The following is a 72,089-nucleotide window of genomic DNA, read 5'->3' on the forward strand; positions in this document are numbered from 1 at the left end:
TTGATTTTGGAAGCTCTGACTCATTTTCCTTATCCTGAATTTTCATCTTGTCCATTTCCATTCTTCCATCAAATTAACTATATTTACATTTTGTCATTCTCATTACAATATGAGGTGCGTTGGCGCTATTGGGTAGTTCAGCAGATATAAAAAATTTATCAAAAAAAATATTCAAGAACCAAATTTTTTCTTTTTTTGGGGGAGGGGGAGGGGTGGTGAGTGTCCCTCCCCTCCAATAGGCTTAGAAGTGAAGTGGACCTGTTAATTTCTTCAATATTGATCACCTGTTCTTTATCAGCAAATTATAAAAATAATTTTTCTGTTTAAAATTAGATGCGCAAAAATAATTCTGTCAATAAATTTTCTTAATTATTTTATAATATTTGTAAAAAAACATTATTAATTTTATTATTCGTACAAATACATATGGTAAATTATTCGATTCATTTAAATCAAGAACTTCAACCCTGAGGAGGGGGTTGGCTATGACGCAAGATTGTCATTGAAGGAGGAGGTAGGTGGTTATAATGACACTATCTCATGTTATTTAGAGGATAAAATTTTTATTGGCTGAGGGGGGGGGGGGGGAGGAGTGTGAAAGTCCCTAGTGTTTTTTAGACCGGGGGCCTATACAAACGAATTTGAAACAGTAGGAACCAATGCGGGTCTTAAAAAGGTTTAGGTTTTTAATATGATGCTATTTATAAGGCCATCAAATCATTATACTTGTGTTAAATTTTTTAACAATATTTCTTAAAAAACAAAATCTTATAAACAGAGATGTGAACCCTCCTTCTAAAAAATGGGTTTGGGTTCAGTGAAAAATATCTGAACCCAGGGTTCGACCAGAAAAATAATGACTTATTAAAATTAGTTAAAATAACAGAAATATCATTTTTTTAAAAAATTTATTTTAAATAGTATTGCCATAAAAATAATTTATCATCATAATTAGAATATATTAGTGATTTTGTACTTCTCTTTGTCTTACTATCAATATAATAATCCACAAACAACAATCCTAAAATAGATATTATTATTTATAAAAAAAACTTTTAAAATCTGATTTGCTGGGTAAAATTTAAAAATTTTTACGAAAATGGCCGACTCTTAAATATGACAAAAATGATTCTATAAAAAAATGATCAAAAAATGTTGTTTTTAAATTAATATTGAATAAAAAAACTAATGTTGTTAAATGGCCCATTTTGAGCCTATTTTTAAAAACGGCACTCAATATTTTATCCAGAAAAATATTACGCAAGCTTGAAGATATTGTTCATATAAGGAACAAAGGTCTATACATGTATTATAGAAATCTCGAGGCTTAGGCAATATTTTTCTGGTTAAAATATCGAGTCAGCCGTTTTTAAAAATCTGTTCAAAACGAGCCGTTTAACAACACTATAAAAACAATTGTTTTAAATAGGAATTTAGGAAATCTTTTATAAATGAAAAAGGTAAATTACATGTTTTTTATATTATATTATTTAACATATCATTTACAATAAATAAAATGAAAGTTTTAAAAAAAAACTTCCACCCTAAACCCTAAATTTTAAAAAGGGTTCAGATTTGGGTTCAGCGAAACGTAGATGGTTTGGGTTAGGGTTCTCATCCCTGCTTATAAATGCCCGATTTTTAATAATAAAATATATAATAATAATAATAGTCCTATTCCAATGATAGCAATAATATTTCAATCTTAATAATAAAAGCAAAATTATTCTTTTTAAAAAAATTAATAAATTTTTTACATTTTTTCATTCATTATCGGGAATAATATTAGGTTTTATTTATGAAATTTTAAAATCATGTCGCTCCAATAAATTTAATGTAAAGCATGTGAAATTATTATTAATTCCACAAATAATAATCATTTGGAATTTCTTTTATTTTCTTATAATGAATTATAATATTATATAGATAAGAAATTTGATAATTTAATAAATTTTATTAAAATAAAAACTATGATATTTTTTACTATAGGTGATAATTTCAAAATACATTTTATAAGTTAGAGTTATTGCTTAAGACTTTCTAATGTTATTCCTTAGAAAAAGAAAGAAATATGCTATAACTCGGTATAAAAGTGCATAGAGAATTCATTTAATGTCAAATGTTATTTTTCAGTTAAAAGGTTTATACCTTCATAGCTCTCGTAGGGCATATGGACTTTTTAAAATTAACATTACTTCTAAATGACTATTTATTATAATGTCAAATCTTCACATCATTAAATTTATCTTAGATTATATATCCATTCATTAATTTTAGTTCAGTACTTCTAAAATATAAGTCATTTGTGAATGACTTGGGTTTGCCACACCCAGCGCCGTCGAAAATTTTTGGCAGCCCAGGGCAAAAAATAATTTGGCGGCCCCTTAAAAAACACAATCTACATAAGCATATTTAAAATAATTTTTCGCAATGTAAACTAAAAGCATATATTCTATTAAATTTTAATCATAACATTATAAAAATGAATATAATAATATATTAAAATATTGTAATTTTATTCATCCTTTCTCTTTTTTATATGCAAAAGAGGATATTATGTCAGTATAATCTAACGATCCAATATCATTTTCTAGAGATTAATAAGTCAGTCCTCTGCAATACAGAATAGTAGCTAGGTTTTACTAGAGCGAGTAGCTGCATTCTGCGGATGCCACGGTAGTTGGAATGGTTAAAGTAATCCTAAATACAATGGATATATTTGGCAAGGCTTCATTTAACCTAGTGTCAATATAGCGTAAAATTTCTATCGGAGATTTATTGGGATGCTTGCCTAAAATACTTACTAAAAATTTTAATTAAATTAGTAGATCTTGCGGATACATTTTCTAAAAGGATCCTAATTTGTTAATAAAATACTTAATTGACAACATTTTTCTTTAGCTCTCCTTCAAGAGCATTTATCAATTCTGGCATATTAAATAAGATCCAAAATGATCTTTGAATGCTGGATACGTTCCTCCAACGAATTTCTCGCTTGATCTAGTAATGCATTGAAAAATTTAGGGTTGAGGGAATTCTGAAAGCCGTTTTCCTTAAGCGATATAAAATATCTTGCGTAATTTCTATAAGTGTAATGGCTCTTTCCAATTTAATATTGTCACTTTGCATGACCTTAATTATTAAATTCACATGAGCTAATATATCAAACCAGATGATAAAAGCTACCAAAAATGGAAACTGTTTTAATTCTTTAGCCAATAAAATGGCTTCTGTGCATAGTGCATCGTAAATATCCCCAACCAGATTTTTAATGGCGTTTACAATCTCAACCTTACACTCCCATCGCGTTTAAGGTAACGGATTTAACGTAATATTATTTATATGATTCTTCAAAATTTGCCATGGAGTCGAAACAGAAAAGAGAATAAATATTCGTTGGACAATGCCAAAAAATGATTTTGCGACTATTGATGATCTTGTCATGTGACCAAGTAGCAGATTTAAGCCGTGGCAATCACAAGACATAAAAAACGCTCTCCGATTTATTTGTAATATTCGAGCATTACATTGCATATTTCTTTATCGTGTCCACGACAATTATTATTTTTATCTCTAATCCCAATTTTTTAGATAGATAAAAATGCTTCTACCACATGGCTAGTACTGGAATCAATTTTTAGAACCAACAAATCCCTCATTTATTTTAACGGAGTTGTTAAGTTCTACATATCGTGTAACTATGGTAATTGTTCCTGGTTATTTCTGGTATTCAGTTTAATATTACAAAAAAATATATTGCGGTTTTAATAGCATCAACAATTTTTCCCATGATTTTTCTCCTATCAAGTTAATAATTTCATTTTGATTCGATTTCCAAGGTAATGATTAAGAACTTCACTATTCTTATTCGACCAATGTGGTCATTTTATAAAATTCCGATAAAAAAATATCAAATTCTTAACGAAAAAAATAAATTTAGTATTTTTTATCTAAATTATAAATCAAATTTTTTATTATAATACATATATGACTAGACATGCCAATGCCAAACCTTTTTTCAAAATTTATACATGGATTTTTTACGAAAAAATATTATAATCCTATCATATCTCAAATCAATTTAAAATTTTGTCTGTCAGACCCTACAAATGAACCTGCCATATTCTACTAAAAGGAATAAAAGCGGAACTACGCCGGTGAAACTTTATCACATATGAAACGCATTAATGTGAATTTTTTGTCAAAATTTATCTATTTTTATTTCACTATTTATTCATAATTTTGTCAAAATTATAAAAAAAATTTATATAAATTTTTGTATATTCATTAGTGGAGTCTTTTATTTAATTTAACAGCTACTTTTCCACGGAAATTATTACAGACCATACATGTTCAGATTATTTGACCATTAATTCAGCTTAAAATAAATCGAATGACATTGAACTATTTTCCTTTCACGATGCATTCATTAGGCTAAAAATACACATTGTAAAATAAGTTAGAGATAATATTGGGTTATTTTTTTCTATGCTTCAATGTCACTATCAGATTAGAGCATTTAATTCAGTAAGATTTTACTAAGTACCAAAAAATATAGGTTTATATTGAACTCTTATGATCATTAAATCTTCCATTTAGGTTAGCATAAATTCGTGGGGGGGGGGGGGGGGGATTTAGAATATTTTTGAGTTATTATTTCCGAAATTTATTAGGAATTGTGACTGTAAAATATTAGCAATTTCTAAAACAAATTCAGATGTAAATTAAAAACAAAATATCTAATCTTTAATCTCCGTAATCAAGAAATTAACGTTTTCGTATAATCATAAAATATTAAAATTCAAGGAGAATATATAACCTAATATTAATTTTTTGCCATCTACCAGTATCGAACCCGGGATCCCCCGTTTTAAAAACACACGCTTTGCGCTTGCACTAGCTTCAATTTTAATTATACCTAAAATGATCATATATAATTCCAACTCAATTAAATTTTGCCATTACCATTTTGATTTATTAATCTATAAATAAAATTTATAGATATCTGTCCCAAAATCCTGCCATCAGCCTCATCGTGGCGGAGGAGTGTTAACGTCTTTTGGCGGCTAATGGAGGTTTAAAAGGTTCCCTGCGGTCTGGGTATAGAATAGGGTCACCATCTCCTCGACGGTTGGGATGTAAGATACATCTAAAGAGGGTTAATGTCAGGAAGGGCATTCTATTGTAAGGACCTTGCTCTCAAATTTCCTAATAATTAGAACAAAGCATGGGCGGGGTACAGTCTAAAGTACCCCGTGGACCTCTTCATCCGCCTATGACAAAAAAATGGGAAACCGTGAAAATGAAACATGACAGCCATAAACGACCTGATAATAAGTGGAGAAACTAGTTTAAGGGGGATATAGTAAAAGTTGCAACATGGAATGTTGAGAGCGTGACAGGAAGAATGGGAGAAGTGGTCGATGCACTAAGGCGTATAGATGTTTGTTGCATACAAGAGACCAGATGGAAAGGTAATGGCGCTAGAATGATTGGCAGGAGAAGTGAAAATTATAAATTTTTCTGGCAAGGAAGTAATGATGATAAGGCTCGCGTTGGCTATTGGTTGCAGAGAAATGGGTGGACAAATTAGTCGAAGTGAGAAGAATCGTTAACCAGATAATGATTATCAAGATGATTTTTGGTAGAAAGTCATGCAATATTATTTCAGCATAGGCATATGTTCCAAGAAGTGAAAGATACATTTTGGAACAGTCTATTGGAGGTTGACATCGACGCTGAAAAATGAAGAGAGGATTATCCTGTCTGGTGATCTGAATGGACATGTGGAAGCAGTAGCAAGGGTTATGAGTGAGTACATGGAGAATTTAGTTACGGGATGAGAACGGAAGGGGAGATAATTTTGGATTTTGATGATGGTATGGATATTGTAATACATTGTTTAAGAAATAGTCAGTGAAGCTGGTGACTTACAATTCGGGTGCTTTAAGTGCGGTGGATTATTTATGTAAGGAGATATGATAGGAGCATAGTAAAAAATATGAAAGTGATACCGGGAGAGGAACGTATTGATCAGCACCGACTAGTTATAGGAAATCACTTTTAAAGGCGCCAGGATTGCTAAATGAAAGTTTGTGTTAATGATGAAGGTTTGGAAATTGAAGGAGAAGAGTACTAGACGTCAATTCAATGACATTGGCGATAAGAGAGGCGGAGGTGGCACAAACATCTGGGGCAAATGACAAGTGGGTAGCCCCCGAGCAAAGGCTCGTTCGTCCTCGGGTAGGGTTTACTCGTTCCCAAAAAAAATTCCAGAAAAAATATTTTGAAAAAAGTAGTAGATATGTATTTTTGAAATTTAAACCTACCATAAAACTAATAGAGATAAACAAAATGAGATTTTTTTGTTAAATGATAAAGTTTAATTTTATTAAGATTTGTTTTATAGGGTTCTTATATAATTTCAGAGTTTTATTTATTATAATTTAACCAGAATTAAATTTAAGGGCCACGAAATATGATATAATATTAACCACGGTCTTCCGACAATAGACAAGGCAGTACATATATAATTGCATTTTAGGTTAGATATTTTTTCAACATATCTATGATTGAGCACCTATAAATTGATTGATTTATTTATGAGTTTAAACCAGGGATGTGAGTCCTTCTATAAAAATGTCCATTATTTGTATATGATTTTAAATAAATAGAAGTTTTGGATATTGGAAAAATCGGTAAATTTTACAGGTTTAAGTTCATAAACGGCAATTATTTGAAGCAAAATGTTTTAAAACAGGATACTAAAAATCTATTTTATGGCATAGATTGTATTTGTCCTTCCCTTCCTTTAATCTCATATATTGTTTCTCATCTCAATCGACGCACTAGCTAAGTGCATTGATATCATAGAATCACAATATTTGCACAGCTAAAACTCCCCCCCCCCCTGATATTTAAATTTTTATATTTTATTGTTAATGTGGACATCACTTGGTTGTTATTTTATATGGTTGGTGCGTTATCTTTTGCTTTGTCCTAAGTGAAATTCCAGATACACGGCAACTTTGCCTCAATATTTTGATTTGTTATATCGGCTATTAGTCGACCCTATATGATGTGAACGCGACCTAAATTGCATGCGAGCTAATTGTTTTTTAGTTTAACCACACGATAAAATCATTATTGTCTCTTCTGGCCACTAGAATCGTAATGAATATCAGTATAGGTTCAGATAAAAATAAAGGTTCGGTTCATAGAAAATAATATCATTTCGCGAACGTCAAAATCCGATTTTAACCTTTTCACATACAAAATTATTAGAATGTAGTTAAGTGAAGCACATTTTATAAATTTATATCACTATTTCCTAAAAAATAAAATTGAACCATATATAGTTAAAACATTTTAAGATTCTCTTCTGTAAAATTATAACTATAAGAAAAAATAAATTGTGTGCTTGAGGACGCTTTTTTACGATTACTCAGGTAGCTAGCAAAGTCAAATAAAAAGTTGCAAAAATATCAAAAAATTGTTACTGATATTTATCAATCAAAACTGATTATTAAATCTTTAAGACTTAGGATATCAAAAAGTACAAGCTAGTTCACAAACCTTTTTAGAGGTTCGGTTCAAGCTCGAGTGACCAAATTTTTAAATTTAGTTCAATTTAAGTTCTGATAACGGCTTAGATCCCTGCTTCTGCCTGTTGATCGGCTTGATGGAATTTGTGTCATTCAAAAATAAGAACTGTCTTATCTTAAAAATATATTTCTAAGTAGTATTTTAATTTCCAGTATTCTAAGGGTAGATTTTATAAATTCTTTTTTTTCGGTAATATTAGTTAAAATTAAAGATTGTTTAAAGGGATAAATAATTGCTACCATTGTTATATTACGAATTTCTCAATTAGGCTCCGAGCTATAAGATAATATTTCGGTAACATGTTTCTAGTATTTTTGATTGATTAAAATGACGACCACTTATGTTTATTAAGCTATGAAATTATAACACTAAATTTTAAATTATAAAATGACCCCAAATATATTTGTCATTACAGGGCAAGGTTTGTAACTGGGCTAGTAGGGTTAGTATAGATATGGGCATATGTCTAATGTGGAACACAGGCATCTGGAGGAATTTATTATGTTCATAACAATTAATAAGTTATTTGAAAATTTTGCCCATTTCTGGTATTTTAAATTTACAGTTTTAAATGTCATTATAATACAAAGAATGTACCCTCATGCTATATATTTATACTGTGTATAGATAATGATATAAATAAAATCGTTGAACAGCATTCGAAATATAAAACTGTACAAACTTTATTAAATATAATTTTAGAAGAAGGCATCGCGTTCCATATATGCTATGAAGTGGGGAAAATATAAAACACCAGTTTTCACTCGCAGTCAACTATTAGTGAAATAGAATATTTGAGTTCAACTGATAAATCTCTACAAGCAAAGGACCTAGTTCTTTCAAAATTCTATATTTTATTTAAAGTTAAAAGTGGATAGATTTTATTTAAGCAAAAAAAATTTTTTATATAAATAAATGTTTCACAATTCTTAAATTTTATTTATTTTTGAAGCAATTTTCTTAAATCATAAATGTAGTTTTTCGTTACTAAATGGAAGTATATTTGATATAATCGTCCTAGCTCGTATTTTTATTTGCTCCAAAGTGATATAAGTTTTATTAATTCAAAATTGATTAAATTGTTCATTTATAAGTTACAGCACTAATTCATGTGTTAATATCAAATTGTTGTTAACACTTAATACGATTGATTGTTTTAAAATTCAGATATTATTAGTGATATGTTTCTTGTAGATTATATCTAGTTAAATTGATTGTTAGATTTTTTAATATTAACCAATTAAGTGGTTTTATTGAAGATATAAATAATTTTAAGAAATAATGTTCCTGAAGATAAATCTCTATCAACTAGCGATAATATGGATAATCACAATATTGAATATAGAAGGAATTGCTGTCACTATTTGGGCTCCTTTAGCTTGCGGAGAGGGAATTCAAGCAAATGATACTTGCGTGGCATGCTCAAGATCAGTTCAAAAATGTGAAACATTAACTAAAATAAAAATAGTGGAAGGTGTTCACTGTGTTCCCATGATTTGTGGCCAGTGTAAAGGATTATACCACGATGACCAACGTGATACATTAATTTGTTCATAAAAAACCAGATCGCCTTTCTGTTAATTAAAGTTTTAAAGTATACATTATATTTTTCAAGAAAAATTATAAAAATGATAAAGCCTATTTATAATTAAGCACATTATTTTTCAAATAATATTAAATATTTTCAATTTTCTTATTAATTTTGAGTTTGTTAAAAAGATTAAAACTAAATCCTAGCCGACGAATCAACCCATTAATAATAAGACACTCATTTCGTCATTAAAATTAAAAATATCAATGAAAACTCGCTAGATTAGGGTCTATAATCTGCCGTTGCATACAAAATATAATTTACTAATATACTAGTTTTTATTTTGCTATATTATATCATTACAGATAATGGAATACTTTATATATAAGAAATAAGAATTATGAATGCTAATAAGCATTATGCTAAAAAGAAGGATCTGCAAGTAACAAGCAATGTTGGTATCTATGTTTTAGGTCTCCGTTTTTAAGAATAGTAGCTAGTTTAAGTGCCAATGAGCATTTTTTCTCAGATTCAAGAGGCATCGATTTTTTTAAGAAAATCATTCCTAGATTTCTGTATGGTATAAAATAAATTAAATTAGTGCCTTATTTATAGTGTTTGTTAAATATATGCTATAGAGTGGTGCTTAGCTTTGTTAAAAAGCCCGATTCGGGTCGATTTTTTAAAAACGTAAGATTTTAGTCAACAATATTATGTAAGCCTAGAAATTTTGTTCATATATGGTAGAAAGGTTTATCTTCCATGGTAAATCTCGAAGCTTACAAATTATTTTGGCCAATATCTTGATCGGGTCGTTTTTTTAAATCGACCCATATCGGGCTTTTTAACAAACCCATTGAGGCTCCGTATGGGCAAGTTTTACCAAAAAAAAACTAAATAGAATCCACTCTGGCAGAACGGACAAAATATTTTCTGGATTCGAACTTAAAATAAAATCTCGTATTGAACTCGGACCTACGAAAAAGGTCTAGAATCGAATCAGCGGAAGGATATTTGACTTGAAAAAATAGATGCAATGCTGGGCTCTTTTCTAAATTATTCTCGTATCGAACTCGGACCTATGAAAAAGGTCTAGAATAGAATCAGCGGAAGGATATTTGACTTAAAAAAATAGGTGCAATGCTGGGCTCTTATATAAATTATAATAATCCCTTCTCCTCCCAAAAATTAACATTATTTCAATTTATAATAATCGCAGAAAAGAAAAATATAACCAAATATATTTCCCTTGGAGATGTTTATCTAAAATTAATATCGTAAATAAAAATTGAATCAAATTTCATTGCAGTAAATTTTAAGCACAATTATTTCATTAGGCGAATGGTTACAAGAAATGTTTTAGTTAAGGCCTGTGATAATATTATGATTTTGAGATTTTCAAGTAACGACTTGTGCCAATATAAATGTTGGTTTAGGACCAGGAGAAGAGTATTATATTATAATTTTTTCTTACCCCCTTTTTGACACATTTTTTAATCAAGTTAACAAAAAAATTTAATAAACGGTCCTTACTCCGGAACCATCAGAATCTATAACAAAATCTTAGCATTTTAAAAATTATATTTAGTAGCTCAATTTAATTCTGAAAAATTTTGCAATATAAATAATAATCCATAACCTTTTAAATTATCGATCAATTGATAAATTTATTAGGAATTTGGCGCTAAACTTTAACCATAATTATATTAAAGATTAAGAGCCGGTTTACAGCAACCGCGACGAAACTATCACTAAGCGATAACAGCTTATTTATAGGAGCATTTCGCCTAATAACATCGCTAAAACTACCATAAATACACCCTTTTATTTGCTTGGTTTTGTATTTATGAATAGTAATGGAAAGCGATATCGCGCAATTTTCGCGGTTACCATAAATGAGATCCAACAGTAAGTTAGCGAGAAATATTAATCAGCCCAATATCCAGGCCAGGAGAGGGTTGGATATCCTTCAGAAAAAATAATATAATTTATCATAATAATGGATTACATGTAAAAAGTAACAAGGTGTTCGTCCATTTCTAAAATAAAAGCACTTAGTCGTTGTTTTTCATAAGATTTAATACATAGATTCAATCTCTCTGAGTAAATATGTCGGATCTCTTTAATTCCGCTAATGGCATATTCAAGTTCATGCATGGCAACATCCATATTATTAATTTTTTCATAAGCGTATGCTAAATCATTATGAAGGGTATATACCAACGGATTAAAAACGTTTTTGTTATCTATATTTAAATAGTCCTGTAAAATTATAAGCATTAAAAAAAAAAATAACTGTTTTATATAATAAATTATCAATTTTGTCATTGTGATAAGAAGAAAAGTCTATATGAGATTGTATAACACTGTTAGCGATTTCGATAGACTTCAAGAGATAATCAATAGCTTTCGTTGTATAATCAAAACTATTATAATGTTTTAAAATATATTTCGAATAATGATGATAACACATTCCTAATAATTGAATGGCGTCATGATTTAAAATCTAAAGTATAAAATAAAACTCAAATAAGATATATATGTTATATTTAAAAAAATTAAAACTTCGTCTTGGCTACTAATGTTATTGCTTATTACAACCAGGCTTTCTTTGCTCAATATAGTTGTTAATTGCCCAATGCAAAATTTATATCCAGTTTCAGCTTTGGTGTAATCCCCTAATTAAAATTTTAAATGTAAAGAAGGTATTGTAAAAATGGAATAAAAGTTGGGAAGAATGCAGGCCGACCAAAGTCAGACCGGGATGTAAAATTTTATCTAAAAATAGGTGAATATTTAAAAAATAAATATAAATTATATCAATTAATCAGTTGAAAAATCAGCTAATGGAACATTTAATATCAGGGATTCGCCGTAAAGGAATATCGGATGTAAAAATAAAGGTCGGTCTAAACCTTTTAAAACTCGTTCTAACAGTTTTGTATATAAGCTAATTAGAATTATGTATATATGCAGATTTTATTTCGATTTTATCATTAAAACCAGAAATGCGCCTTTACTTTCTATATTAACCTCAACCCGTGATCGATACTCATAAATGATAATTTATTGGCATAAATAAATTTTTTTTAATTCATAAAAAGGGAAAGGATGGTGATGTTAATTTATTTCCTATTATTTTTATAAATTTCATAAATTTATTATAATTATGATAAATAGATTTTAAAAAAAATATAATATTGATGAATTATATATTTGCCTTTTAAAATAAATATTCTATTTTCTGGTATCGTTGGTATCGGTAGACGCCATGGTAATATTGGTTCGGTAACCTGCTAAAAAGGTGATATCGGTGCGTCTCTCTAACTTTTTTATTTTAATTATTGCAGATACATATGCCTAACTTCTAAATTATAACAACTAAACAGTTTTTTTATCAATTAAAATATAAATCATTATTTTCCTAAAAATACCATTGAGCTATATATTTACCCTAATAATGGGTTGGCACCACCAAATAGTGATATATCAGGGTTGGCAAGTAGGTCAATTGACCGGTCAAATTCAGTCAATGACCGGTCAATTGACAGAAGGAGTATTTGGCCTGGTCAAATACGGTCAAATACTCTAAAATGTTATTGGTGAATAACTATATTTATTTAATGACTAATATGTATTTAAAGCATATTTATCAATCTAATTTCTTTACAAATTATTTTAAAATATATTTGTGTCATCAAGGCATCGATTTAATTTTTATATAAAAATTTAAAATTTTCTTATTAAAATATTAGAATTTCAATTTGAAATATAAAAAAAAGAATTTTTCTCATTATTAATTTGATTGGATCTAAATATATAAATAAATATTGGTTTGAGAAAATTACTAATTGCCAATTTATATTACATTATGTACAATTATCCAAGCAAGATGGGTATCATAAATAAAATGTAATGAGCAAATATAAATATGCAAGAAAGCACTGAAAGCAGCTGTTGAAGAAGTTGTATATTTGTCCGTGAGAAATTATCAATAATATATTAAATGATACTTTGGACAAGAAATTTAAAATTTTAAACTATTCATAGACATTTAGCTATTTTATTGATCTTGGCTTACGTAAAAAACGAGAGGCTTAATTTAGAAAACACATAATACAATCATGTCCATGATTTCATAATTTACCAACCTAAAGAAAAAATATTAAAGATAAGTTTGAAAAAGAAAACAATCCAAATATATGTGCTGTCACTGCATTGCTGATTATTTATTGGATTCCCAATATAAGGGGGCATCTTACTTTAGTTTGATGAAGCATATGACATAATACAAAAATTAGTCGTTTCATAAAAAGATGATCATCAAAATATTTTAAGTGAAATCATAAATTTCAGAAGTAAAAGAGGAGTATTTAATAGCCAAAATATGTGGAAACCAGTAACTTTCATAAAAAACAATCAGATTTCAGGCTCAAGTTGTTGGAATGGGCTTTGTTCACATTGAATATTAAGAGAAGTGTCTAAAAAATTCGATTGAAGATCTCGACAACCAGAAAATTGGTAGGAGTATATCATAACCTAAGATTGATTAAAAAAATGTTAAAGAAAATGATAAGACTGAATATAAATTAGAACAAGGTTCTGCCATAAAGAGCGAAACATTCATTATAGAATTTAGAAAATAATTTAATTTATACATTTTTTACTATTATATATAAAATAGAATTGTCTTAAAAAACATTTATTTGAATTTGACCATATTTGACCGGTCAAATGCACAACCCTGGATATATCTAAACACGATTGTTAATTTATAATAATCTTTAAAACAGTTCGCATGTCAAACGTGTTCATAGTCATTTTTAGAGGTCCCGATAACAAATTCTTAAAAGCAGGAAAATAATAACCGTTTATACCGGTTTAAAGGTTCAGTTTGGATCTCTGTTTAATATTCATTTATTGCTCATATTTCAATTTCCTTTAAAACTATAAAATTATTCAATAACAAATTAAAAAATTAAGAGGGGCCATATAATTTTCAAAAAATAACAAGCCGGTGAAAAAAGATTTTTTTTCTCATATACTGTGTAATATTAGGTACCTATGCCGACAGATATTTATTATATAAAATAAAAGGTTGAGGAAGCAAATCAGGACATCACAAAGTAAAACATTGTGTAATTTAAATATTCATTTTCCTAGAGTAAGTTAAAGTTCAACGATTTTAAATCTCTAACATATTGCTTAAATTTATTTAAAAAAAATATTTACATAAATCTGCAAGGTTAGATTTTAAACTTATAATTGGCTTAATAGTTTCTATGATTTTTCTGTAATTTAACAAGAGAAGAAAAACATTATGGGGGGGGGGGGGCTGTATTCGCTTTTGGTTTATAAAATGAATATGAGCTATTTTTAATGAGTTGTTAAATATTTGATTAAGATACCAGAAAAAAAGACTTTATAAAATCACAGTAAATCAATAGATTCTCGAACATTAATTTAACTTAATTGGAGCATAGCATACTTATTGACTAATATTTAGTGAAATAAATATTTACTTCATCATTTTATATATACAAATGCATTCTGCTACCCGTAATAAGGATTCTTCTTCCAACTTCAGAAAAATAAGACGACTAATCTTAATGACTTATAAGAGTTTCGTTTTCAAGTCGAATGAGCCATAATCTCTAGGCTTTTTTTTCCATATTTTAAATGTGTTAAAATTAGAGTAATTGGTTATGTAAAAAAATTAAACCACAAATTATGTTGTTAAAATAGTATTTCAATATTTTTGTTAAAGGAAACAAGATTCATAAGGTATAAATAGTGTTGAATATACTAATTACTGACTGACTAATAACTTCCTATAATTTTACTGCAACCTAATAATATTCATTCTCTGCATCCTCATAAAATTTTAAAAACTATAGAAATTTTTATAACAAATAAAAAATATTCCCGATAAAATTTTCAACATCGATTGCAGTTAACAGCGATTTAGGACCACATTATTTATAATATACTAAGGTAAAGCTAGAAAACCAAAAAAATAATAAAATTGAAAATTTTCCTTGTCCATTAAAAATTGGTTAAGGCGATAGTTTGATGGGGGTTATTTTTTTACCGAAAATGTGTTACAATCTGTGTAGAATACCTACCCTATAAATTCCAAACAATTTTATAGCTAATTTTTGAAAAAATTATAGTTTATATTTAAAATATTTGGAAAAATTAATAGAAATTAAAATTTCTTCAAAAGCTCGTTATAAAATTGTCTTAAATTTCAACAAATACTGGTATATATTTCCGATAAAACACGTTATATAAATAATATAAAGATGAAAAAATAAAGCAATACCCATTTAATTATCGCCTAACTAAAAATTGCATATTTATATTGTTTAATAAAAATGACTGCTGTTTTGCTTTTGGTTATAATTTAAAACTATAATTATATTTATAATTAAGAATGGAAGAGGTGGTGGGCCACAAATTCCCTAAAATTAATTTGTGTATTTTTCTAAAATAACTCTTTTGGTCCTGATGTAAAAGAACGGAGTTTGACGTCAATATTTTTTGAAAAACTTCCAGTCCGAAAGAGACAAAGATATGTATAAAAATCAGAGACCTGCAGAGGTACCATTTGCACGGCTCAGCCTGGAATTTTTTTAAAAAATTTTTCCGGTCCGGGTTTAATATTTATAAGCCCGGAATTGTTTTCAAAAAAAAATTTCAGGCCTTGACCGGATTTTTTAAATATATATTTATTTTTAATCTTTAAAGTTAATAATAGCGATTCAAGATATTTGGTTTTATTTGAAAAATTTTTTTTAGACCCGGCCGGGTATATTTAAAAAAATTAAAATATGGCTCGGCTAGTATAACATTTGATATATATTTTTTAGCTCGTTTATAACTAGGATCAAAAAAAAATTTTAAGGAAAAGAAGAAAATACAGTCTCCAATGTGCCTCATCTCAAATCATTAACGTTTACCCTTCCTATAATTATCAATGCCTGAAAACTTCTAGCTCTTAATTAGATAATTGACGAATATAATAATGATTGAAATGCCATATACATATTATAATAAGAGAAAAAGAGATTAGATCAAAAACTGTTAAAGATAATAAATAAGGACAATTCATTGTTATTTAGATTGATTGGTAAATAACTATTATATAGGGGGAAAAGTTATAAAATATAATTAAATCACAAAATTACCTTTATAAAAGTAGATATCAGCCAATTTTAGAGATATATCTACGAAAGCATTAGTATCATGCGAGTTGTTTTCCATCATAGAAATTCTTTTCAAAACTTCCTAATAAAATATAATCAGTTATTAATGGATAAATCGATTTCCATTTAAAAACTTTATTTTAATTACAGTGCTGTAAGTTAACGCCGATGAAAGGAACGTCGTTACTTTCACCGACGTTACCTTTTTTGAGTACTGGTAACACAAAAAGTTACCAGTTATTTTACACTTTAAAAAGATAAAATTGAAATTTTTGATCAAAAAATGATCGAGATAAAATAAAATCCTTTCTTAACAGTTATGGTTCCAAAAATTAATAATTTTTTAAGACAAAATTAATCCCTGTCTATTTGAAGTCATAAATAGCATAGGTTAACAAATCCAGGGGTTAAGTGGGCACAGTGGCCCCTAAAACGAAAGAGGAGTACGAAGCAACTGCTTCTTAAAATTTGAATGGGTACTTTTTTTTTTTAAATTTTATTTCATTTTTTGACCACACCCACCCATAACTAAAAGATTTCCTGTCTCATAAAATTATCTTTTCAATTTCAAAATATGCCCAAAAATATTAACCAAAAAAATACAAATGATTAATAATAACATACGGTATAATATAAGAGATGATATGGACCGACCATATTAGAAAAGGAGATAGTGGGCGAAATTTAAAGATATAAAGAAAAGCTTTTAAATAGTGTTTGCAGATTAGGAGTGTGTCCTCAAATTATATATTCAAAAAAATGAAAAATAAAGAAGGGGGAATGTACAAATGGGATTATAATTAAATTATATTCTAATCTATTGCCGTATAATAATATAAATATTCTCATTGAAAGAATGAAAAATATGGTTATAAAAAAAATCAAAAGAGTTGAATTTTAGAGGTGTTTCTCAAATATAGTTGATGTTTTGAAATAAGAAAAAAAACTTTGTTAGTAAGATATATTGAAAATGGTAACACGACTGTCTTGATATTAAAAAATATATAATATGCAAACTTTCCATATATTTACCCCTCGAATTCTTAGTTGGGCAAAGCTCTGAGGGTGATTCAAACATGAGTGGAAAAATCTTAGGAATACAGGCTTTGATTAGAGCTAAGATTTCAACGGTAGCTTTAATTTGGTGCTATTGTTATCGATTAAATCTAATCATTGTTCAATTATGCAAACCGATAAAAGAACTAAGAAATATTTTATGAATTTTAGACGAGATTCACTTCACGTGTGTTTCAATGGTGTTAAAGGATATGCGGTGCTCAAAACATGTCAAAGTGATGTACTGACAAAATTGCAACGATTTTCACACATCAAGAATACTACTAGGTAATATTATCTTATTTTAGATTAAAAATGTTTATTTTATATCTATAGAAGCTGGCTATCATCATATAAAGCTATTGTATTTTTTTTTCTACTTCATAATATCTTGAGGGCAGCTTTGACAAATTTAAAGAATTTTGAAGATTCTTCTAGAAAAATTTAATTTTATCACTTTGTGTTTTGGATAAAATATTGTTGATAATAGGTCTGTGCCGATATTAAATATCGGATCGGATCGGTACCGATAATTATTTTTTTCCGAAAATATCGGATCGGGCCGATACCTGTAAAAACCCGATCCGATTGTTTTACTTTTCTTTTTTTTGTTATTTTATTTTATGTTATGTATATTTATTTTACATTATTATAATATTTTCTAAATAATTTTTTTAAATTTTATTTCTTTTTTAAAATAGATTTAAGTTTTTTTTTATAAAAATAGAAAGGAACCCCCAAAGTTTTATTTATTTTAAATCTTTTTAATTAACGCCAATTTTTTTATTTATAATTTAAATAAAAGAATTTTTTAAATATGGTATCTGAATTATGGAAATATTTTACAAAAGACAAAGATAATTTTGCAAAATGCGATATCTGCGGAATCACCTGAGTCTGCCTTCAGTACGGCAGAGGATCGTAGAAGCTTATTCCCAGAAGATCTAGAGGCTCTCATACTTATTAAAAAAATCTAATATATTATAATTTTATATTTAAATATTACAATTTTATAATTCATACCAGCATATATTTTTTATTATAGTCTTAATTGTAGAAATAAAAAAATTAAATTCATAATTCGATTTTTTAAATAAAAAATATTGATTTTTTAATTACATTTGGTTCAAACGGGGGTGATTAAAAATCAGTAAAAATATCAGATCGGTTTGAAGCAATACCGGAAAATATCGGATTGGTGAAAAATATGTGGATCGGCACAGCCCTAGTTGATAATAAGCTTGGCTTGTGCAAAATTGCAAACCATTTTGAAGGTTATAGGGTTCAAATTCAATTGGCAAAAGATTGACTTTAATTTGTGAAGTATAATTTAAATTATTGTCTTTTAATATTTTTTTAATCCTAATAGATAATAACACTGAATTTTAAGATGTTTTTTCAAAGGCACAAGATTTTATGAAGGAAAATAATCTACTTTTTTATTTTAAAAGTTCTAGACTTCAAACATTAAGATCCAAAAAGGAAAGGTATATATACTTTCATTATTAAATATAAAATTTAAATTTAGCTATAAAACCAGTTTAATGCTACACTTGATTTAATCATGATGCAGTTTAATGAAAGATTCAATGATAAATCAATGAAATTTTTAAATCAAACATCATTTTTTACACCAAAGGGAATGGCGGAAAAGACATTCATTAAAGATATAGATGATATCTGTGAATTTTTAAAAGTAAAATGTATAAGTTATGAAATATTTATATTATGAATAAAATGAGGGATATAATTATTACACATGCATAACCTGGAGGCTAAATAATTTAAATATTTGTCATATTTGGTGAATTGTTATTTTATTTTATTAAAGTATATATATTAGCACGGTTTCTTCTGATAATGATGATTATGAGGCTTATGATTCAGAGTCAGATTAAAATTTGTTAATTTTACCTCAAAGGGTTGTCAAATATTTAACCATTTTCAAGAGAGGGTGGGGGGTATTTGCTTCCATCACTCAGAAAGTATAGGTGACACTGAATGTGTCACATAAGAAATCCCACAATACAAATGAAACTCATCTTTGAAGAGTTCATTAATAGGACCTCTTAAAAATTTGTGGTGTGAAATGACTAAAATGCATTTATAAATTTTAACGAATTGAGTATTATGTTAATAATATCCATTTTATTCTTCACCTCAAGCATAAATCAAATTATATTATCTCTATTAATTCATATAAAACATTCAAGACATCAAAATATGACATTAATAGATAAAAAACTGTAATAAATGGTGACATCATGATCAAATTATTTACATATCTGCTGGAAAAAAATTTCTTTAAAGAAAAATCTCCCTAATACCAAAAGTGTAATATTTTATCCAGAGGCTATAAAAAACAAATTAAAAATTGCAAATATTTTGTCATATAAGTTTTCTTTTGACTGCTAAATTTAAAGATTGCTTAGTTTTATAATCAAATAAAACACAGAAATATTTTCTCAACTTTATTTATAAATTAAAATGAGATTTTAAACTAATGTTCCTATTCCAAACTAATCTTATAAATCAATTGCTCAATGACTAGCAACTTGACAATTGATTATCATTTATCAAACATTATCCAGCCAACAAATGTTTTATATTATTTTCACCTTTATTAAGATAAAATATTATACATGAAATTGAAAACAAATCATATTAATCACACTTAAATAAGGTAATTTAATTATAAAAAATAATCAAGAAAGTAGCATTTAATATTGGTTTTATATTATTTTCACCTACATTATCAGATAAAATATTATATATGAAATTGAAAACAATATATCACATTAATCACACTTAAATAAGGTAATTTAATTCTAAAAAATAATTAAGAAAGTAGCATTTAATATTGGCTGGATAATCTTTGATAATCAATTGTCAAGTTGCTAGTCATCGAGCAATTGATTTATAAGATTAGTTTGGATTTGGAATAGGAACTTAGTTTGAATTCCCATTTTAATTTATAAATAAAGTTGAGAAAATATTTTAAAATTTAACTATGTGCATATTTTATTTAAAAACTTTTTATTTGATAATAAAACTAAGCAATCTTTAAATTTAGCAGTATATATTTTAATTAAAGACTGTGACTTTTAATTCATTCAATTATTTTAAAACTATGAAGCTAATAATTTAAAACTAGGCATTTGGAAAAAAATACTTAAATTTAAACACCTTAAAATAAATATATAACTAAAAGCATATATTGGATTTTATCAGTAAAAATTTGAAATTAAATAAGGTATAAATAACCATTCCTGTTAAAAAATTCTTGTGGGCATATAATTCCCAAAATTATACTAATGATATTAATATTTGATATTTTCTTTTACAATAATATTAAAAATTCATATAATATAATCTTGCTATCAATTTAAGATAGTAAAAACAAAATCTTATATTGTATTGTATTGTGCATAAAAAAATACTTTGAATAATATTTCAGCCTTATTAAAATCCTTTGATTCAAATGAATTATTTGCAAGTATATCATATAGTTTTCTCATCATGGATATTTATAGCGATCTATTATTAAAAAATGACATAGTTAATATTGTATAATTTGCTTCAAGAGCCATATGTAATATGTCTTCTGCTTCATTATATTTCTTTAGCCTTTGTTTATATATACCTTTTTTAATCAAATCAATCATATCATTAGTTTTATTATTTTTATCATGTCTTAGAAACATAGCATTATATATAACTATGTTATTCAGAGTAAATTGAATCATTTTAAGATTGAATTTTTGCGGTTTATACTTTTGATTAGTGTTGTTAAAAAGTCGAGTTCACCAGACTCCGACTCAGAGTCTCGAGTCGTTAGTCGAATATGTCGACTAACTCAAACTCAAGTCGTGAACTCAAGTCGACTCGAGTCTTGAACTCAAGTCGACCCAAGTCGTGAACTCAAGTCGACCCAAGTCGTGAACTTAAGTTCTTAAAATATTCGTCCTCTAGTCGACTAGAGGACGAATATTTTATGAACTTGAGTAAGTTGTGAAATAGTTCTCTGAACTTGACTCGTCAATTTAAGTCGATTAGAGGACGAATATTTCAAATTAATAATATTTATTGAATATTTTTTCTGCTTTTTACATTTTTTACTTGACACTTCTAATTTGAATTGTGAAAACTGAAAAGAATTATATAAATGAGTCGACTATATGATGAATATTCCAAATTAGTTATTATGAAAATATTTTTTGTTTTTTATATTTTTTTACTTTAGACTTCCAACTTGAGTCTTGACGTGAATAAGAATTATATATTTGAAGTTGAGTCGACTAGAGGAAGAAAAGTTCTATGAACATGAGTCGACTAGAGGAAGAAAAGTTCTATGAACATGAGTCGACTAGAGGACGAATATTTTTAATATTATTAATTAAGATATTTTTGTTTTTACAATTTTTACTTTAGACTTCCAGTTGAGTCGTGAATACATATATAGTTGAGTAGATTAGAGGACGAATAGTTCAAATTAATTGTTATTATTTAAGATTCTATTATTTACATTTTTATACTTAAAAATTTTAACTTGAGTCGTCAATTTGTGTCGACTAGAGGACGAATATTTTAAATTAATTATTAAGATATTTGATCTGTTATTTACATTTTATTACTTAAGACTTCCAACTTGAATTATGAATACCAATTATTTACTTCATTAACTTATTCCTCATTTTACTTGATCAAATAAATTTATTAACATTTTTTGATTGAATATTCAAAAAAATTCTTATTTACATTTATTTGATTGAATAATATTCTCAAATAATAAAATATTTTGCAGGTATCTGAATATTTTGAAATTATATCTCAACCATATTTTGAATTTTATATAAGACAGACATGTGATAATAATCAAAACTATGAGATGACGGGTGAATCTTCTTTAGCATTCCTCCTCATCTGTATTTAATATATATTAAGTATATTTATAGTCCCTCTTTTAGGTAATTATTTTATTTAGTCATTAATGGTTAATAACTATTAAAATATTTTAATAATATCAAATGTACTTGTCCAAGATACATATATAAAATTAGAAGAAAAAAATAAATATACGTGTTTAAAAAATAACGATAAAATTAAACAAATCTGGCCAGAAAGTTCGTACTTAATTCTGAACTATGATAGGACATAGCGATACTATTAAATCTAGACATACTGACACATTTAATGAAGGTGTCATGACTGGTCTGTTGTTTTGAATCCTCTTTTTCTAATACCGGAAATTATTTTAAAACTCAAAAAATAGAATAAGAAAAAAAATTCTATTATGATTATTTACTAGATTAGATTGAAAATATATTTTATTTTTAAACAAAATATTTTTATCTGGGATGGCATTGTGTGTTTTTATTGATTCAATCGATCCTCATGTGTTGAAGTTGAGTCAATTTTATGACATTTTTTTAAAAAAATTTTAAATATAAAAAAAACAAAAATGCATGCATGTGTTGTATATATTTTATACAATACCATACATGGTATTGAATCTTTTTAATTAGATATATTTAATCTAATAATTAATTTAATAAAATTCTAAGATATAAAATAAAATTAAAAGTATTTTAAAATACCATATTTTGTATTAATATTTTGTTTTAGATTATTTATATGACTGCAGCATATATTAATTTTAATCTTATTCGAATAAATACTGATATAAAAAAAATAAACAATAATAATTAAATTTTAAATATTTATTTTATTAAAATTCTAACTTATAAAATAAAATTAAAAGTATTTTAAAATTCCATATTTTGTATTGATAGCTTGAAGATTTATTTTTTATATGACTGCGGCGTATATTAATTTCTTATTCAACTCTGTGAATGAATCAGAAAATGTTAGTAACTTTGACAAAAATGAGGACGTGAACGACATTAACCTAATGCCTGATGATATAGACCCTTATTCGGAGGTAAAATTATAAGTTTCACGTCAATCGGCGGAAAATTCGGCGCATGACAATTCGGCGCAGAAAACTCAGCGCGGCGTTAATTCGGCGCATCGTCAATTCAGCGCGGAGACAACTCGGCGCAACGTCAATTCGGCGTGTATCTAATACAGTTGCAATTTATTATAAATTTATTAGTATAAAAAAAAGGATGATTAAATAGAAATGATTTTGAATGTTGATCATATTAATTATTTCTTCATATTTTTTTTACAAAATCAATAAATATATTATATTATATTATATTGTAATTTTTAGGGGGGCATATGAATTCCCTGATCTTATAAAAGATGAGATCAAGGATTATCTCGATGATAAAGTAGCGTCCCCTACAACGAATATACTAGATTGGTGGAAAAAAAATAGCCTTATCTATCCTACATTGTCGCTGATTGCAAAAGATTTTCTTGCCCAGCAATCATCAAGTGTGCCGAGTGAGAGAGCCTTTAGCAAGACAGTGGATTTCCTGACGAAAAAAAGAAATAGGATGTCACCATCCACCTTAAAGCATTGTTTATCCTTGAATAACTGGGATATCGATATATGGCAATAATATTTATATTTTTTTCTTATGTTATACCATATAATATTTTTTTCTTATGTTATATTTATATTATTATATCTTATTTAGAAACAGCAAAATAAAGTAAATTATGTAATTATTGTTTGATTAGATTAAGATAAGATAATTCTTTACTAAAGAGGTGATTTTGTAAATATTTTAAAAGCTATTAACCATTAATTATAAAATAAAATAATTATTTAAAAGAATGACTAAAGAGGGACTATAAAAATACTAAATATATATTAAATACAGCTAAGGAAGAGTTTTAAAGAAAATTCACCCGTCATCTCGTAATTTTGATTATTATCACACGTATGGTTTTCTTATATAAAATTTAAATCATGGTGAGATATAATCAAAATATTCAGATACCTGCGAAATATTTTTTGAGAATATAGTATTCATTCAAAAAATGTTTATAAGAATTTATTTGATCAAATAAATAGAGGAATAAGATAATGAAGTTTAGAATCTTAAATAATAATTAATTTGAAATAAAAAAAAAAATTACCTAAAAGAAGGACTAGAAATACTAAAAATAAATTAAATACAGATGAGGAGGAGTGATAAAGAAGATTCACCCGTCATCTCATAGTTTGATTATTATCACACGTCTGTCTTATATAAAATTCAAAATACGGTTGAGATATAATTTCAAAATATTTAGATACCTGCAAAATATTTTATTATTTCAGATTATTATTCAATCAAAAAATGTTAATAAGAATTTATTTGATAAAATAAAATGAGGAATAAGATAATTATGTAAATAATTGGTATTCACGATTCAAGTTGGAAGTCTTAAGTAATAAAATATAAATAACAGAACAAATATCTTAAATAATAATAATTAATTTGAAATATTCGTCCTCTAGTCAACTTAAATTGACGATTTTAGTTCATTGAAAAATTCGTCCTCTAGTCGACTCAAGTAGACGGCTTAAGTTAATAGAAATATTCATCCTCTAGTCGACTCATTTATATAATTCTTTTCAGTTTTCACAATTCAAATTAGAAGTCTAAAGTAAAAAAATGTAAAAAACAGAACAAATATTTTAAATAAATAATGATTAATTTGAAATATTCGTCCTCTAGTAGGCTTAAATTGACGACTCAAGTTCAGAGAACTATTCGTCCTCTAGTCGACAACTATATATTTTGTATTCACAACTTAAGTTGGAGGTCTATAAAGTAAAAAGTAAATAACAACAAATATCTTAAATAATAATAACTAATTTCAAATATTCGTCCTCTAGTCGACTCAAGTTCATAGAACTATTGGTCCTCTAGCCGACACAACTATATAATTTATAATAACTTAACGAGTCATAAAGGTCTAAAGTAGGAAATGTAAAATACAAAAAATATCTTAATTAATAATACCAAATTTGAAATATTCGTCCTCTAGTCGACTCAACTATATAATTATATTCACGAGTCACGACTCAAGTTGGAAGTCGAAAATAGTAAAATATAAAAACTATTTTAATTAATAATAAATAATAATAGATCTGAAATATTCGTCCTCTAGTCGACGACTTAAGTTCATAAAATATTCGTCCTCTAGTTGACAACTCAAGTTCATAAAATATTCGTCCTCTAGTCGACGACTCAAGTTCATAAAATATTCGTCCTCTAGTCGACTTGAGTTCATGACTTGAGTCGACTTGAGTTCATGACCTGAGTTTATAACTCAAGTCAGTTTGGGTCGATTTTTTTGACACAAAACTTGACTCAGTCGACTCGACTCAGTCGATTAACAACACTACTTTTGATATTTATGTATAAGATTGAAACATCGTTTAATAAAATTTGAAATATAAAATCGATTTAACATTATTTAGACGAAAATAAAATAAACGTTATTTATTTGACTTTGACAACTAATATGTCAGATTTCTATGATATTAAAGTATTTTGTGAGCCTTATGCACAATTCATACTCTTTAATTCATCAAACCCTTTATGATCTCTATAGCTTTGTTTTAATAATTTCCAAATATAATTCAATTATAAAAACGTTTAATAATTTATAAACCGCGAAAATATCAATTTTTTATTTTACCTTTTTCCTTGGCTTTTATATCTATTTAATTTGCGAAATAAATATAAATTTGTTAATAATCTTCACCAAAAATAAAATATATATTTTTTACGATAATGCTGATTCACTAAAATCTCAATATTAATTTTTATAAAAATGACTTGACCACAAAAGAATAATATAAATTTTCTTAAAATGACTTGATAAAATAACAATATTAATTTTGATAAAAATGACTTGAGGAAATGACAATATTAAATTTGATAAAAATGAATTGCCAAATAACAAGAAAATACATATATATAACAATAGAGATCTAAACCTTTCTGACACCTCCGAGAAAAAGTTTTGCCAAAATAATTCATCGGCTGTTTTTATAATGATGAAAATGAGCGGGTAAATACTTGAAGAATAGTAAATCTTTAAATATGAAAGGCATGCCTATAATTAACTTTTATTAAAATATAAAATGTTAACAAGTAACCAATCAAATTAAACAATTTTATAAGAATTTATTATGATAGAATATAGAGAAGTTGAATAATATACATTAGTTTCATTTATTTCGGATAAATCTGAATTCATAGGATATGATATTGAATGTTTGAGAATACATTTAATTTCTTTATATAAAACGAAACGCATCTAAGCACTAATCTCTCATGAACTCATTTGTAAGCCTATTAAGCAGGGGCGTCGCTACCCTTTACAATCTCAGAGGCCTCAACTAAAAAAAATTTGAGACCTTCGGCCCGCTTTTGCCTGGCCTTTGGCCGGGTTTTATATTAATATATTATATTTATTTTAAATGTGTTAACTCTGAACAATTATTCTGAATTTTAATTTTCTCATTTATTATATTATGCATACAAAATAAACTGGCATATAAATAAATTATACAATACAAGACATTTTTAAAAATATAATTTTTTAATACAAAATCTATTTATAACAGTATAAAATATTTTCGATTGCCTCAATTGATAATAGTTTTTAAATACCACATAATGCAATAATATAATTTTTAGCAACTTACATTGGCAAAAGGTTATCAAACTAATATAACTCTCTGTTACCATTTTACACATTTATAGAATGGACTAATAAGGAAAAAATTATAGGCCTAAATAAAATCAACAATTCTTGAAAAAGAGAGTATAAACGACCAATCCCAATCATAAAACTATTAAGTGGTTAGATCTTCCTTTTAGATGAAATGATGGTAGCTAGATAAGTAATAGAGAAAATTATTGTGAGATATTAAATTTCTAAAAGATTATCATCCATTTTAAATGATATATTATATATAAACCACTACACAGTTGACCATTATTGTTTATCTAAAATATGCAATCATATGCTCTCAGCCGTTGTAGTAATAATCTTAAATTACATAGCAACACAAATAATAGATGCTGGTTAATTTGGCAGTAATAGCCATGACATTCACGATGTGAACTAGTATCAGAATTTATTATGTTGGATAAATTGATAAAATAAAAACGCTAAAAATCTTTGGAAGAAATAATTGTGCAAATATAGTGAAGCCTTGAGTTATTTACACGGCAAGGATGCCATATTAGAAATGACACATTTTGGGACTATAAAATAAGGACCAGAATGATATGATGAAACAATTAAGATTTTATATATTGTCGCACCACCTCTAGTTGGTATATTATATCTTATAATAGTAGTTTATAAAAATATCAAAAATATACTTGTATTAAAAATTTAACTCAAAACTGTTTTTTGAAAAAGAAAAAAATAGCTTTCCAAATTTAAAAAAGAAAAGATATCAAATTTATTACATCTATTGTATGTAGGACATGAATAAAAAAATGTTTAATTTTAAAATTATTTATAACTAAATAGATGGCGTTAAATACTTGAAAGCAAATTGTTACTATATTTATCAGAGACCTGCAGGCCCGGCCCTAAGCCTGGCCGTATTTTAAACTTTTAAAATATATCCGGGCCGGTGCAACGTTCTAAATAAATTCCTGTTTTAAATAAATTCTAATTTAGTGATATTGACATTTATGACTGGCATGTTAAGATTTAATGTTATTTTTTTAGTGATATTTACATTTATGACTGACGCTCATATATTAAATATAATATTTTTAGTGAACTGACATTTATGACTGACGTGTAAAGATTAAGTATTATATTTTCTATTGTTATAGATATTTAAGTGAATCTCTGTTTTAAATAGATTCTAATTTAGTGATATTGGCATTTATGACTGACATGTTTAGATTAAATATGATATTTTAGTGATATTGACATTTATAGCTGACGTGTAAAGATTAAATATAATATTTTTATTAAAACTGACATTTATGACTGACGTGTAAAGAATAAATATAATATTTTTAATAATACTGACATTTATGACTGATGTGTAAAGATTAAGTATTATATTTTCTACTCTTACATTGATATTTATGGCAACTTTGCTTAATTTGTATTTAAAATTAACTCTTAAAGTTTTATATATTGATTTAAGGTTAAGTTCGAAAATGTCAAAGCTTAATATAGAGATGTGAGATTAAACAGGATTATAAATAATATATAAGTTAATAACATTTTTTAAAGGATTTAAATACTTTATTTAAATTGTATATAAAATTTACACATATATAAAGATATAAAAAAGACATGCGTTATAACGATGCGACATAAATAAGATATACGATATAGATAACAAATAAGACATACGTTATAAAGATATGCAATATAAATAAGACGTAGGATATAAACAAGACATGCGATATAAATAAGACATACAATATAAATAAGATATACGATATAAATATAACATACAATATAAATAAGACATGCGTTATAAAGATGTGCGATGTAAATAAGACATGCGTTATAAAGATATGCGATATAAATAAGATACGCGATATAAATAAGATACGCGATATAAATAAGATACGCGATATAAATAAGAAATATGGTATAAATAAGATATGCGATATAAATAAGATATACGATATAAATAAGATTAATTAAAATTTATTATGCGGTCAATATGTTCGCGATTATTTCTTAAATATATATTCAAATTAAATTTTTTGATGTAACTTAATTTTTTAATTGGCGTGTAATATGCCCATTTATAAATGGTATGAATCATTATATTTGTTTGAAGCATAGTTGCCAATGCAACTATCTCCACCTCTGTTCCATAAGTTGCATTTTGAGATATGCCTGTTCTCTCCAAATATTTGTCAACGGGTTCTCCCAAAAACCCCTCCATCTGCTCAACAATATCCTTGCTTCTCATAAAGAGAATGCATTGCTGTCTCAGAAAATCGTAGTGGCATTCGTCATCACAAACTTCTTTGCTTATACATCTACAATAATGATTAACAATAATTTATTTTAAATATGTATACCTGAAGAGACAATTTCCATCACCAATAATCCGCTCGGTAGAAAAATTATCTCCCATTACACCATTATCATATTGGATATCTTTTCTTGATCGCAAAATGAAAACGTTCAGAATGATAAATTTTCCATATTCTATTGGTGGGAAGAAATAAATTTGCATCATCTTTCTTATAAATTACAGTCTCTACTGTCAATTCATTATCTAAAAAATATGCATAATTAAATAATAACACATATTAATACCTTTCTCAATAAACAGTCCTACTTTGTCAATTACAGCTGGTATATTAGGATTAAAAGGCATAACTAATAATTTAAAAAACAAATTATATCAATTTATAAAAATATTACTATTTTCTCGATGGGTTCCAAGCTCTACCATCTTCGTTTCATCATTTAATATCTTTATCCTCTTAAAATCTGCATCATCTAAAAAATACATATAATAATAAATATTTTATATTTTTAGTCTTCACAATTCTTATTCTCTTCCCCAATAATCGTGCTGAGTAATTTTGAGACTAAATATTTAAAAAAATTAATGTGAGTTTTATAAATAATATCGAAATGATTTTCTTGAGCATTTAACTCCTCATTATACTCACTACCTCAGAGTTTTTATCATCTAAAAAATATGTATATTACTAAGTAATTAAGACAATTATATACCTTTTCTTGCAAAGTAATGTTTTATATTACATATATTTGCTTTGATCTTTAAAATGCTACCGCTAGCATTCATGAGCTCAACATTGCCTAAATATTAAAAATAATTTAATAATATTGATAAATTTCACTTTTAAGAATCCTAACTATTGTATAAGGACCCATCTAAGGTCTGGTCATTTTACCACCTTTCCTATCAGCCCGACGGCTGTTCCAAATAAGCACTTGATCATTGACTAAATAATGGTTATTTCTACCAGCATTACGACTTAATCCCTCTGCTGTTTAAGCTGAGCAAGATCTATATTGCTAGCAGCTATCTCATGAATATCATTCATCCTGGAAACTGTATCTTGAAAACAAGATTCCAAATATGCTTCAGGTACATTGTCAGGATCAATATCCTCTTCAATCTTAAATAGAGACATAATATATAGTATATGATTATAAAATGAGATTTATCATACCCCATAAGCTTGTTTTACTGTTCTACCATACATCAGCTCATACGGTGTAAATTTCGAAGATTCGTGTAGAGAAGTGTTATAGGCAAATATTATGCCAGGCAAGGCATTTGTCCAAATTAATTGATCATCCTTAATACACTTTAGTAGTGCATTTTGGATTGTCCTATTCACTCTTTCAACCATGCCATTTGCTTGAGGGTGATAAGCACTTGTCACCCTCTGCATGGTCCCTACGAGTTTGTAAAAATTATTGCTTATTTCATTCACAAACTCACGTCCTTGATCATTAATTTGAATCTATATATAATATTAATATTTTATTACCAAATTTATTATACTCTTGCCCTACCATGTGTGCATAGTAACGAATAAAAGAAGCGCGATACCGATTTTGCTGTTTTATCTTTTAAAGGCATGGTATATTTGCTGAAATAATCAACTGCTACAGCAATGTATTTATAGCCATCCTCACTTTCAGGCAAAACATTTAAATCAACACCTATTTGTGTCCATACATTTTGTAAAATAAAAGATTGTTGTTATATTATATACTCCATTAGGAGGTTAGGTGTCATGTAACAAAGTAAAGCTGCTTACCATTATTTATGATTGCAGCTGAAAAAAAACATAATAATAAAGAATGAGGTAAAATCTAAATTAGCTAAAAAATGAAATTATGATATATATATCAATTTTTCCCTGAGATTGAAGGGGACTATATTAATTTTATTTACTATATTTTCAGATTATAAGTTTTATTAATTAGATTATATACAAATTATATTTTTATTTTGGACTGTTATATTAACCTTAAAGAAACTAAAAATGAATATATATATTTATTGTAAAAAAATTCAATAAAATTTAAATGGTTCAATATATGAAACCAACATAACTAATAAAAATAAGTGCCACATAATATAAGCTATAATAGACAGATCATTAATAAGGCTACAAATGAAAAATAAAATACATAAACAAAAATTAGAAACAATTATAATGACCAAACTATAAAAATTTTCAAATTAAGGATTTGTTATGTAATCAACTTTAATACCTTTGTTGGAATAGGAATTGAATGCAACTCATTGTTAGTTTTGTCAAATCTTGTGTTGCTACGCTGGCAAATATTACAACATTTTACAAAATTAACCACATCCAATTTCATATTTGGCCACCAGAAGCTAAAAATATAATACATGATATAATAAATAGATTTATTATGCAGAAATATTTTACCTACTAGTCAAGTTGCTGTGAGTCTTGGTGATACCAAAATGGTTAGCTAAAGATTTTGCCTCATTAGTATCACATCCACTCCACTATAACTTTTTAAAGAAGGTAAACTCTTCTGTTACAATCTAAAATTGTATCACTACTATAAAAATGGTAAAACAATTTATTATTGTGTATTATATTTAAAAATATATTATTGATCATATAATATTATAATTTTTATATATTTTACCTATCAGCCAATTTGCTGTAAGTCTTGGTGATACCAAAATGGGCAGCAAGAGATATTGCTGACACATTAGTATCACATCCACTGTGAACCATTTGAAGAAGTTGAATTCTTCGGTCAAGGTCCAATACGACTTCACCATTATGAGAATGGTGATGCATTTTACCCTTACAAATTTTATATATCGAGGCCTGAACTCGCAGATTGCGTCTTAAGCCATTATTGAAAGATATAGATGATAGATATTTTTAGTAAAGGATATAATCGTGTATCTCATCGAATTCTATTAAAATGAATAGAAATATACTAAACAAAATTTATATATTTGATTTATCGTCTTTCGTCATTTATTTGGGGAAACAAAGGATAATTTTGGTATCAAAAACAACTGTTGAAATGAATAAAAAAATAATATATATAATAAATGGCTCAAGTCTATATCCAAATTTAATTTATAGTATTCAATGAAAATAAAGAATATTTCAGTGTATTTAGGCAATATTTTGCTTGCAAACTGAAATTTATCTTATAGAAAAAATTTGCAATACTGAAATTTATCATATAGAAAAAATTTGCAATATTTTTTAAGTTAGCAAAGATTTAAATAAACTTAATTAAAATAAAATAAAGAATATTTCAGTGTATTTAGGCAATCATTTTGTTTGCAATTCTGAAATTTATCATATAGAAAAAATTTGCAAAATTTTTTAAGTTAGCATAGATTTAAATAAACTTAATTGGAATAAAAAATTATCATGTTAAAGTTAGCAAAGATTTAAATAAACCTAATTACAATAAAATAAAGAATATTTCAGTGTATTTAGGTAATCATTTTATTTGCAATACTGAAATTTATCATATAGAAAAAATTTGCAAAGTTAAAAAAGATTTAAATAGCTTAATTGAAATAAAAAATTAGTAGGTATACTCAAAATAAAAAAATATTCTATTAAAATTACTAAAATTTATTATTAGAAAAATTTACAATCATTTACTTTGCAAAGTTGAGTATTGGTAGAATAATAGGTTTTTATGCCAGTTTATAAGTTAATCGTTGTTATAATGCTATCAAATATATATAAATAATTCAATAATATACAATTACTTTGTAGGCCAGCAATTGGATATGTTTTAATATACTTTATCTAAAATTGATCAATTAAGATATTAGAAAGATATATTAATTACTGCAAAGTTGAGTATTGGTATAATAATAGGTTATTATGTCAGTTTATAAATAAATCGTTGTTATAATGCTATCAAATATATATAAATAAATCGTTGTTATAATGCTATCAAATATATATAAATAATTCAATAATAATATACAATTACTTTGTAGGCCAGCAATTGACTATATTTTAATATACTTTATCTAGAATTAATTAAATTAAGATATATTATTTTCTACTTTGCAAAATTACTTTGTAGGCCAGCTTACAATTGATCTTGATAGATTCTTCATAAATCTGATTTAAACGAACTCCCACTTCAATCAAATATGTCAATATCACTAAAAAAATAAGGTTAAATCTTAACATGTCAGTCATAAATGCCAATATCACTAAATTAGAATCTATTTAAATCGGGAGTTCATTTAAAACGTTACACCGGTGTAATATTTAAAAAAAAAATTTGGGGGCCCGGTGTAACGTTTTAAAAATACTCCATTTTTTTATATACTCCTTTAAGCTTATTTGTGGAGTATTTTCAGATCATATTGTTCGATTATAATGTATTTACATATCAGAGTATATTTAGATCAATGTAATTTTTATAATGATATTTTTTTGAAAAAGTGCTCATGTCAATCAAGAAACATTATTCTGGAGCTGATGATGCTGAGGCGATTTTTTTGAATTTCCAGTCAAATTTTTTAGGTCGTAAAGGATATTTGCCCCGTTGGCGCCTTTTTTAAACTCCATTTTAAAAAATAAATACAGGTTCATATTCATATATTTTACATTATAAATTTTATTTTATTATAGAAAATAAAAGAAGCTACAAATTTATCATTGATTCAAGAAGCTAAAGATTTATTATTGATTCAAGAAGCTAAAGATTTAAAAATACAGGTTCATATTAATATATTTTACATTATAAATTTTATTTTATTTTAGAAAATAAAAGAAAAGATTTATCATTGATTCAAGAAGCTAATCATTGATTCAAGAAGCTAAAGATTTAAAAACAGGTTCATATTAATATATTTTACATTATAAATTTTATTTTATTTTAGAAAATAAAAGAAGCTAAAGATTTATTATTGATTCAAGAAGCTAATCATTGATTCAAGAAGCTAAAGATTTAAAAACAGGTTCATATTAATATATTTTACATTATAAATTTTATTTTATTTTAGAAAATAAAAGAAGGCTAAAGATTTATCATTGATTCAAGAAGCTAAAGATTTATTATTGATTCAAGAAGCTAAAGATTTATCATTGATTCAAGAAGCTAAAGATTTAAAAACAGGTTCATATTAATATATTTTACACTATAGTTTTATATATTTATTTTAATTATGTCATTATATCTTAATACTAAATTTAATTCTATACATGAATTAAACGATGCCATATCTATATATGAAAAAGAATTTTTTTTTAACAGTTATTAATAAATCAGACTTATTAAAGGAACCTTATAGCAAAGCATTTATAGCTCAATATAAATATAATTGAGTTTATTATATATATAAATATGGACTGAAAAAAAAATAAGTCTAGAGGTATAAGATCCTCATCTAGTCTTCGCAAGGAATGTATTTTTATGTTCACAGTCTTTCTTCAGTGTGATAAACTAAATGTGTATTCTTTAGATATTGTCACATTTGTAAAAGATCATAAAAACCATGATCTAGGTTAGACATATTTATTTGATTTTTAACTAACTTGATTTATATAATCAAGATAAAAAACTATATGAGATGCTCTCTAAACAAAGAAGGCTTTCTCCAATAAAAAAACAAATTGTGGAGCAAGCTATCACTTTTAAAGCTAATAAGGTGAAAATACAAGAATATGTTCTTAATTCAGGTCAGATGATGACTCTGAGAGATATTCATAATATTTCAGCCAAATTAAACAAGCCATCTGATAATGTATTACTTGATGTAATAAATCAACTCAGGGAAGATAATGGAGCTGTGATGGAAATCCTAGAAAATGATAGTGAATTGTTGGGCATTTACTTTCAAGATGCTAGCATGCTCCATTATCTTAAATATTATCCTGAGGTGATATTCATTGATGCTACCTACAAATTAAACAATCTAGGTATGCCACTGTTTATTCTACTTGTAATAGATAGTCATGGACAATCTCAAATTGTCGCTTTATGGCTTGTAAAGGCGGAATCATATTTTTGTGTTAAAAATATGTGCATGATGCTTGGTACCAGATGAAAAAATCGTCTGCGGGAAAATGGCTGATGTTAAATTGTTTTATATATTTTCTTCAAGATACATTTAAAATATTTGCCTTTAAAATGCTATCTCCGAGAAATAATGGAATGCCATATCTTTATTTGAATGGAAAACAGGCCTATTTAATCTTTTATATTTTATAGATATCAATAAAAATCACTTTATCATCATTGGAGGAGACCTTAACATGAAATTATGTAATGAAATCACTAATTCTCTTATTGGTTTTGCTACTTTAAATAATCAACTTTTTATAAACAAAGAAACAATAAATTCCACACATACTTCAAACCCTCAAACAAATATACTCCTATAATCCTTAAAAAATATAATATCTCTAATCTTAATTTACCAACCCCAGCAAATAATTTTCTACATAATTTGAATCAAATCAACAATAATGACTCATGGTTAAACATTTCAAACTCAATTATCAAAACAGCAAATACCCATCTTAATATTAATTATCAATATCTATACATAATGTACATAAATACAAATGTGTTATTTTAATTATTTCTGCTAACAATATAATTATACATGAATGGGTTTAAATTTAATCGTCAATATGTGTCATTAAATCATCACAACACAAATTCTCATTAAATATTTTCTTTGTTATTTTTTATTTTTCAATATTATTTTTTAGATGTTACAAGAAAAGGTATAGTTTTAAAAAAAATTAATTATATATTTATATATTTATCAAGATGACACTTAAATCAGGAAAGAAAAAATGTTAATACTTTTAAAAATTTATTAAATAACTTTAAACAGTTCCTAGGTCAAGTGAAAAGTTTCATTCTAGTACCATAAAAGGTATACAATGGATTTTATTATTAAATAATATTCCTTTTTTTAGATGATGATGAAAATTTTCAAGAACCAGCTATTAAAAATCTAAAGCTTAATGCGGAAGAAAATCATATGAAGGGTAATATTTTCATATATTTAATATTAAATCCTTTTTGAAAATATCTAGTTATGAATATAATAAATTCGATAGTTGGAGAGGATTATAATTGTATAAACAAAAAAGGTATAATAAAAAAGATCTAATATACATATTTTTTTAGATGATGGAGTTAAGACACCAGAAAAATCATCGAAAATGCTAGAGCCTGATGACATTCGACCTTTTGGTAACATTTTTAAGATTTGATAAAATCAATTTTTTAATTTAATAGGTACCCCGCCGGAGAGGACGGGCATGGCTCAAAATGCCGTTTATGGTACAGAGGTGGAGATAGTTGCAATGACAACTATGCTCCAGACAAATATTTTAATACATACTATTTATAAATGGGCATACTATATGCCCATTAAAAAATTAAGTAATATTAAAAAATTTAATGTAAATATTTATTTAATAAATCATAGCGAACATATTGATCGCATAATTAATTTTAATTAATATTTATATCGCATATAGCATATATTATTTATATCGCATATAGCATATATTATTTATATCGCATATATTATTAATTGATTTTTTTATCTTTATATTTACAAATTAAATAAAGGATTTTAATAAATTATTCTGAAAATTGTTTCTAACTTTGAGCAGTAACGTGATAATAGATAGTGCAAGATTTATATGTTAATCTTTGATATTTTCGAATTAAACCTTAAATAAATATATAAATGTTTAACACTTAATATTAAATCTAATAATTTCTAAAGAGAATAAGGCAAAATTGCCTTAAATATCATAGGACATAGAAAAAATAATATTTATTATTCATACGTCAGTTATAAATGCCAATTCACTAAATTTATTATATTTAATATTTATGTCAGTCATAAACGTCAATATCACTAAAAATGTAATATTTAATATATACACGTCAGTCATAAACGTCAATATCACTAAATATAGGAGTATATAAAAAATGGAGTATTTTTAAAACATTACACCGGGCCTAAAATTTTTAAACCCTCGCCGGGCCTAAAATTTAAAAAATTTTAAAAAATAAATCCGAGCCTGGCCGAATTTATAATCTGGGCCGGGCCGTACAAATGGTACCCGCAGGCCTCTGACAGGGGCGTCGCTAGCCTTTACAATCTCAGGGGGCTCAACCAAAAAATTTTTATATTAATATATTATACTTTTTTAAAATTTACTAACTCTAAATAATTATTCTGAATGTCATTTATTATATTTTGCATGCAAAATAAACTAGCATATAAATCATTAAAATAATACAAGACATATCTAAAAATAATATTTTTTAATACAAAATCTATTTATTACAGTATAAAATATTTTCGATTGTTGATATAAAAAAATTTTGCGCCTAAAAAATTATAAATGATAAAAAAGGTTAATTAATTCTTATATATATGCCTCAATTGATAATGGTTTTTGAAAACTACATAATAATATATAATATTAGCAACTTACATTGACAAAAGATCATGAAACTAATATAACTCTCTATTACCATTTTAGACAATGTTTTATAGAATGAACTAATAAGAAAAAATTTATAGACCTCACCAAATCAACAATTCTTGAAGAAGAGAATATAAACGACCAATCCAAATCATAAAACTATATGGTGGTTAGAGCTTCCTCTTAGATGACATGATGGAGCTAGATAAGTAATCGAGAAAATTATTGTATGATATTAAATTTCTAAAAGATTATCTTCCATTTTTAATGATATATAAACGACTACACAGTTGACCATTATTGCTTATCTAAAATATGCGATCATATGCTCTCAGCAGCTGTAGTAAAAATCTTAAATTACATAGCCACACAAATAATAGATGCTGGTTAATTTGCAGTCCTAGCCATGACACTCACGATGGTAACCCATATCAGAAATTATTCTGTTAGATAAATTTATAAAACAAAAACACTAAAAACCTTTAGAAGAAATTATGCAAATATATTGAAGCCTTGAGTTATTTACATGGCAAAAATGCCATATTATAAATGAAACGTAACTACAAAATAAGAACCAGAGTGATATCATGAAAACATTAAGATTTTATATATTATTGTCGCACCATCTCTAGTTGGTATATTATATCTTAAAATAATAGTAGTTTGTAATAATATTAAAAATATATTCATATTAAAAATTTAACTCAAATCTAAATTCCGAAGAAAAAAATTGCTTCCTAAAAACACGTAAAAAAAGAGAAGAAAAGGTATCTAATTTATTACATCCATTGTGGGATAAATAATAATACGCTTAATTTTAATTATATTGTAAATAAATAGATGGCGTTAAATATTTGTAAGCAAATTGTTACTTATATTTATTATCAAGGCATTTATTAGTAAAATTCATTATAATATTAGCTGTAATATATTAACTGTCAAATACGTCTATAAAAGTGGCATTTTATCTAATATTTTATAAACAACTGTATATAATAGAGGATTATAAACTATATGTCTACTTACTTACTTTTTATTATACTTATTTGGGCCTGGAAAATATTTTTAGGAATAGGTATGATAATAAAATTTAAAAATATATATACAGTTGATTAGTCATTTTGAACTCTGCTAATTACAATATTAAATTTTTTAGTTTTTAATAATAAATGATTATATTTATTTAATTAGGATTATGAAATAATTTAAATAATAATAGTCAATTAAGCTTCAACTATTAATGCTAAATTAATATTTAGTGAGTGATACTAATAGTCTATTTTTAACACAAAATTTGATTGCTAGCTGACATAGTAAAAATATAATTTATATATATTAATTTAATCTAATATTTAAAATAGTATTAATTTAATAAATATTTAGATAGTCTTATTAATTTTTAAATAATAAAATTAAATCTATATTTTACTTAATAGAATTATAAAAGAAATCTTTCAGGGGGCAATCAAAAAAATTTATTTTTAGTTCAAGGGGTTAAGATTCTATTTAAAAAAAATTTTTGCTTCAAGGGGCTATTCAAATTTTCCAGGAAGCTCAAGCCCCTGCGCCCTCTCCCTGACGACGCCACTGCTATTAAGCTCAGTAGCATCACTGTTCCAGCTCCCTGAAAAATTTAAATAGCCCCCTGAACAAATTTTTTGAATGGCTCCCTAAAAGCCCCCTGAACGAAAAAAAAATTTGATAGCCTGCTTAATATTTTTTTAAAAAATCTAATGAAAATTTAATTAATCCGATTTAATTATGTGATCTGTGTTAGCCGAGTTCAAAATCACTAATAAACTATATTACTCATTTTTAAATTTAATTTATTATGACCTTTTCTAAAATCCAAACCAGTATTCGAAATTTTTTTTATTAAAACTCTAAATATATTTAATTAAAACATCTTTTACTCATTTAGTTTATATTTATAAGATACTGAGGAAAGAAGAAATATTGAATTTGAGATGAATATTTTAAATGTTGAAACTGGAAGCAATATTGATGTTGATCTTGATATATTTTAGACTAAAGAAAAGGAGAAATGATGGAGTAGAGTTCAAAAAAGTATATTTATAAAATAGTTTTTCAATTTCAAACTATACTTTGGATAATAAAAGAAGATTAATTGTAGTTTTGAGAGGTATAAATAATGGAAGAAAAAATGTTGAGAGAAATAAAATCGGTAAATTAATTTATATATAAGATATTTTATTTGTAAAACAACAGAAGCTATAAGTGGTTGAATCTGAGGATATGAACTCTGATAGGATTCAGTTTTTAATATAACTAAAAAATAAAATTAAATACAGGCACGTAATCTGGCGAGAATGCTAAATGATTATTTGTAGCAACAATCCATATAAAGTATTTTTGATAATAAAAATGTTGTAGTTTAACAAAGCATATTTAATGAAATACACTTTTAAACTAATTTTATTTAGATTTTTTGGATAATAAGAAAGAAGATTAAATGTGAATGAGAGATCTAAATAATGTAGATAAAAAAGCAATGAAAATAGGTAAATTAATTTATATATAAGATATTTTATTTATAAAACAATAGAATCTATATATGAGGTTGAATTTGTAGATAAGAACTCTTATAGGAATAATTTTCTAATATAATTATTAATTAAGGATAAAATTTGATATAGTTAAAACCTCTTAATTGCATATCACTTAAATGGAAAAATTTTTAAATGCGAAAATAATCAGCCATTTTGTTTAAATCTACAATGGCATAATGTTAAAAATATATTTTTAAATGCACATCGAATAATTGCGAAATATAGGTTAAATGCGAAAAAGATTCATCATTTTGATTAAATCTACAATGCCATAATGTTAAAATATATTTTTAAATGCAAATCAAATAATTGCGAAATATCGATTAAATGCGAAAAATTTAAAGTCCCATTTTAACAATGCTATTTTTATGGAATAATTGCGAAGCGGTAATTTTTGAAAATTTATTTTTGAATTTTACATTAATCTCTTAAATTCTTGATACAATCTGAAGGGTTTTTCTTTTTATTTGAGGCTAGGTGCTTAATTACCATGTATCATAAAATTATTATTTTATGCTCAAATTTATGAAAAAATTTAATTTATAGAATCAAAATTATCACCTTTCTTTATAAATAAACAACCCGCAACTAAGAAAATTAGCTTTCCGAAAACATAGGTAGTATTATTAATTTTGCTTACATAGATACAGAGCTCAAATTGCAGTCTGAATGGCCTTCTCATGCTACAAAAAGATAGAATTTTCCCAAAACATTTAATGAGGTAGTTCTAAATTTTATATGCAATTTTTGTTGCTACAGATATATAGAAAACGACAAAATATTAATTTCATGCAATCTGCAATGAAAGAGGGAGCGCCCCTCTTGAAAAGGTTTATATTTTTTATATAAATAAAGAGATTTATTTAATTTTCTAGAAAGTCATGATAGTGCAGAATGTAATTACTTGAATGTTATAAAAGAGATACTCGAAACTATTTACCTAACAAAACAAAGCTATGAATAGATATAACATATTTATCCAGTTTGCATATTCTAACTTGAAGGGTCAAGAAACATTAACAAGGCTAGAAGTTATTGTAGAAGACCAATTTAAACATTCATTGCAAATTAATTAATTTTATAGAAATTATTTACCTGTTCATATATTTAATGTAATAAAATAAAATATCATGTGTGTAATTTTAATTTTGCAATTCATAAATTAAATATTAAAAAGTTTTCAAATAAGAAATTAAAAACATTTCTCAATGAGTAAAATTGGATTATCTATATTCATTCATTTGATTTATTCATTATTGATTGGTAATGATTTATTTATTAAGTTCTATTATATAAATTAAAGGATTATCTTAAACGAAAAATAATTTTTTTTTGCAATTCATATATTAATTATTAAAATATTTTTTCAAATAAGAAATTTAAAATATTTCTCACTGAGATCTACTATTCACTCATTAATTTATTCATCAGTGATTGATTCTGACTGATTTATTTAGCAGGGTATACTTACATAAATTAAAGGATTATCTTAGTTGGCATGTATTAAAAGTAAGGTGTAATTATTATATTTCTTATTACAACCTTTAAGTTGTTTAGCTTTCTATATCAAATTTTGTTATAATTATTAACAATGAATTTAAAGATGTAATTATACACAACGTTGTAAAGATGTAATGTAAACAATTTCTCTATATATCTCAACGTTGTAGGTACAACAGAGCTACACTAGGTTTTTCTCATTACCATCTAATTGGATTTATTAAGGTGGGGAAGAAATTATGAGAAACCCTTTACACGTTCGTGGGCAAGCCGTACGTACTTGTACGCACAATAGTCCAAGGATTATCGTTTAAACGTCTATGGGCTGATTGAGAAAGGGACAGGGCCAAATAAGACAGCCCACCATACCTACTGTCCTAATTTTATCTAACTATGATTGGATAGGGGAAGGCTGGTTTAAGTTAATGTTTAAAGATTCGCATTTAATAAAAAAAATAGAAAAATATGTTATTAAATAAAAGTTTACTTGTACTCTTGAGGTGGCTGAGGGAGAGGAAGGGTATAGTTGTGGGTAAGGGTGAAGTAACGGATAGGGGATATCATCTCAGGTACCCAGATTTTACCTTAAGAAGCTTTTTGATAGATTTTTTATTTTTGTTTAGTCTAGTGAACTGTTTCCATTTTAAGTTCAGGTCAGCAACGTCTTTCAATACCCGGTGAAGACATAATGTTTTGTATCTGCTGTATGATTTACCTTTACAGGTAAAAAGCCAAGTTAAAGCATCATGAACCAAATTGCAGTTGGGGTGTCTCAGAATGTGCGCTAAGAAATTAATTCGTTTTTTCTTTAGTATGATATGGAAAAGAATATGTTTTGATTGTTTCCATAACCTTTCGTTCGATATTAGTCTGGGGTAGAAAATGCCGTTAATTATCCTTAAACACTTGTTGATAAACGTTTGACATTTCCTATTATCAGCTTTGCTTATTTCCCATGTTTCACAGCCATATAATAGAATGGGAATCACAGTGGAATTAAAGATACGTAGTCGTGTGAAGGCAGGTATCTCCCTTGTCTTCCATAACTTGAAGTACTTGTAAAAAGCTACCCTAGCTTTTTGTACACTTATCCTGAGTTCTTCTTTACAGCCCTCTCTATTATCTAGGGTAATTCCTAGATATTTTATTTGGGTAACCACTTTAATCACCTCTGACCCAACATCGATACTTTCTATGGGAGGCGTGTGTCTTGCTAACATAAACATGGTTTTCTTGAAATTTATTTCTAGCCCGACTTTCGAGCTCACCAATTTCAACAAATGAATAAGATTGGAGGTTTCCTCTAAATCCTTGGTGATGATTACCACATCATCGGCGTAGGATATAATCCTGTTCTCTAGATTGTACTTATTCGGATATAAGTTTAGTTCCAGCAGGTTTGCAGCGTCTAAAGTATCCTTTAAAATCTTATTCATAACTATGTTGAAGAGGATTGGCGAGAGAACACAGCCTTGTTTCACTCCTCTTTTTATCCTAAACGGTGGAGAGATTTTATTGTTTATTCTACTTGAGGTAAGCAAATTGTTATAATGGTGCTGTAATATCTTGATTATGTTTGTGTCAACCCCAACATCTGATAAAATCATCCAAAGCGCATCATGATTAACATTATCAAACGCCTGTTTAAAATCGATAAAAGTGAAAAAGAAAGGTAGTTTATATCTATCACATTTTTGAATGATGATTTTAAGAGCAAGAAAAGGCTCCATAATGTTTTTGCCTGGGCGATAGGCGCAGATATACTTGGCGAAGAGGTTTTGCGATGTTTGTAAAATGCGAAACTCGAGGAGGATCATAAATATTTTAGAAGCAGTAGAGGTGAGTGCTATTGCCCTGTAATCTCCAAATTTAGTGGGATTTGGAATTTTAGGGAAGTTGCAAAGGGTGGATAGATTCCAGTCCTTCGGTGACACCCATGTGGACCAAATTTTATTAAAGATGATTTGCAGGAAACGTGGTACTGGCTCTGATGTTGCTTTAAGATGCTCACCAGTAATATTGTCTGGGCCAGGAGCTTTGTGATTCCTAAGTTTTTTAAGTGCAGAAGAAATTTCGGTTAGTGAGAACTGAGAGGTAAATTGAGGTGTTGAGAACTGAGAGTATATTGAGGTGTAACTGAGAGGTATATTGAGGTTTGGCTTGGAAATCAGATAGTACGCTTTTCGGTTTCCTGGATTCGAAGATCCTCATGTAGTGGTCCGTCCAGAGCGCCAGTTGATCATCCTGGTCGATTATAACTTTGTTATTTTCCAATCAAATGGAGGGGAGTTTTTTGAAAATTTTGGATTTGCAAAAATATTTGAGTTTATTGTAGGCATCAAAAAGCCTGTTTCCTCTCATATTTGCATCAATCTCGTGTGCTTTCCTGACCGTAAAAATTCTTCTGTCACTTCTAAGCAATCTCTGTATAGCTTTCCACAGTTCTTTATCAAAGTGGCCTTTTAAACGGAGCTCCTCAATTTTTATCATAGTAGTGGTGGATATCCATTCATTCCTTCCGAGAGAGTTGTTTCTTGCTAATACCTTGCTTGCCTCATGAAGGCCACATTTAAAGATCATCCAGCATTCTTCCACTGTTTTAGCACGGGATATGCTTTCAAAAATTGTAGCCTTCTCACATAGTCTGCGGTCAAAAAGTTCTCTGATCTCTGGTATTTGTAAGTGATTAATATTTTGACTTCGGAGTGTAGCAGGCTGGTTGAGAATGTTATTTGATCTGATTGAGGTACCCCATAAATTCTTCACCAAAATCTTTGCTTTGATCCTTTTATGATCGGATAAGTTAACACTCGTCATGGCTAATACATCTTTGAACCAGCCGTGGACAGTGACCCCTACACTTTTTGAGGGATAGAAGCAGAATACCCCCCCTAAAGTACCCCCCCCCCCATTGTAAATTATTTTTTGACACCAATAAATTTCAAAAATAATTTTTTAATGTAAAAAATATATGCTTTAAAAATATTATTTTTAAATTAATAATTTAGATAAATTAGGGGAAGAGAAAGCAAAAGAATTTATAATTTCATCAATATTTAATTGTTTAAATAAATTATTTTCCATTGATAAAATGGTTAAATTATTAAGAAATGGATCTTTCATGACACTACGAAGTCTTGTTTTAATTAGTTTAATTTTACTCATGACCCTTTCGGCAGTACATGATGTAGTAAGAATAGTTAATAAATATTTATATAAAATTGTTAAATTTGGGAAAGCAGAAAAATTTATAAGCAGACGATAAGGTAAAATAAATGAATAGTTTCTCCAGTCTTAATCATTCATCTCAAAATTATTATCATCATCAGAAGAAGCTAAATAATGTATTAGTAAAAATATTTTAATTAAATAAATTTACAATTCTCAGAATCTGACAAATCTTCTTTAACCTCTAGGTCACGAGTAATAATTACGTCCCCCGTTTTAGCCATTTTATAAATATTTCTAAACATCAACATTTCCTCAAAAACTTGACTTGTATTTAATTGATAAAATTCACAGATATCCTTGATATCATCTTTAACAATTGCCTTTTCCGCCATTCCCTTTGGGGTAAAAAATGATGTTTGACTCAAAAATTTTATCGATTCATCGTTAAATCTTTCACTAAACTGCATAATAATTAAATCAAGTGCAGCATAAAACACACTGATTTTAAAGCTAAAATAAAATATTATATTTAATGATGAAAGTATATATATACCTCTCCTTTTTGGATTGTAATGTTTGAAGTCTTGAACTTTCAAAATCAAAAGGTAAATTTCTCTTCTTCATAAAATCTTGGGCCTTTGAAAAGACATCCAAAAATTCAGTGTTATTATCTATTTTAGGATTATAAAATAATAAAAGATATTAATTTAAATTATACTTCTCATATTAATCAGGCAATCTTTTGCCAATTGAATTTGATTTATTGCAAACCCTATATCCTTCGAAATGGTTTGCAATTTTGTACAAGCCAAGCTAGTTATCAACAATATTTTATCCAAAACACATAGTGATAAAATAAAATCAAATTTTTCTATTCTATAGAATATAGCACTAGCCATAGTGGAAGTGGCAGGATCTTCAGAATCCTTTAAATTTGCCAAAGCTGCCCTCAAAGCATCATAAAGTAGGAAAAAATTTACAATCGCCTTATATGATGTTAGCCAGCTTCTATAAATATAAAATAAACATTATATATCGAAACAATTAAGATAATATTACCGAGTGGTATTCTTGATGCGTAAAAATCTATGTGATTTTGTCAGTAAATCACTCTGACATGTTTTGAGCACTTCATATCTTTTAACACCATTAAAATATACGTAAATTTCGTCTAATATTCCCAAGACATTTCGCAGCTCTTTTACTGATTGGCATAATTGAACAACTATTAAATTTAATCGATGACAATAGCACCAAATAAAAGCTGCATTTGGCGCCTCCGCTCTAATCAAAGCCTGCACTCCATTAATTCTTCCACTCATGTTTGAGGTGCCATCATAGCTTTGCCCCACTAGGAATTCGAGGGGTAGATTCATGGAGCCAGGCTTGGATATTATATTCTTTTTAATATCGAGGCCCGTTGTATTTCCCGTACAATAAATGTCTATCAGCCTTTCAACGGGCTTAGGTGTCTCGCTATTTTCAACATATCTCACTATCAAAGCTATTGCTTCTGATTTCGATACATCATATGTGCCATCAACTATAATTGAATAGCACCTGTTGAATTCAATCTCCTTTTGAATTTTTTTTATAACCATATTTTTGATGGTTTCAATAAGAATATTTATGTTATTATATGATAACAGATTTGAATATAATTTAGATTTTAATCCCTTAATTTTTTTCTCACTTCTTATTTAATAAAAAAAATTATTTTGCTATTTGTCCAATTTTGAGAAATATTTTTAAAAGCCACTATTTCAAAGCTTTTCTTTATATCGTGAAAATTAAGCCCACCATGTCTTTTTCTAATATGATCTGTCCATTTATCATCTCTTATATTATGATATGTACAATTTTTAATCAAGCATTTATATTTTTTTTGGTTAATATTTTTGGGCATATTTTGACAATGATCTAAAAATTATAAATGATTATATATAAGATTTAATATTTAAATTTTTACTATTGATAAAATTTTAATTTTGCGCCAAATCTTGAAAGTGGAATAATAATTTTATGATAAGAAATATCGGATAACAAACTAATTTGCTAAACATCGACCATAAAAATTTTTAAAATAAATTTAAAAAAAAAAAAGTACCCCCATAGAAATTTATAGAAGCAGTTGCTTCGGACCCCCCCCCCCGTTGTAGGGGTCACTGGCCGTGGACATTTGAGATAAAGAAGTCTATCTGCGAAAAGTAATTTCCCCTTTTAAAGGTGAGTGTATTTATCTCCCTATGAGAGAAGAAAGTATTTTCGATTTTAAGATTGTTACTGCTACATAAGTCAAGCAATTTCCGACTGTCATCCCCATTAGGCTGTGCGAGGGCTGCATTTTCAATAATGTTGTTCCTTTTATAATCTCCTCCAAACCAATCCTAGTATTTAGATCACCTAACAAGATTATGTTATATCTTCTGGGTAGGGTATTGATTATGTTTTCCAGATCGTCAAGGAAGAGTAACCTGTCTCTCCTATTTGGAGGTGCATAGATGTTAACCAGTATTGTTTGCCTATAGTTTGTGTTGATGTATAGTAGCCCACATCTCTCTGAGATAGGTGTAAACTTATTTATATAATTGTGAATTTTCTTGTTTACCAGAAACCCAACACCTGACCAGCTGTTTGAAGTGGTTCCAGAGCAGTATAGAATATAGTGATTAAATGTTGCCGTAACGTTACCTGTGGCATGGGTTTCCTGTAAAGCAATTATGTCGATTTTTTCATCTGTCATTAGTCTAAGTAAAATGGCGAGTTTATTCCATAAGCCATTGATATTTAGGGAAGAAATAAGTAGTGATCCCTTGAGTTTATGCATGAGCTTTGCTGTTTCGATCCGACTATGTTGGGTAGGCAAAGAAATGGGGGAAATAAAATTTTAGCAGAAAATTTTTAAAATTTAAAAGATAATTACAGAAAGTTTCTTAACGTTAAAGAATTATGACGTAGCAAATTACAGAAAGCCTCTTGACGTTAAAATTATTATACTTAGGGAGGGAGGAAATTCTAAAAGAAAGGAAATCGAAATAGAATAGAAATAAACTTCAGAAGGGGATTTGTAAGGATAACTATAATAATAAAAGATACTTCGGGTGAAACGGCCAGTAAAGAATTACAAATGAATGGAAATGTAAAACATCAAGGTTGAAAAATAATTATAGAAAAATTTAATAAACTTACTAATTTAAATAAACTTCAGTAAAAAATCAAATTATGAAAGGAAAAGAAAAAAAAATTTTTATTTATAATTTTGAGAAAATATTAAATAAAAGAAAAATTTTTTATTCTAACATTGTAATTCAAAGAAAAGTATTTACAGATTCGTCATTCCTACATTTTCACTAGTTTTCCAGACTTGTTATTCCTACATTTTCAAATCTAAAAAACACTATAAATCAAAATAAATAAGTAAAACAATAATAAGGGGGAAAAAATTTCAGGGTAGGATAACCTAATCACTTTACAATAGCCAAAATTATAAATTATACTGAGCTCTAAATTAATAAATACAAATATTAATAACAAGTTGTATAAGACATATCCAAAAAGCAAGAAAGAAAAAATTTAAATGTTAAGAAAAGATAGATCGATGGTGCCCAATATTAGAAAAACTTTTATTTTAAGAGAAACAAAAGAATTAATATAACAGTGACGCTTAGAAAGTTAAAAAAATATGAAATATTAAAAATAAATTTAGCCAAGACAAAATATTAAAAGAAAAACATAAATAAAATTAATAAATAGACAGAATACGTAATAATATAAAAAATATACGATATTCAAGGTCCAAACAAATATATATATATAGCCTCATATACGTAATATAAAATAATATATACATAATATAATGTTAACGTTGTGTTTGGGATTCATATTTATATAAAATCTAATGGACAGTTAAAAACCAACCTAAAATATGCAAACTGAGGAATATATACATAATATGAACTATGAATATATATACATATATATATATAAATAATAAAGTATAATGTAATATGTATTTCGTTAATCAGATAAATCCAAATTAAATATAAGATAATGTTACAATGTGCTAACATTAATATGTTTGTGTTATGTCAAGCTCAATTCGAGAAAATAAAGAGAAACGGTATCAATTAAAAGAAAAAACCAGAAAAAAGCTAATAATTAATATAAGTTATACTAAGTAAACCAACTAAAGGCTATTTAAAGCAAGAAGGAAGATTAACAGATATATTTGTAATATGACAATTTAAAAACTACTATAAAAATAACATGTATAAAATTTTAAATTTAAAATATTAATGTTTATCCACTAGTAGTAAATCAGTTACAATGACAATTCTAGATATTTAACTTTCTAAACCTAGGGTTTTATTGGTGTGGTGTATTTTATAAAAAAAAATATATATATAATTCTGGATAATGATAATAATACTTCACAGAAAGTATCATTCTTAAAAGCATAATTTATGTATACTGATAAAATGAACTATCTTTTATGAAGTTGACTGAAAAGGGAACCAATTCCAAGCTAAAAAGGAATAATGTATAATCCAGAACCATTAAAGCATATACAACTATAAAATTTAATGTCAAAAAAGTTTAAGGAATTAAGAGAATCTTTAATTAAGAAGGAACCTAGATTAATTAAGTAATTATGTAAATTAAAACATATTTAAACCAAAAATTCAAATTAAGAGAAACAAACTATATAATTAACTATTTCTGTATTAATATTGCCAGACAAATCTGAGTATTTATATTACCAGACAAATCTGATATATCATATACATAAATGTGAAGATATTGTTCCTATAAAATACCCAAATTTAGCTAATATTAAGTCAAGGTATTAATAAATATAGGATATTAAGTATTAATACTAACTTTTAAACATAAGAAACAGTGAGTATTTCTATTAAAGAGGGGATATAAATTATAGTATCATGCAAATTAATATAATTTACAAATAAAGTTACCAATTTAGAGAGATAAAACATCTTTAAAAAAATACAATATGAATTAAAAGGATATATTTAAGTTTATGTATGTGTTAAAAGGATATATTCATAAACTATAAATTAAAAATCAATATACCTGAACCCACTAATTATAAGTTAGAAATAAATATACCTGAAATCAAAGAAAAAAAAATATCTGACCTATACCAACAGAGTTGTAGTCATCCATGTCCATAATGCAGAAAGTCAAAAATTGAAATTCCTTCCCATAATTTCGTCGTTTACTTTTTCGAAAACAGTGCCAAGGTTTATAAAAATTTCTCTAAATAGCGAGATATTAAATGAATGAAAAACTTCTACACTCATTTTTTAAATATTTTTAGAAATATGACCATATGTTAGTTTAAAAATGTAAATTGAAATTCATGTCAATTCGTAATAATGGTAATTTACTTTAAATTGAATATTTGGTATCCTGGAATAATCTTGTAAATTCATATTGATGCAAAAAGGTTTCTGTTAAATATTATAAATAAAATAATCCTTTCTAAACAACTTTGGCTTATTTTTTAAATTTTAGCGGCCATTTTTTTGAAGCTCTTTTTGGGGATGTTTTGAGGGTGTTATTGGACGTTTTGGCGATTTTGAACATGGCGATTTAGTGGTTATACGAATTGATTTACGTATTTTGGATTATCTCAAACTCAAATTTCTTATCTTATCTTGCACGTTGGTCACAGACCTGCCCAAAATGAGCGAACGTGAATTATATGAAGGCCTATCCTTCATACAATTTAGCCAATTTTTTTCAGGATACCGACAAACCTATTATCCAGAAAATAATTTATGTGTGGAACTAAACCCTCTATCAATAAAGTAGCAGATTTAAAATTATCAGGAAGTACAAATATAAATAAGTTATAATTAGAAGTAGAATAAAAATAGAAAGTCAATTTAGAAAGGAAATCTTCCAAATACAATGGTCTAACAATATTAATTTAAGTTAAATATTTCAATAAGGGACATTAAAGGTGCCATTATCAATTTACTAAATAACCAAATACAACTCCATATCTTTAATAATTAACTTATATCCTGTAATTAAAATTTTTTAATAAAACATATAGTAATAACCAGATTAGACACAAATTGGAAGACAATATTTTCAATCATTTTGAAATTTTTTTAATAAACGCAATGAGTATATTAAAGATGCCAAATTTGATGGCTTTAATGATTATAATATATATAAATAATATATTATTAAATAACACAAAATTGTCTTATATTAAAAAAATATATATTTAATGTTAATCTTATTATTTCGAATCGCATAAGTAAGAAAAAATAAATTTCTTCAGTCCCAACATCTCGCAATTATCCGGTTTTGTTTGTGTAAGCATGGAATCTTAAGGCGATGCTTTTTATTCTTGGTAGTAATAATTCATATAAATCTAACAATTCTGATATGAGTTTACACCGCGATTGTCATGGCCATGATTGCAAATTAATCAGCTTCCATTATTTGTGATGCTGTGTAATTTAAGTTATCATCCATGCTCTGAGCATTTAATTGTATAATTTAGATGAGCAATAGTATGCAATTTTTTAGTCATTTATATATCATTAAAAATGGAAGATAATCTTTCAGCAATTTAATTTATCACAATAATTCTTTATTACCTATCTAGCTCCCATCTTGTCCTCTAAGAGGAAGTTCTAACTATAATATAGTTTTATATCGGATTCATTATATTGCTTTTCTTTCAAGATATTGATTTGGTTAGATCTACAAATAAGTTCTATAATTCCAATAAATATAAACTTTATTATATTTGTCAGAAACATATTCCAGCATATGCATAGAGTATCCAGGATTGAGCAAAAAGTTTCAAATAGCGTTACTTCGCCACTTCGTTATTTTATTATTTTTAATCATTCATTTGCAACTCAAATAACAATAATTTAGAACATGGTTCATAATATTTTTTTTAAAAGACGAAATTATAGAAGACAAAATCATTGTAGATGATGACGAAATTAATTTATAGGAAATTTCTAACCACAATTTCCCATTGATTTTATAAATTAAGTTGGGGATGATAAAAAAAAACTGCAGGATCTTTTGATGGCAACTGCAATATCCTTAAAGATAAGATCGCACTAATTTCTAAGCATAATCCCCGAAACACAATCCCTTCTACAATTTTTTTTTTATTTCTAGAGATGGAATTGAACTCTACAAAGAATTTCAATGATATCGAGATTGATGAAGTGATTTTATATCTTCATGATCCATTGATATACAACGTAAACATTCAATAAGCAAAGAAATCTTTATTCCTTGTAATAAAAATTTGCTATCTTCTGCTCGTCCCTTTTTTATTTTGACAATTTGCTTAATAAAAATAAAATAGGATTAAATAATGTTCTATTTGAAAAATTAGTTCTTTGGTCAAATGCTTAAAATTATAATATTTTTTATTGTTATAGATTAATTTCGATATAAAATATAAATAAATTAGTGTAATAATTTATACTACCTTTTATTATTTGAATGATTTGCAAGTTGCAACAAAATAAATGATAGCAGGATATAAGAATATATTTCTAAAATCTAATAATTTTAGGCAACAATACCACCTGACAGCGTCAACATGAACGGGGGATAGGGGGTAGGAACAGTTTGTATCCAATTTTTATTGAGGTGGGTAGGCGCCTTTAAGGGGGGTAGGATAAATTTATAGGGGGGTTTAAATAATAGGACAAAATATATTTCTGTAAAAATTAATACTTTTATTATAGACCTATTATAATACAATGATATTGCTGATCATCGACCAAATCTATATAAACAATCATATACATTATTTTCCAAATAAAACTTTCTGCTATCCTTTTAAATGTAATTTGAAAGGGTTAGATACTCTCAGCAAATGCATATTCATGCCAAACAATATGCTATAATACATTCATTGTAAATGAGGGGGTTTTAATTGAATTAATGATCTAAAAAACTTTTAAAATCACAATATTTTGATAGTTGGTAGTTGAGCTAAAATAATTAGTTATTCTTTTTAAAATTTATAAGAGGAGTTCCAGTATAATTAAAAAGGTGTAATTAGTAACGAAAGGCGTAAAATTTTTAGGATGGTAGGCATAGTTTGAGAAGGGTTAGCATCCAGTGAAAATCCTGTCACGCAGACGCTGCCATTCGATATTATACTATATATAATCATTATAAAACTATCGAATTAACGAATATACTAATTCATAAAATATAAATAATATAATACCATATATTTCCATTATAAAAGCTATATATGTATTATAATGCAATCATACATGTAATTTCCACATTCTACAGTAAAGAAGAGCTTTTGTAACCATTACATGTTTTGAATAACAGTAGCATAACCGTTAACTTTATTTTGAGGTAACGAGAGCAACTTAACCGTTATATTTTTTCCTTGAGTAACGATCCCGCTTGCCGTTATATTTTTAGAGTAATGTGCTCAACATATTCCCTCTTGATTTGGAATAATTTTTTCATAATTTTATAACAAATATTAAAATAAATAATAATTAAAAAATTCAAGGTGAAATTTACTCTCTAGATACCGGAATACGCTCCAAGTAAAATCAGGTCTTTCAATAAAAAACACGCTTTATAAATGATTTAAATTTTAAAAAATTGTTTAAAATCCATGAAAATGAAATAGAGCTCCGAAAAATTAATTTTTCCGTCTAATTACGTGTATGCCAAAAATACACATCAATTTTTTTAGAAGTTATTAATAGCAAGTATAATGAGTGATAAATTTTTCAATTTATTTTATATACTTATCAATGAAAACGAGCTTAAATATTCTATACCATAGTATACTTTGAGGCTTTATTTTATAGATAAAAAAAGAAGGTTCATAACAAGAATTGAAAGAAAAATAATTATTTCTTGTATCTAAGGGAGAAATTACCTTTTTTAAAAATTGGTATTATAAATAAGATAATATCTTTATTTTTAACCATTTCATCTATTGTGTTTTACCAGTGGCCCCTACACTTTCTGAGGGATGGAAGCAAAATAACTCCTTGAAAAGTACCCCCCCCCTCTCGAAAAAAACAATTAATTATTTTTTGACACCCATAAATTTTAAAAATAATTTTTATTGCGTCACTCTTTAATATATAATATAAATAAAATGTAAAAAAATATTATTTTAAATGAATAATTTAAATAAATTGAGGGAAGAGAAAGCGAAAGAATTTATAATTTCATCAATATTTAATTGTTTAAATAAATTTTTTCCCATTAATAAAATTAGATTTCTATCCAAAAATACAGCGTTATTATATATAGGATCTTCAGAATCCTTTAAATTTGTTAAAGGTGCCCTCAAAGCATCATAAAGTAGAAAAAATTTACAATAGCTTTATGACGATAGTCAGCTGCTATCTAAACAAATAAGATAATATTAACGAGTGGTATTCTTGATGCGTAGAAATCGTTGGTGCATTACTCTGTGACATGCTTTGAGTACCTCATCTTTTAATACCATTAAAATATATATAAATCTCGTCTAATAAAACATTTCGCAATTCTTTTATTGATTGACATAATTGAACAATGATTAAAATTAATCGATGACAATAGCACCAAATAAAAACCGCCTTTGACGCCTTCCCTCTAATCAAAGCCTGAGCTCCATTATTCCACTCATGTTTTAGACGCCATCATAGCTTTGCCCAACTAGGAATTCAAGAGGTAAATTTATGGAGCCAAGTTTGGATATTATATTCTTTTTACGAGACCAGTTTTATTTCCCATACAATATATGTCTATCAGTCTTTCAATGGGCTTAGGCATCTCACTATTTTCATATCTTACTATCAAAGTTATTGTTTCTAATTTTAAAACATCATATGTGCCATCAACTATGACTGAAAAGCACCTATTAAATTCAATCTCATTTTGAATTTTTTTTATAACCATATTTTTTATGGTTTGAGAATATTTATGTTATTATTTGATAATCGATTTGAATGTAATTTCGTTTTTAATCCATTATTTTTTTTTATCCTAGTACAGGTTCAGAATCTACAATGAGTTTAATAAGGCCCATCATATTGCCTCAGTTGTCAAATAAAGAAAAGTTAAAACTAAATGATACTAAATCTTTATTAAATACTTAAATATAAAGTGAAAACAAATCAAAATAAAAGTAAAATTAATATAAATTAAAATTAAAAATTAAGTATGTAAATGAATAGTATAAAAAAATATACGGGAATATTTTACTTGTAAGATGATTATAATTATTATTTTGCGAACATAATTTTTAATTTTAATTTATATTTATTTTATTTTATTTGGATTATGTTTTCATTTTATATTTAAGTATTTAATAAAGATTTAGTATCATATTTTAGTTCTAATTTTTCTTTATTAACTGTTATAATCTCCCAATCATAAATTCTCCTAACTTTGACAATGATGTTGGAGAGAGGAGGCGCCAGGGCAATTTCAACAATTCAGTCTAATTAACTCTAAAAAGAAATTCTAAATAAAGGGGGAGGGGGATGTATGAAATGACTATCGACTAAGACAAAGAATGAGAGCAATAAAACAATGGTATCAATATTAAGGGTAATAATTCGGAAAAGAATAGAATTAGTCGTTTAGCTAAAAAGAATTCGTCACAAGAGATCGTTATAGGTACAAGTGATCGTTTTATATAATATTAGGTTGTGGATTAACCAAAAATCTTCATAAAGAGAAACGGCTTTTCTTCATTAGAAATTTTATACCGCAATCGAGCTCATGTAGAGATCAAATTTTTTTGAGATCAAAAGATAAAAGAAATATTTATCATATAAGAGATCTTAAGACGAAGTTGATATATTGACAAGCGACTAGGTAGAACAAGAGGTCAATACCAGGATGCAATCGTTAATCGTTTTTAAATTATCACCAATTGCTTATCAAAACTTTAGTATAAGATACAAAATCGATGATCTAAGAAACAAAAAAATTCGTGAAGCAGATCAAGCATCGCACATAGTTGATCGAGATAAAGTAATGATCATTAGTTACAAGAGAACGTTAGAAACAAGCAAGACCAAGTTAATTTATCAGGAGAATTTAAGACGTAGTATCGATAATCGTTTATTAGAAATCGTATATCGTTTAAAGGCATGCGTTAATCAAGTTGTCAGTGCTAAGAGCTCATCAATGACAGACTAAGACAAGAAACAGAATCTATCGGTGATGTAAGTGAGCAAAGGAAATAAACAGTAATGGGATACATGCACGAATATTATTATTTCGCAGAATATGGGGTCTTATCTAAGTGGAAGGGTGTTGTAATATTCAAATAAGAAAAATGAATAAAAAAGATTTATTATTCAGATTAAATAAAGTTCAAGATTTTAAGTTTGTTGTTTAAACACTATGTAAATGAATAGTATAAAAAAGTATATATAATCTGGAATATTTTACTTGTAAGATGATTATAATTATTATTTTGCGAACTTAATTTTTAATTTTAATTTATATTAATTTTATTTTTCTTTTATTTGGATTATGTTTTCACTTTATATTTAAGTATTTAATAAAGATTTAGTATCATATTTTAGTTCTAACTCTTCTTTATTTGACAGTTGCCTGTTCCCACAGATGGCTTGGTTACGAGATATTAAAAAACCTACACATCTTATTATTATTCTTATGATAGCAAGGTTATTATCCACACATTCTTTATGGGATATTATAAATTGTAATATGGAATTTTTGTTGTGTGAAAGCCTTCCATAATCGGCCATCATATGTGCCTGTGAAGATTCATGCACAATAATATCACGATTAAATTTCATGATCATTATCAGAGCAGAGTCAGATACTATATTTTCTTTTAACACATTTTCGTTATTATTAGTATACTTTTAAAAAATTATTATATTAATAAAAATATTTATTATACCAACAGCATTGAATTCCCACTTTTTACTTCTTTTGCTTAAATTGCGATTTAATACCCTTTATAAGATAAGTATAAACAATTAAATATTTAATAAAAAAATTACTTTGCTATTTGTCCAATTATGAGTAATATTCTTAAAAGCTATTTCAAAGCTTTTCTTTATATCATTAAAATTAAGCCCACCATGTCTTTTTCCAATAATGGTCTGTCCATTTATCATCTTTTCTTATATTATGCGATGTTTTTAGCATTTGTATTTTTTTTTGGTTAATATTTTTGGGCATATTTTGAAATTGAATAATTTATGACAAGAAATCTCGGTAACAACCTAATTTACTAAACATCGACCAAAATTTCCGTCAATATATATTAAATTAAATAATAAGTGAGGGGGGAGGGTCTTTTTATTATATATAAACCAGAAACCAATTGGTTATGGATAATGTAGCAAAACAAAAATTTTTAAAATTTTTTTTAAAAAAAGTGCCCCCACTCAAATTTAAAAGCAGTTGCTTCAGGTCCCCCTCCCCTAGTTGTAGGGGCCACTGTGCTTTACCAAGTAGGTAAAATTTTTTTAATAATTATAAAATAATTTATAACGGCACTAAATCTATCTAATAAAAACAAAATAATCATGCATTTTTCTAATTTTCAAAATTCGTTTAAATTTTTCAAAAGGGGCTGCTGCAGCACCCAAAGCTTCTAGTTAACGACATACCTGAAATATGGAATGTTTAAACCATTTAATTTTTTTTATATGAAGATTACTTTAATTTAATAAATACTATTTTTAATTCATAATATTTTGGTTATTTGCATATATTTATTAGAAAATTAATTTTCACACATGGTCAAACATCGAATAAATTCAAAAATATCAAAGCATAATATAAAAAATTTGAATATAACAGCTTTAAGGGGTGAACTATGTCCTACATAACCATTCGCATTAGTTTTTCCCACCTTATCATTCAAGGGTTAAACAAGAATTATAATAAATATAATATGGTTTATTTTCATCCTTCAAACGATTTAATATCTCCTTTTCCTGATATATCTGGTTTTGGTTATATATTTAGAGGAGGCCTATTCAAAAACGAATTAATTATGAAATAGGAAATGAAAATTAAATTGGTATTTTTTAAAATATTAATAAAATTGAAAGTATATAATCGTACAGATAATATTCGTTTTGAAATATAAATGAGACTTTAGTTAAAAGATGTAGATCTTTGTATTGTTTTATGTTTGGGTTTGATTGTAGAGCATAGGCTGTTTACCCTAAATAATTTATGCATAGATTGTGTAGTATCTAGAGTATTTATTCGATGATGGTCGTTTTCTAAAAAATAATAACAAATAAAGAATAATCAAATTAAAATTATGAATTTATTTATGAATTTATATGCTACAATTAGGGCTTTGGCTTTTAGGAGTATAAATGCAGGTTAAAATATATTTAAAAAAACTTAAATGCTAAATGATATTGAATAATTAGTCATATTATATGCCGCTTTGCCCCCTAGCCTACTCTGACTTTCAGCCGGATGAAGGGAGTTGGATAGGAAGGGATGGAAGGGGTTGGATGGGAAGAGAAAGAGAGGAAGTGGCGCTAAAAATTTAAAACAATATAATACACTACAACATATTAATGGGGAAAGAATCAAAATTATATAAAAATAGTGAAAATAAGATTTGTAAATCATAAAATACTTATAAATTAATGAAAATTAGAAAAAAATCAAATTAAAAAACAACAATATAAAATATATATTCAATAAAAGGGAAAAATAAAAGTGGATATAAAATTTATAAAAATCATTTAAAAAACTCATAAATCGGAGAAAAATTAAAATTAAATTAGCAGACTCTCTAAGATCTTAAGATTTTAAAAGATATATAATCAAAATTTTTAATGTTTGGAGTAGGATTGTTAAAAAGCCCGGTTTAGGTGGGTTTTTGAAAAAGACCCGATTAATATTTTACCCAAAATAATATTATGTAATATTAAAAATTTGGCAAATAGAGATCCAAACCTTTCTGCCATCTATGAGAAAATATTGGCTAAAATCTTAATCGGGCATTTTTCAAAAATTGGGATCTTTACAATACTAGTTTAAAGTATTTGTGTACATTTTATCGTCTATTTAATCCGATTTTTTCGTGTGAAATATAACGTGCTATTAGAAAAATATTATTTTAATTGTGTGCGCAGAGTTAAAATGCGATAAAACGTGAAATTTTTAGTGACATCTACATATCTTGTATCGGAAAGAATTTCTCCCGCATTTAGAGGGAAGTCTGATTTTCCATTTCTTAAATCTGGAATTTTTTATTTATTTTATTAGGGGCTGTTTTTTTTAAAAATGGAATGAATGAAAGATTCGTGTTTAAACATTTTCCCTTACTCTCTGCGAAATCCCTCTCCCCTCAGAAGACCACCTTTTTCCCCTTTCTATTCACTTTCAAAAAATCTCCCTCACTTTCAGCCCAAAGACCTGGCTAAGACGAAGTGCTAGATATAAAAAAAATTCTTCAGATGCAATACCTAAACTAGATCGAGTCTTTAAAATTTTATTCGAGCAGGATATAGTATTTGCTGTAGATCTATTAAATTGAACTTTTACAACATGCTTTTTTAAGTTTAAGGGTATTTTATATAATTCTAAATAAATTTGTTGATAAACATACAAAATTTATATTAATACCTTTATTAAAAAGGATAATCGGTTTTAATAAATTTGTAAAATTTCTCATTTGTAACATTTTGTAATGTCTATTGCATAATGGGAACGAGCAAATCGAGATCTGATCCAACAAGTGATCACTGTTTTGCTTTCTTTCTAAATTATTTGCTGTAACCCAAAAATTGACATCCAAGTTTTTTGATTTCTTGAGCTTAGATAAAATTTTAAATGCGCTTTTGGTATATAAATTTTGTTCTACAAATACATCAAGCGTTGTTTATAATTAAGTTTACCCGAATTACTGGCCACGTCATCATAAGATGGCAAAATCTCTTTACTAATTTCATCTCTAAAAATAGATTTACGAGATACGTTAGGAGAATATAAAGCCTTTATGTTTTTTTTTTGAATTCATATTTTAAAAAAAAATTATATATAACTTTAAAAAATAATAAACAGTATACTTTGTTTGCGATTCAATAATGCTTTTCTCACTCAACTTTAATAAATATAATAATTTACAATATTTATCTTAAAATTAAGCAAACAATATTTGAGCCAGTTAATTACAATTGTGCTAAAATGACCAGCCGTAACTGTTAGTGGATATTTTTTATATCCAGTAAGTCTGAATTTATTAAATTTTAGGGCCCTTTTAGTTTAACCCAATAAAATTTTATTTAGGAATAATTTTGACACCTGTAGTTATTATATATTTCTTCGCCTGAGAATTAGAATATTCCATCTCCACTTTTTGTAATAATACAGGAATGCAATTTTAAAAACGATTCCTATATTTTCATTATTATATCCTTGTAGTTTAACTTATTTTATAAATATTTCGGATTTTTTACGTAAATAGAATAGAATAATTATAAAAAATTGATTTATGTAAAGCCTTTTTTGACAAAAAGTCGATAAGGAATAACCTAATTCTCAGGCAACGATTTACTAAGTTTTAGAGAAGTTAAGATAGTAGTTTTTAATATGTTTCAAGTTGTCACAAATTCCCATAAATTTGAATCAAGCTCATTGGCAAGATGGAGCGAAATTTGAGAGATTATATTAAAATGTAAGAATTTATCTTATGAACTTCTATTGAAATTAATCCTAATAACCTCCTAGGTTATCTGATTCTAAGACATATAAAAAACTATTTTAGAGAATAAGGTAATAGAAATCCCGTAGACTGACAATAAATCACTCTTTTGCTTATGTAGGTGCTTGATCAAATTTTTAAATCCCATTTTTTTTTGGAAGTAAACCATTTTAATCTAAATTTCTTTTTCCAATTGATGATTAGTTAAATTATCAGTCCTCTTAAACACATTCCTATCCAAATAATCTACCTTAATAACTATTTCTACCTTATTTTGTCTTCTCGCCCTTTAGCATAATATTGAAAGATGTATCATAAATAGTTAAAGCTTACTATAATTAAATTTTAAGTAAAAATTATGACTTTATTATTTGGATTAACAAAATATGGTCTTTATAAACGATTTTTTTTGTGGTTACACATTATTCTATCTTCATAAATTTATTTCTTTATACGCTTATACAGTATACCATTTCTATAATCTTCAAACATCATTTCCCAAGGAGAATTTTATATAGCTATTATAACATCTAAAAGTGTATGGCTTGATGGAACCGTTAAGTGCATAGTATAAGAGAAAATCAGCTCATGTCACATATATTGATAAATATAATCATCTCTTGAGGTTTCGACAAAATATTTTACGAAGAACTCTATCAAGGCCTTCTAGAAGTTGATAAAACAGATATATCTAAATATTATTCTTGTGCTATATGATATTTTTAAAGATGATATATCAGGCTTAGAACAAAAATGATTATTTTATCACTTTTATCCTTATTCCTTATCCATAATGCTGACCTATCAAGAATATTTTACTTAACATTAATACAGTCTTGTATGTTACATTTTATTAGGAGAAGAACAGATAATCAACTAATTCATATAGAATCTTACAGTTTATCATTGCATCCGAGCCCATTCTTTCTTGCTTCCTCTTTTTTAGAGAAATTTACTTTTGCTTTTTTATTATCTTAGAACAAATTTGATAACTAATCTTATTAAAAATACCCTCTTTCTAATATCTTCTTATCATATGTTATCAGATTTTACATCTATTCTTTATCAATCTTACCTTAAGCTCGTTCTAATCTTACCTTAGATATTCAATATAGTATGTTCTCTCCATCTCTTTTGTATTGTAAATATCTTAATATTTTGCCACACATATAACTTGCTTCTTACCCTTGAAATTTCATCTGCCTCACCTAGTTTTATTTATCAGATACTTAAGTTTTAAAAATTTTACATTACCTACTTCTTACTAAACAACTCTATATTCTTCAATAACTTCATCAACCACTTTTTAACTGTGAAATTAAAACCATACCATTTGTATTACCAGTTGAATTGACCTGGCACTGTTTGGCTAATCATCGTTAAGAGAGATCCGAATCATAACAAATATCAGTTCAGATTCGGGTGCTTAACAGCTTATCTTCGGTTTTATCTCGGTTACCGATTTAAAGATTCAGTTGGGATACCTGATCGACACTTCAATCTTTTTTCTAACTGACTAGAATAATAAAATTTTTATAGTCAAATAAATTCAATATCACTATTTGGGTTTGAGCCCTCAATTATCCATTATTATTCATTACGAAACCTATTTTGTTCACTCCACATTTAATATGCTATTTAATTATTTTCGTCAGGGATTTTCGTAATTCCTCTGAGATCATAAAGGGTTACCCTTAAGCTAATGAGTGGTCCGGTAAGAAAATATAATGTGAACCTATTTTATATACCAGAGAAAATCCTATACCATGTTTACATAATGGTGAGAATAAAAATAGTTAATAATATGTTAAACCTAATTTATACATAGAATGATTAAAAGAAGTTGTTTTGCTAATCAATAAAACTGAAAATCATAACAACATTTTTGCACTTATACCAAAAGGAATCCCTTAAATATTCGAATGTTTGCTGTCATTGCATAAATTTTGTTTAACCCTTCACGGCATAGATGGGACTATGCAGACCCCAGTCATTTAAAAAAAACGCTATTACTCAAAATTTTCTATATTTTTGCCTGGATCTTTTAATATCGTAATATTTTTAGGTAAAGTATCTATGTGCAAAATTAATTTTGATTTTGCTCAGTAATTCCTGTGTTATAATGTGTTTATGGAGCTTGGAGTCGGCATAACCCCACTGGTCATCCGTATAACTTTTTCTTCATCTGTTTTAGGATTGATGTAACTAAGCATAAATAAACACTTTTTTATACATACTAAAAATTATATTTTATTAATATATGAACCTTAGATTAGATAAATATTCTACATCATCAATTTTATTTATATATATTTTTTAAATATTATTTTGTACATTTTAAAATAATTTGTTTCTTGGTAAAAGTTGTCATAAAATTTAAAAATAACAATTAGAGTCACTCTATTAAAGTTTATATGTTTAAAATATGAAAGCTACAAATAAATTTAATTCTAAGATATAGCGTATCTAAATTGGTGTCCGAGGGAACCCCAACTATATTTTGGTATGATTTTTTTTACCTATGCTGGGAATGGTTAAGAAATTTATATATCAATAAATGTTCCGAATAATTTTTCAAACAAAATATATCGAAAAGCATTAATTAAAAATTAATATGAAATTAGAAGTGCCTAAAGTTTTTTTTTTAAATAAAAGCTTTAGTTAAAACTACTCGTTATAGTTCACTACCTTCGGACTAGACATTATTTTTCAAATTGTTATTGCACATTACCATATAATAATTCTACTAAATAGTTAAAAAATTTATAAACATTAACTTATAATCAATTTATATTACGTCTTTTAACTATAGTTGGATAATTAATATTTTTGTAGCCGTTTAAGCCATGTTTTATAGCCGACTAAAAAATAGGTTAAACCGAGTTGTTAGCCGATAACTATCACTATGATTTAGGGGTTTTCCTTAAAAATATAACAGCTCAAATTTGAAAAAAATTATTATGAATTAAAACGCCTCAAAGTTAATAAATTTTCTCCGGCATATGCCTGTAGATTGAGCTGAATTAGCATTTACCTATACCCAACTATACTTTTACCTCATTTATTTATTATTTATTATATGCAGCTAGATAATTGTGAAATTGAAAATAAGTTTATAATTCTCATTTCATTTATAAATAGTTTCATTCAAGAATTAGATTACTAGGTGTAGGTAACTTAAATTTGCACTCTTAATAGGATAACTTACCAAAAATTTAATTTATAAAAAAATAATTTTAACTTGGTCATATGGAGGAGGATTCTCCTGAATTGGCGGAATTGCAATATTGCTATTTAAAATAACTCTAACATCTCTTCCCACATTTTGCTGAGGCTGTTCCCTGCTAAGGAAGCTTTAAATATTTAAAAATCGGAATTATCTAATATTATATTTAGATATATAATTTTAATAAGATCCTTTTATTGAAATATAACTTTAATATAATATGATTATAATTATTCAATACATTATCGACACGATATCGACAATAGGGCTCAAATTAGTGGTCTGCATCGCACGTCTAATTTTTAAAGGCCTGCCCTTTTAAAAAAAATTTGTCAGACTCGGTACGATCCCGATTGATTTTTTTAAAATATTCAAAAAGCCCGTCCTGAAATAAAAACTATTTTCCACCACAGGTTCGGCCTAAATATATTTATAAATATAGAAATTAATTTTTTCCCCAATATAATTTTTACACTGAACATTACAAGTTATTAATCTTTATCATCAAATATATCTTCAAAATTGTTCCGCATTTTACTCCTACCTTAAATAGGACATACATTTATATTTCCTGTTCTTTATATTTAAAAAAAAAATTATATCCATAACATTAATTTTTTTATAATTTTTATGTTAAATTGTACATTTTATTAATTAATTTAATAAAGATTCTATGAAAAAACTTGATTTAAAAAAATCATAAAATTTTTATTTAATTTTTATACCGAACAAAATAAAATTATGGGATGGGTCCTAGTTTCCTAAAAAAAAATTAATAATTTTTTTAATTGGAAAAAATATAATATTCTACATATAAAAATAAATATTGGTGCCTTGTTTCTTTGTAAAAATTTTATAATTTTATTTCACGAGAATTATATTTCAAGATCTCTAGTTTAAATTGTTTGAAATTTTTATAAAAATAATCGAATTTTAATAAATTATTAGTATCTCGTCAATGTTATTATCGGACTCAAAAAAAATAAAGAAATTATTAAATTTTTTTTATTATATAATTGAAATGAAAAATGCTTACAAAAATTGAATTTACAAAAGCTAAACTTTAATAATGTAATAATAATTATAAAAAAAAAAAAAATTCCTTTTCCATATTAAAAAAATGTGTAATTATGTTATATTGACGACAAAAACCAGATCTTTTAACTAAATATTTAAGTTTGATGGGTTAGGTTAAATTTAGGTTAAAGCTGTAAAATATAAAAACTAAAGGTTAGTCAGAGCCATAATAGAAAAATATCTTTAGTCATGATATACGCATGCCTATTATTATTAAATAGCTCAATTTGGGTCGATTTTTAAAACAGATAACTCAATATTTTAGCAAAAATATTTCCTAGTTTCGAGATTTCTCTTAGAGATGTCCAAAACTTTGTGCCATCTATGAGTAAAATCTTTAGGCTTGAGCATTATTTTTCTGGATTAAATATTAAGTCAGCCATTTTTATAAATCGGCTCAAATCGAGTTTTTAACAACAATATCACACCCATTTTATAATATAAATCCTAGATATTACCCGTGCTTAGGTTAAAACTAAGCAGATCAAGTAAAAATTGTGAAAAATGAGGATATTCATTATTCTCATGACCCAAAATATTTAAAAGGGTCTGCATGATTTCGCTCAAAACAAATATATGGGCTAGGGATAGATTTATATTTATAAAAATGAAAGCATGCCTTTTATATTTTAAGTTAAAATAGATTGTGGAAACCTAAAGTAACAATTGATAAAAATATTTTTACCCATACTATTCGCTTTTCGTTTTCTATTAATAAGTTATAATCCCAAACCTCAAAATGGTTATTATTAAATATCTTACAAGCGATTTAAAAAAAATGTTTTCCTAAATCTTATTTTTAAGGACATATATGCTAATTTTTTGTATTTATGTTATAGCTAAATAGAATATAGACTACTTTTTATTTTTTTAAAAAAAATAACTTTCAAATCTTAAAAACGAATACGTTTTTATATTTAATGTTTCATCCCCTTAATAATCTTCGGGGATAATATATTAAATTACGCAATTTATAATTGATTTCATGGTTATTTTATGAAATAATTAACTTGAGTTTTTTCTTAAAGGTGTGAATGATGCAAATTACAAATATCATAAGAATTGTGCCACAGATGATAATGGATGCTATTGCTCCTAATATATTGCCAGTTGTCCACTGAAAAGTATTTAATTTAATATCTGTAAATAATAATATATCAAAAAATTAATTGACCTAAAATCCAAATGTTAAAAATGACCTATATTGTTATTGGATTGAGTTGAATTAGATATGGTATTTCTTGGTTGATACTGTAAATCTCCAAATTGCATTAGATTATTTTGTTATCAATCCTATATATACCCTGTAAAATGTTATAACTTATTTTATTAAGAATATTATTATATCTAGATTTAAAATATATTTATTTTTAACCAATTAAAATAGTTATTTAAAATACAACTGATTGGACTTTATTCCTCTCAAATGATGTAAGAGCGCCCAGGATTATCATTTTTTTTAAAAAAAATATAAAGCGTGAGATTTAATTTCATTAATGTTGGCGTATTTATTATGAACTGAATAAATTTTATAGTAAATTTCTAAGCAGGTCAAATTTCAGTTCAACGCAAATATTTGTTAGACCAGGGATTTTTATGGATACATTTAGAAATTTGAGGTGGTAAATGTGCTCTCATGTTGGTTTTTAAAGACAAACTGGGGTCATTTTTAGTTTTACATTATACAACAAGGAGATCCACTCGTCAAATATACAAACCAATTTAAATCTCGATCTCAATGTTTTATATTTGGATAATGCCACATTATCGGGTCCTATCAGTCAAATAATTAAAGCTATAGATATCATCATTAAATTTTCAACCACTAAATTTGTCCTTAAATTATAAAAAATGTGAAATATACTCAACTACAAATTTTTCTTCCACTATTGATTGATCTTTTTGTGTGATTAAGAATAAAATCTTCGTTCTCGGGTCATCAATAGGAGGATCTTCAGGTATCCAAACATTTTTGGAACCCAATCTGACTTACCATTGTTCAAAAAAAATATTCTCAAGCATTTACCTTCCCATCAGGCATTTTATTTAATTAAATTTTTTTAAATATTCCCAAAATATAATTCTGTTTCAGTTCATCTGGCAAGTATTTATTCCCATCTATACTCCTAAAATATTAAAAAATTTAAAACGATATTGGAGAATATAATCAACCACAAATTAATTCACCAAAATAGCTAGTTGCAAACCATTTTACCAACAAAATCTGGCGGAATAGGCTTACGATCACCATTACCCATTGCCAGTGGCCCCTACAACGGGAGGGGTCCGAAGGAACTGCTTCTAAAAATTTGAGTGGGGGTATTTTAAAAAATTTATTAATTTTATTGTTATATTACACCCATCCATAACTAGGTGATTTCTGGTTTATGATGTCGGACTCGACCTCGTGATTCCGTTTATTAAATTAAATAATGGGGGAGGCTTATTATTACATTTTAAGAATCAAATTCAATTGGGAAAAGATTGCCTGATTAATTTGAAAAGTATAATTTAAATTATGTCTTTTATTATTTTTTAATCCTAATAGATAATAACACTGAATTTTAAGATGTTTTTTCAAAGGCACAAAATTTTATGAAGGAGAATAATCTACCTTTTGATTTTGAGAGTTTTAGACTTCAAACATTACAATCCAAAAAGAAGCGGTATACATACTTTCATCAGTTTAATGAAAGATTTAATGATGAATCGATGAATCTATAAATTTCTTAAATCAAACTTTATTTTTTACACTAAAGGTATGGTGGAAAAGTCAATCGTTAAAGATGATATCGAGGATATCTGTGAATTTTACCATTTAAATTCAAGTCAAATTTTTGAAGAAATTTTGAAGTTTCGAAATATTTATAAGATGACTAAAACGGGGGATGTAATTATTACACGTAATCTAGAGTTTAAAGGATCTAAAGATTTATCAGATTCTGAGAATTGTAAATTTATAATTAAATATTTATTATAATCTAATATATAACTTAGCTTCTTCTTCTGATGATGATAATTCTGAGACTTATGATTCAGGCTGGAAAAATTATTCGTTTATTTTACCTTATCGTCTACTTTTAAATATTTCTGCTTTCCCTAATTTAATAATTTTATTATTTATTTACCATTCCTACTACCTCATGTACTGCCAAAAGGGTCATGAGTAAAATTAAATTATTTAAAACAAAACTTCGTAGTACCATGAAAGATCCATTTCTTAATAATTTAACCATTTTATCCATGGAAATAAATTTATTTAAACAATTAATTATTGATGAAATTGTAAATTCTTTCGCTTTCACTTCCCCTAATTATTAATTTAAAAATAATATTTTTAAAGTATATATTTTTTTTACATTTTATTTATAAAGATTGATGCAATATAAATTATTTTTGAAATTTATGGGTGTCAAAAAATAATTAACCATTTTTTGAAGAATGGGAGGGGGGATTCTGCTTCCATCGCTCCAAAGTGTAGGAGCCACTGCCCATTGCCTTGGTTTCTTTTATTTCAGCATTATTAAAAATCAAAAATCTAATTCTCAAATTAATTAAACCTTTTGAGGAGACCATGTTAAACAATGCATTGTTATGCTGGTCTGCTAACACATCCATTAGCGCAATTTATTCACTTTCTAATTTACAAAAGGATTGGGATGCTGTAATCGTGTCATGCCTCATCGATTATCTACTTTCGAGCAATGACACCAGACTACTAACCTTTATTCATTGGTGGATGAATTAAGCCACGAATGGTTAGAATATCCAAGCATGTTAAATAAATATCTTTTGACAAATAAAGAATTTAAATATGCTTTGGCTCAGGCTTGGCTTAGACATATATCTACCTTATAATTATAAAAGATGGGGGTAATGGTTGATTTGAAAGCTAGATATCCATTCCATTGTCTCGTGAATAGATACAAATATGTAGGACGAACGAATTAATTAAATAATGCAAAATTCATTATTCAAAGCAAACGTTCCTTCACATCAGCATTCACGGGATACTTCTATTATCGATAACTTGTGGCCTGATGGGCATACATTAATCTCTGGGATATCGTGAAACATAAGTTGGGATTTCACATGTATGGACATTTTTGACCCATCAAATAATAATTACTAGGTATAGTGGAAAACAGGAAATTCCCAAAATATTCATATCTAGCCGCCAATTATATATTTATTACCATTGTGATTTCAACATTTGGGAAAGAGGATATCCCTAATCAAACTAATTAACCATAAGAGCCATGAAACACCAATCTCAAAGGCCCCTTTTGGTTAAAAAAAAATCAGCTTTGAAAAATGTTACAATTTTAAATTATTTAAAGATTCATGGCCGTCACCAGAGGAAGATAACTATTTTTAACAAAATTTTATTTTTTATTTTTTTCTAAATATGTTACCAAATATGCAATTTACATGTTATTCTAATTATTTTATAAATTTCGATTATTAAATAAAAGATTGTTTTTAAAACATAGAAGAAGTATGTTTTTATAAAGCAAATAAACTTTAGATTTTTGAAAAAAATATTTACATAACTTTTATTTATTTCAACATAAGGATTATAAATATTTAAATCTTCTAAAATACACCTCATCTGTTTTATTGCTAAAAAACTAATTTTACAGAATATCTAATGCAGAGTATTAGACAGATGGAATTATGTCTTGCTCTACGTAGAAATTACTGTCTCGCGGAAAATATTTATATACATATTTTTAAAAAAAAGAAAGTGGAAGATAAGCTTGTAAACTCATTTTCCATTTGAAAAAGTTTTGCCCAATTAAATATAATAAAATTGGGTTTTATTCCAGAATTGGCACTATGTTTTTTTTGATATGATATTTAATATTTAATTTTTAATCGATGTTTTAATTTAAATTATATATTATAAATCACTGTCTGGCGTAAAATATTCACGCGTATTTTTTAAAAAAATGGAAGATAAGCTAGTAAACTCATTTTATATCTGAAAAATTTTGGCTCAATTAAATATAATAAAATTGGGGTTTTTCCAGAATTGCCGCTATATTTTTTCTGATATATTTAATATTTAATTTTAAATCAGTTAAATATAAATTATACATCTTCCACAAAATATGAGAAAAAGAAAAGATGATATATTATAATATATAATACTATAAATGTAATGTTCCTGTTAGATCAAGGGATCAAAAAACTGATTTAAAAATCCATTTGAAAATTTTAATAATTTTAAAAGACTATTACTCAAATATATTAAATAAAATATAATATAACCAATTTTAATCAAAATAAATAGTTTACCTGATATTCGCCGTGCATTTTATCATTGTAATATCTAGAAAAATATTAAATTTATAAGATTCATTTAAAAGAATACTCTAAGACGATGCATATAGAGACTACTTTAATTTGAAAGCGATTATGTTTTAATTAACAATATATAAAAAGCCTAATATAATGAATGCTCAAGAGATTATATTTTAAAATAAATTTCTATTTATGAAGAATATGTATATAATGATATTGATACAAAGATAACGTAATAAAAATATTTTGAATCCAAACAAAATAAAAAAAAAAATTTTTACCTTTTTAAAAAGTTTTTTTTTAGTTTTGAAGGCAATTTTTAGATTTAGATTTGCGCTATATTTAAAAAAAAATTCAAAATATACTATAAATTTTGGTAGTTAACCAAAATTTATGTTTATGATTTGTTTGGAAAATTAATTAAAATTATTAATGCATGTACCAAATAATACTGGCTTTAAGGCAAAAAAAATTCGGTATAATAAGCATAAATTATAAAATAAATAAAATAGTATATTTTTATCTTATTAAATAATCTATCCTATAATATCCATAAGGCTGCGTCGTAATAGCACGTCTTTTTTCTGTTTAAAATTCTAATTAATGATCTGATTAGAATGTTATTTTTTAGACCTTAAAATATAAATAAATACACCTTAAAGCGTAGATACTTTTAAATAGAATACTCTATTATTAAGAAGAAAAATTAAATTTGAGCTAGGATGCAACTTGAGTGGTTGTTTTGAAGCAAATTGTATATTTTACAGGATAAAATACCTTATCGATATTAAAATTTAAAAAATATTCTTTTTTAATAGTTTCAAAATTTTGAGTTTATATGTTTCATCTTTTGGGACTCCTGGGCGTACAACTGCACCCACTGCATCTCCAAAATAAAATTTAATACAATACCTCTATTTCTGCTATTGTATATTATATTTCTACTTATAAATTTTGATCCAAGCCAAAAACCATATATTTCATTTCGGCATGATAAAATTTTTTTTAAAACATTTAATATATCCTTTTTTATTTTCATCCTACAAACTATGTTAAATTATTGTGATTATTATATCTGTATACTTCACTTTTATTTTAATATTTGTATCCATCAATAGCAATATAACTTTGGGAACAACGATCCTCTGGGTCAGTGATAAACCTTATCCATTGACTACTACTAAAACAATTTGCAAAATATTATTATCTTTCCCAATTAAAGGCATTCCATTTAAATAATCCCTCATCCATATTCACGTTCTGGGTTCGATTTTAAAGAAATTTTTGCAATTTTATAAAATTCCTAAGGTCATTTCCAGGCAGACGTTTTTTTAAAGCGCTTTCGGGTAATGTTACTAACTTTCCAAAAAAATAACTTACTTGTGGAATTCCTTTTTTTATATATGATATTTAAAAAAAACAATCGATACCTATTTTTTTAATTGTAAATTTGATTTTAATAACGATTAAATGGCTCCTGAAATGTGGCTCCGGATTGTTTTAAATATTTATATTATATAATAAAAATTAATTACAAGTTTGTATCTTTTGTTGGAAATAATAAAAAATTGCTGGTAACATTACCCAAAAACCCTTTGAAAAAACGTTCTGTCTGGAAATGGCCTAATACTTATTTTATAAAATTACATTTAAGATACATTATATTAATCACATCTAGCCATATCATCTCTATATACATC

At 26.5% G+C, this 72,089-nt stretch overlaps 4 protein-coding genes and 2 long non-coding RNA genes across 9 annotated transcripts; 2 read left to right on the top strand and 4 right to left on the bottom strand.

The window, feature by feature from the left end:
* Nucleotides 1-9,519: 9,519 nt before the first annotated feature.
* Nucleotides 9,520-20,908, bottom strand: LOC135923022 (tetratricopeptide repeat protein 19, mitochondrial-like). Its single transcript, XM_065457609.1, has 7 exons — nt 20,841-20,908; nt 16,327-16,426; nt 11,702-11,814; nt 11,433-11,642; nt 11,145-11,382; nt 10,776-11,103; nt 9,520-9,709 (listed from the first exon to the last, which is right to left on the bottom strand). Exons 2-5 carry the CDS (start codon nt 16,403-16,405, stop codon nt 11,332-11,334), a joined length of 453 nt encoding a protein of 150 aa, XP_065313681.1. The 5' UTR covers nt 16,406-16,426; nt 20,841-20,908; the 3' UTR covers nt 9,520-9,709; nt 10,776-11,103; nt 11,145-11,331.
* Nucleotides 20,909-33,696: 12,788 nt separating this feature from the next.
* On the top strand, nt 33,697-34,152 carry LOC135923023 (uncharacterized). The gene is made up of 4 exons (XR_010571110.1): nt 33,697-33,743; nt 33,792-33,935; nt 33,981-34,067; nt 34,113-34,152. It is a non-coding gene; the product is annotated as an uncharacterized LOC135923023 (long non-coding RNA).
* Nucleotides 34,153-36,152: 2,000 nt separating this feature from the next.
* Nucleotides 36,153-36,848, top strand: LOC135922132 (uncharacterized). Its single transcript, XM_065456549.1, has 5 exons — nt 36,153-36,238; nt 36,282-36,353; nt 36,402-36,458; nt 36,496-36,561; nt 36,607-36,848. The coding sequence occupies exons 2-5, from the start codon at nt 36,347-36,349 to the stop codon at nt 36,831-36,833; spliced, it is 357 nt and encodes a 118-aa protein (XP_065312621.1). The 5' UTR covers nt 36,153-36,238; nt 36,282-36,346; the 3' UTR covers nt 36,834-36,848.
* Nucleotides 36,849-44,911: 8,063 nt separating this feature from the next.
* Nucleotides 44,912-46,725, bottom strand: LOC135932037 (zinc finger MYM-type protein 1-like). The gene is made up of 5 exons (XM_065469375.1): nt 46,118-46,725; nt 45,777-46,066; nt 45,612-45,729; nt 45,267-45,568; nt 44,912-45,222 (listed from the first exon to the last, which is right to left on the bottom strand). Exons 1-5 carry the CDS (start codon nt 46,657-46,659, stop codon nt 45,182-45,184), a joined length of 1,293 nt encoding a protein of 430 aa, XP_065325447.1. The 5' UTR covers nt 46,660-46,725; the 3' UTR covers nt 44,912-45,181.
* Nucleotides 46,726-49,891: 3,166 nt separating this feature from the next.
* On the bottom strand, nt 49,892-50,721 carry LOC135922467 (uncharacterized). The gene is made up of 3 exons (XR_010570918.1): nt 50,570-50,721; nt 50,467-50,529; nt 49,892-50,335 (listed from the first exon to the last, which is right to left on the bottom strand). It is a non-coding gene; the product is annotated as an uncharacterized LOC135922467 (long non-coding RNA).
* Nucleotides 50,722-57,807: 7,086 nt separating this feature from the next.
* LOC135931063 (uncharacterized) lies at nt 57,808-70,760 on the bottom strand. Of its 4 annotated transcripts, none has more exons than XM_065467925.1 (10): nt 70,671-70,760; nt 70,384-70,417; nt 66,282-66,386; nt 66,093-66,222; nt 64,021-64,132; nt 59,974-60,070; nt 59,702-59,935; nt 59,542-59,658; nt 58,204-58,335; nt 57,808-58,079 (listed from the first exon to the last, which is right to left on the bottom strand). In XM_065467925.1, exons 3-9 carry the CDS (start codon nt 66,352-66,354, stop codon nt 58,205-58,207), a joined length of 894 nt encoding a protein of 297 aa, XP_065323997.1. In that variant the 5' UTR covers nt 66,355-66,386; nt 70,384-70,417; nt 70,671-70,760; the 3' UTR covers nt 57,808-58,079; nt 58,204. The 4 variants fall into 4 exon arrangements, with proteins under 4 accessions (XP_065323997.1, XP_065323996.1, XP_065323995.1 ...); XM_065467924.1 differs by lacking the exon at nt 70,671-70,760 and adding an exon at nt 70,460-70,607 and having other exon boundaries at nt 58,172-58,335; XM_065467923.1 differs by lacking the exon at nt 70,671-70,760 and adding an exon at nt 70,460-70,605.
* Between the last annotated feature and the right edge of the window lie 1,329 nt (nt 70,761-72,089).

Source organism: Gordionus sp. m RMFG-2023, chromosome 1 (genome assembly GCF_954871325.1).
Source record: "Gordionus sp. m RMFG-2023 chromosome 1, tfGorSpeb1-WG-v2, whole genome shotgun sequence".
NCBI lineage: Eukaryota > Metazoa > Nematomorpha > Gordioida > Chordodea > Parachordodidae > Gordionus > Gordionus sp. m RMFG-2023.

Coding starts and splice junctions, on each gene's coding strand:
- LOC135923022 (XM_065457609.1), bottom strand. CDS start 16,405: ATGATGGAAAACAACTCGCATGATACTAATGCTTTCGTAGATATATCT. Junction 11,815..16,326: donor TGATATCTACTTTTATAAAG/GTAATTTTGTGA, acceptor AATTTTAATTAG/GGGATTACACCAAAGCTGAA. Junction 11,383..11,432: donor ATAATTTATTATATAAAACA/GTTATTTTTTTT, acceptor ATTTAAATATAG/ATAACAAAAACGTTTTTAAT.
- LOC135922132 (XM_065456549.1), top strand. Junction 36,459..36,495: donor TAATTGTATAAACAAAAAAG/GTATAATAAAAA, acceptor ATATTTTTTTAG/ATGATGGAGTTAAGACACCA. Junction 36,562..36,606: donor TGATGACATTCGACCTTTTG/GTAACATTTTTA, acceptor TTAATTTAATAG/GTACCCCGCCGGAGAGGACG.
- LOC135932037 (XM_065469375.1), bottom strand. CDS start 46,659: ATGGTTATAAAAAAAATTCAAAAGGAGATTGAATTCAACAGGTGCTAT. Junction 46,067..46,117: donor CGCATCAAGAATACCACTCG/GTAATATTATCT, acceptor TTATATTTATAG/AAGCTGGCTAACATCATATA. Junction 45,569..45,611: donor TTACAATCCAAAAAGGAGAG/GTATATATATAC, acceptor ATTTTATTTTAG/CTTTAAAATCAGTGTGTTTT.
- LOC135931063 (XM_065467925.1), bottom strand. CDS start 66,354: ATGCAATTTGGAGATTTACAGTATCAACCAAGAAATACCATATCTAAT. Junction 64,133..66,092: donor ACCTTTAAGAAAAAACTCAA/GTTAATTATTTC, acceptor AAATATTTAAAG/CTTCCTTAGCAGGGAACAGC. Junction 60,071..64,020: donor ATCCTCCTCCATATGACCAA/GTTAAAATTATT, acceptor AAAAACATAAAG/GCTTTATATTCTCCTAACGT.